The sequence below is a fragment of the Acomys russatus genome, chromosome 29 (assembly GCF_903995435.1).
Source record: "Acomys russatus chromosome 29, mAcoRus1.1, whole genome shotgun sequence".
Lineage (NCBI taxonomy): Eukaryota > Metazoa > Chordata > Mammalia > Rodentia > Muridae > Acomys > Acomys russatus.
In genome coordinates this window covers 22,824,307-22,894,781 of record NC_067165.1, presented here as the reverse complement: position 1 = coordinate 22,894,781, position 70,475 = coordinate 22,824,307, and the positions used below count along the sequence as shown (strand labels likewise).

Genomic DNA, 70,475 nt, shown 5'->3' with positions numbered 1-70,475 from the left:
CCCAGCAACCCCCATCAGGCTTAACTCGGGATCAAAAGTGCCGGTGGCTGCGCTGTCAGGCCGCGGCTGAGCAGGCGCGCGGTGGGCAGGCTGGACCCTGGTGTCCCCGCAGTTCCCGAGAAGACATGGGGCCGTAGGGGCGGGCCTCTTCACATAAGGAGGCCACGCGCCCCGAGATCGCGCGACTGACTGCAGGGACTTCAGCGGCTCCCCACAGCCTCCCGCAAGCCCTGGGCCCCAGAGATCGCCGCGGTCTTCACCACCAACGGGACCGGGGTCGCGGTGAACCGGTGTCCACCGCGCTGCCTAGCCTCGCGCGGCCCGGCCCGGTCGCCGCACCGTGACAGCTGGGTGCCCAAAGGGTTAAACCCGCCGCGCGGCGCCTAGTGTCCCCCGCGCGCCACCCCACTGCCGCCAGCCGGCCCCAGCGCGCACGCGCCCGCCCGTTACCTGCGGTGGCCTCCGTGCTCCTCCTCCACCTGGCCGTGCTCTCCCGGGGCCGCCCCTCAGCCCGCCCCCTCGGCTCTCCGCCGCGCACCCTGCTGGCTGCCCTGCAGTGGCCCGCGGAGGAGGGGCCTGGGGCGATTACCATGTATTAGCATACCGGAGGGTGTCACGTGCCTGATCCAGCCAATGGTCACTCTGGAAAGGCGGAGATTGAACTGAACACGCCTTGGTGCTGCTCCGGGCCTGAACCGGTGGCCATGGCAACGGAGTGGAGGGAGGAGGAAGGGGGAGGCGCTGGAGCCTTGAGGTCCCCAGGGAGCATCTCTTCTACCTGAGCTCCGCACCGGGACCACCAAGTACTTTTCCTACTCTGCGTATGGAGAGAGCTTCCAATTGGCCTGGCCAGGAAAATTCAGATTCTGGATACCAGATACCAGATAACTCTGGTAACTTCTGCAAGTGCATTCCATAAACCTAACTTGATAGTTGGGTAGGCTTATGCTCAGAGAGGCTCAACTACTCGCCCAAAGTGACACAAGCACACTCCATGGAAGAAGTGGAGAAGGAAAACCTCAGGCTCAGGGCTCTCTTGGGTTGTTCACCTCTCACAATTCCAAATAGTCGAGAAAAAGACTGTATACAATCGAAAGACTCTTCGTACACCACCAGTGGGTACCTTTGTATTGCCTTACAATGACCTTCTGAGGCACAAGCCTTGTATTCGTGTTACAGAGGAGAGAAACGGAGCTTGGAGGTGATGGGACCTGCCCTGGGCCAAACAGCTATTAGGAGCCAAAGGTTAATCGCTCGGATCTACGTATGCTCAAGCTATAGAAACTTTTGTGTCAAGTTTTTTTTTTTTTTTTTTTGGTTGGTTTGTTGTTGTTGTTGTTGTTGTTTTTGTTTGTTTTTTTGGGGGGGGGTTTGTGTGTGTGTGCTTTTCAAGATAGGCTTTCTCTGTGTAGCCTTACCTGTCCTGGACTCACTTTGTAGACCAAGCTGGCCTCGAACTCACATCGATCCACCTGCCTCTACTTCCCGAGTGCTGGGATTAAAGGCATGTGCCACTATGCCCTCAAGTCTTAATCGCAATATTGCTATGCCCATTTTACAAATCCAGAACTGAGCCTTCGGCCAGGCAAGCAAAGTGTCTTCACATACACCTCTGGTACTGCAAACATTTAGCTCCCAATCCTGCCTGTCGCCTCCAAAGCTATACTCTAACGGCATCTCGCTGCACCAGGCCCATTTGATTTAGACTTTGGACTAAGAGCAGCTTCCCTGATAGACTTGCCACTCAAGTCTGGAATATGCTCTGTGAAGAGGCACGTGTTAAGGTCACAGAGGATAAGAACTGGAGTCTCCATGTTGGTAGGGGACTTCAGAACTCTGTCTCTCTGTCCTCACCTCTGTGGTCCTGGTAGTTCGCCTAAAGGGACTTGTTTAGCTCAGTGGCTCACTGATTTGAATGTAGTGCGTATGGCTTCGTGGATCAGGGCCCTGCGGTTAAACAAACTATCTAGGCACTTTAAAGGGTCAGTCAAGATCACTTAAGATATATGAACATTTCATCTCACCACATTGATTTAAAATCCAACTCCCTTCTAAACTGTAAGTATTTGGTACTTAAGAGTGGACACAGGCAAACATACTTGGGATAACATCCTGCTTGGCCACTCATCGGCTGTCACAAAACCTGCTTATGCCTCAGTTTCCTCACAATTAAGACAGGATAAGAATGTTGGAAACATTAAAGAATGAATGTATGAAAGGCATGTAATGCAGGCCTGACCCGGTGGGTAAGAGTCCATCCTTCCTAGCTATGGTCATTTCTACTTCTGGCCCAGGATCTCTCACGGGTCAGACAAGCCATGTGTTCAGATCCCTCCTCCCTTCCTGGCACTGGGACACTGAAGCTACCCATCAACCCCCCCCCCCCCCCCCGCCTCAACACCCCCTCCCTGAATGACACGTTTAAACAGGCTGTTGTGCGGGAAGAGGCTTGTTATCTCTGTAAATGACATTCTCTTTTCTTGGGACCATAAATAATTCCTGGACTTAAAGGACCTGGTTTCTCTTGCACATCCCCTAGCACCAAATTACCCAGAGTGGTTCCTTGTCGAAGAAGAGCTAGGCAAGCCGAGCAGCCATAAGTCAGGCTCCTTGGAACAGTTTTATGAGGGCCTTAATGAGGGAGATGAGCTATCCCCAGGAACCGGTGCCGTCTTTCCTGGCCACAGGAAATGAGCTCTTTGTGCTCAAAGCCCAGGCACCAGGAGTGTTCAGGAAGTGAGCTATGGACTGGGCTGTTGTTGATGCAGGCAGTCCCAGGGCTAAACAGTCTCCATCCTGCTATTTTCCCTAGAAGGTCAAATTACTCACTCCCTTATGGTGGCAATAGCACCAAAGGGTGGTGTGTGGTTGTAGTTGCTAATCCTCTGCCTCCTACTATGTGCGTGAGCCCCCCTAACTCCCCAACCGCGCATCCTCCAACAGTGGTCAGCGACAGTGTTCCTGGAGTGGATGAATTGGATGTGAACCCCACTTTCTCCACACATGTGTGAGTGGGATGGCAGGGAAGTTCCTTAAACACCCTTGCACCCCAACTTCCCTACCTGTAAAATGGGACGAAGAGCCGTCACCTTCACAGACTCTGCCTGGGATTTAGTGAGTTACTGAGAGGGCAGAGTATCTTCCAGGAAGCACTGCCGAGGTGTTAAGATGACTGAACAAAGACACTTACGTCCAGTAAATGCACATTATATGTGTGTGTGCATGTAGCCCTCCATAGCCTGCTTCCGGACCACTCTCCCACGAAGGCTGCCCTCAGTCCCCTCTAAAGTGCGTCTAAAGGTTTCCCAGGAAATGAAGACCCTGTGTGAGAGAGCTTCAGTTTGCATCCTGAATCTGCCACACTCTATGTGTGAACCAGAACAAGTTGTTTTACACACAGGAGCCTCAGGGCCCTTATTTGTGAAGGGAGACTAAGCCGCCCCTCCTACCCCACTCCCCCCAGCCCCCACCCCCTTCCCCGCCACCCCACCCCTGCCCGGGCATTGCTCTCAGCCTTCAATCTTATGGGGGTGGTAGGTGATGGTGAAGACCTCACTAGGACGGAGGTTCTGCTTCATCTTTCTTTTCTTTAACTTAGCTCTCCAGTCATGAGAATAACTAAAGATTATGGAGGACTTCCCCTGGCCTTCTGCTATATACATTGGCTTTTTTTTGTTGTTTTTGTTTTTTTTTTTTCCCCCTTAATCCTCACACTGGATGAAGGGCCCCAGGAGAGGCAGCTGCTCGTCCAACATCTCCATGGGAGTCTGTGGCAGAGCTAAAGTCCTGCCAAGACTCTCGGATTCCCAGATTTCATGCTAAGAACCCATCATCCTGTTCCTCGGGCCTCCAACTCCAGCTGCCTGTAACACTCATGTGTGTGTGTGTGTGTGTGTGTGTGTGTGTGTGTGTTTGTGTGTCCCTCTTCCACCCATCCACCCACTCTCCATGTCCAGCACAGTGAGTGTTCTACGTGTACATATTTATAGAGCGAGTGGGAAGAAACGAAGGTGACATTCTTATGAACTAAAGTTCCAAGTAGAGGAAGGAGGAGGCAAGGTGGGGATGGGGGTGGGGAAGATGGGCTTGTATTAAGAGGTCCACAAAGTCAAAGGACTAAACTTTGAGATCATGGAATGTTAACATGTTGCAGACCAGAGCCAAATTAACCTGGGCTATTTTTAGTCCCTTGGTCCCTTTGAAAGCCACTCATTGGCTAGACCTGTGTCTACCCTAGCATCCTGTGATGACAGAAACCTTACAATGTATTCACTGCAGGCTACTAGCTTTCACTAATCCACCTGCTAAGAAAGGCCTCAGATGGCATCTGAAACCTACAGCAGAAAATCTGTGGCTTTGCTGTAACTGCCTATCCACGCCCACCTCCTCAGTGTGTTTGGGACACTTTGATTTATGGCTTTCTTTGTTGTGTAGCTATTAAAATTTCATGTAACTGTGCCCACAGTATAACATAGGGTTTTGGAAAACCCCAACTCTGTGTTCATGAACCGTGATCACTCTTTCTTGGCTCCAGAATTAACTCTCACTCCCTATGGGATGAGCATTCTTGTATAGTGATGGAAACTGCTTACCTTGGGCTGTCCCAGGAAGGAGATTTCTCACCTGCTGACACCCTCAGCCTGCTAACCAGTCATGTGGAACGGCTTCCTCCTCTCTTTGTGGGGAGTTCAGTTTATAGGTTTCAGAAGCTGGCTATGAATCCAACAATGTCACATCTTCAGCACACATTCTGGGAGATGTTGGGGGACTCCTGGATCCCTCTGGGGCCTCTATTAATCAGCATCAGAGGGGATGATTTCCACAGGAGCCTTGGCTTCCAGCTGTAGTGAGATACCATGGATTGGGTGCATAAACCAGTACAGCTGTATTCTCTCACAATCAAGAGCCCGGAATCTGAACTCATGCTCAGAAGGACATTTGCCCTGCATCTCTTTTCTGGTTTCCTGCGACTTCCAGTAATACCTAACTGATATTCCTTGGCTGTGGGTACCTCAGTCCAATCTCTGCTTCTGTTTTCTCATGGCATTCTATCTGTGTATCTGTGTCCAAGTTTTCTCCCACTCACCTGAATACTGTGTATCCTTGTTGTAACTTGACCAAACAAGGTCTCATTCACAGGCACTGGGATTTTACTTTGTTTTGGAGGCGCAGCTCAACCCACCACAGTATGTTTGAAACAATGTGGAGAAGATGGGGGGAAAGTAAAGAAAGAAAAGGGAGGAAGAGGAAGAAAGGGGGTGGTGGAGGTCTGTGCTTATGGTAGCAGCAATAAGGAGTGTGACCAGAGTCCCTCAGGAATAGTGCCAACCTTTCCTTCTTGGCCAGTTTTGCTCTTTCTCCATGAAGGTCTCCATATTGTAGACTCCTGGAGCCTACAGAGAGCCTACGGAGGTTTGCTTATTCACCCCACAAATGCCTATCAAACTCTGCCGAGGAAGGTGTGGTCTAGTACGTATGAGCAGTCTAGAATCATGCATTAAGTCTGAACTTGGCTAGGAGCAGAACAAAATATCTCAAACCCTGATCCTGAGCCCCGCGGAGTCCTGCTTGGAAGGCTGCCCACCACCCTGAACCCAAATATCTAGTTCTTAAACAAATCAGAGTTATAAAAAAAAAAAACTGTTGCAAGGCATCAGCCAGTCCCCCAGGCTCCACCAGCCGATCCAGGCTCTGAAGGGCTTTGGAGATGTAGACAAAGCTAGAAACATCCCAGCTCTAAGTGTGTAAGTGTGATCTGGCACCCTTCCCTCGATTTCACCCAATTAATCACCTAATCCTAAATACATCATCTCTGGATACAACAGCTAAATTGGGCACAAGGGAACTTTCTGCGGGTGAGGCAATGGCTTGTTTATCTTCTTTTTTTTTTGGTCCCACTGTTGACACAGAAGCTGTCATGGAATTTTCCTGGAAGAATTCTTTGTTAAGTGGGCTGGGGAGATAGCTGAGTGGTTAAAGTGTTTGCTGGGTAGGTATGAGGGTCTTAGGCTCCCCAGCATGGTGGTCCATTTGTAACCCAGCTTTGGAGGGAGATGGAGACAGGTGGATTCCCATTGCTTTGCTGGCCAGACAGCCTGGCTTTAACAGGAAGCTTCAGATTTACCAAGAGATGATGTCTCAAGGGATAAGGTGGGAAAGTGATGGAGGAAGATACACAGATGTCAACTTCTCTGGACCTGCATACACACATGCACAACACACACACACACACACACACACACACACACACACACACACACACACACACACCCATTTGTACCATGAATAAACTCATGTGGCTCCAAACAGTGCTTAGAGCTCTCTGTTGGTTCCTGGTCTACATCCCACAGACAGGAACGAACTTGGATTGGCTTAAGTTGCTTGAATCCATTGTCAGGGCCCTGTTGATCTGAATACTCCACTTGCCATTTCATCATAAGAAAAGATGGCGGTTTGATCCTAATATCGTGGTCAGTGTGAATATGGTCCTGCCCACAGCTGTCATGAGATGAGAGATCAGCCTGGAGCACTGAGGCTGAAAAGTAGGCCAGGCAGGGGTCAGAGTTGGGGGGGGGGGGTCAACCCAGCAGGAGTTGTCAGATGAGAGAGCAGGGGTGAGAGAGAGGTCAGAAGTGAGATCAAAGCCCAGGAACTAGGGCAGGTACAGTCCCGACTCTCCTGAGGAAGAGGGCTTGTTAGCTCCTGCCCCTTGGGAAGGTAGATCACCAGGTCCTCCCGGTAAGGCCTGCTGCTCACAGGTTCCCAGGGATTCTTTGTAATTGATCTGGATTGGAGCCCCTACTTCTGAAGGGGACCCGGGCTGGCAATGCTATTCATCAGGCTTCAGGTAATTACATAAACTTTGTTATAGCATGCCTGACCCTCAGACAGTGACGTCATATTGAGAGAGAGAGAGGGAAAACATTAGGAGCTGGGGCATAGATGGAAGAAGTAGGTCACTGGGGGATGGCTGTGACTAGTCACTGGTCTCTTTCTCTCTGCTTCCTCTCCGCCACGGATGTTCTGTATCATTGTAGGCCCCCCAAAAATCATGAGCTAAAGTAAACACCTTTTTTCCCCTTTAAGTTGTTTGTGTTGGGTGTTTGTCACAGAAATGCGAAGTTTGACAAATACAGACACCCAGGGGTGATGACGATGAAGACGATGACAATGATGTGATTGTTTGCTGCGGTCTTTCTTTTCACAAAGCTCTAGAAGAGATTTGGAAGTACAAACAACTGTTTGTTTACTAATCCATTTGATCATTCTTCCATTCGTTAATATGTCTACTTGTTTTGAAACTGAGTACTACCCCTGTACTCCCCCCTCCCAACTCCTGTTAAATGCCAATAGCCCTCCCCAGTGTACACCCCTGCAAGGAGTCAGTTCTGGAAGCAGGGTTCTCTGCTCTGCTTTCAGCCCTCTGAGCTTTACTTCTGTTGCCACCTGGACATAGTGACCTCCATTACATAACCATCATTATAGTAAAATGAAGAAAATCAGTCGAATGAAGGAGGCATTTGCACTTGGTGGTCCATTTTCTAGTTGGGCGACACTGGGCAAGTCGCATGGAAAAGGTACCTTTTAGTGCCTGCCTGTTTTCTCTAGAAATAGCTTTACCCTTTCGAGTGGCTGCAAGATTGGCAACCTGTGATTATGCACTTGACCCCAGACGACAGATGGTGGGTCGAGGTTGGTGTCTGACCCGAGATGAGCCAGTTGTACCCTATGTCTAGGCCTCTGAGACTTCCTGCCTACTCTGGCTGTTTCTGGAGTGCACTTGTTTGGTAGACATTTCTTACAATGTATGTCAAAGAAGAGAGGGAGCCAGTTAGTCTGCAGAGAGGAAGAAACCCAGTGCACAAGAAGCCCAGATGGCCAACCCTGTGGCCCACTATCAGCTTTCAGCCTTGAGTCCTTGGCTATAGCCTTTACCCTCATAGCAGTCCCATGAAGGGAAGTGTGGAGGGCACTAGTTATTTGCCCAGTGCCCAGAAGGTAGGATTTCCCTCTCACAGCCAATTGTCTGTGTCCCAAGAGCTTTTCAAGAGAGCAGCATATTCAAGGGGCTTGGTCTAGAATCTTGAGCCTACAAAGTCCTTACCCAACCCAAAAGCCTCTGTCTCAGCTTTAAATGAGCTTTGTGCTGTGTGATGACTGACTCCTGTTGTCAGATTGACTCTCTCTCTGTCTCCCCCCCCCCTTTTTTTTGTTTTTGTTTTTTGTTTTTTTGAGACAGGGTTTCTCTGTATAATGCCCTTGGCTGTCCTAGACTCACTTTGGAGACCAGGCTGGCCTCGAACTCACAGAGATCCACCTGCCTCTGCCTCCTGAGTGCTGGGATTAAAGGTGTGTGCCACTACACCTGGCTTCTCTCTCTCTCTCTCTCTCTTTCGTGTGTGTGTGTGTGTGTGTGTGTGTGTGTGTGTGTGAGAAAGAGAGAGACAGACAGACCAGACAGCCCAGAGAGCTAGCGACACAGCATACCACCCACACACACCACACACCCACCGAGAGAGAGAGAGCGCGAGAGAGAGAGAGAGAGAGAGAGAGAGAGAGCACATTAGATTACAAGGGTTCTTACACAAGGCATGTGCCAGTCCCTTGATAGAGCCTAACATGCTAGCATTACTGGGAGGTGGGGAAAGCTAAGAGTGACAGCTAGTTGGATGAAGAGGGTCACTGGTGGAGGGTGTGCTTGGGGCTTGTGTCGTATCCTAGTTTCTTCCTCAGTCCCCTCCCTGTTTCCTGTCTATGTTACCTGTTCCTGCCACCATGGTGTTCTGCCTAAGCACATGGGACCAAGTAACCATGGGCCGACTAAACTCCCTAAAACCTTGAGCCAAAATTAACCCTTCCTTCCATAGGCTGCTCCTGTCAGATATTGGGTTATAGTAACAGGAAGCAAAGCTCAAGAACATGGAGGGGAGGAAAGGCCCAGAGAGTCTTGAACAAAAGCCATGTGCTCGGTCAGTGGATCAACATTCGTTAGTTAAAGAGAGATGTCCAAGAGAGCCAGGGCCTTTCCTGTCACTGCTATCACACCTTGGCGTCATTCTCTACACACCTGGAGTTGGTGGCTTATGGTTTGAATGTGAACCCTTGGTGGTGGCACTGTTTGGAAAGGTTGTGGGACTGTTAGGAGCTGGGGCCTTGCTGGAGGAAATTGGGTGACTGAGGGGTGGGCCTTGGGGCTTTATAGCCTGGCCTCACTCCCTGTTCGCTCTCTGATTCCTGGCTGCGGATGCAATGTGACCCACAGCCACTGACTTCTGCCACCATTACCAAGATGGACTGTACGTGTCCTTTCAAACAGCAATGACAAAAGCAGCTAATCCAGTGTTGTCCCTCTTGACGTTGGGAAGCGGGTGACAGGCAGTAGGGTGGAGTTCAGCTCCCAGGGCGTCCCTCCCTTTAGGCCTGCCTCTCTTCCATTTTGTGGAGCTGACATGTGGTACCTCTTTTGGTCAGCTGGATAGATCTGTCTGCCCACGATACAGATGGAGCTGGCATTTTAGCTCCAATCACGAAGCCCTTGAAGCAGCATTTCTGTTGATGGCTGCTGCTCCTAGCCTCCAAGATGCCCTCCTGCATCCCTCTCCGACATTGTCAATTGTCCCCTGGAGTCCCTCAGATCTCTGTTTCTTCAGTGACTAAAGGGTTAATGTCTACCTGGACTATCTAGTATACTCCCCAGGAGCCTAAGGCTGGGCACTGGAATGCTTTGCAGTTTGGTTCTGCCCTTGCTTATTTGACATGTTTCCTATTTTCAGGTAAGGCTTAGAGGAAATTGTGTAACTTTGTTCCTTCTTTCATGCATTCATTTAACAAGGTTTCATGCGGCAGTTTTGGGCCAGCCCTGGGCTAAGTGTTGAGGATACATGCGAAAGAAAACCAATATGGAGAGTGCATGGTGGTACAGAGACGGATGGAAAAAATTAGGAAAGAAGCAAATAAGTACACACAGCTTGGGCATTCTTACTCTCAAGTTCCAAATGCTCCAAAATCTAAAACATTATGACCATCAAGCTGATGTGATGGCAGAGGTTGAAAAAAAAATCACACATGGTCTCATGAGGATGAGGGCAGTCAAAAATCTAGCTCTGATTAAGGGCACTGGCCACTCTGCCCGGGTCTGATTCCCAGCATCCGCATGATGCCTCACAACTATCAGTAACTCCAGTTCCAAGTGGTCTTAACACTCTGTTCTGGCCTCTGCAGGGACCAGGCACACAAGTGGTGCATAGACATACATGCAGGCAAAGCACCCATACACATAAAATAAAACAACAACAAAAAAAAAATTAACTGGTGGTGGTTGTTATTTTTCAAGACATGATTTCTCTGTGTATCCCTGGCTGTCTGTCCTAGAACTTGCTTTGTAAACCAGGCTAGCCTCAAATTCACAGAGATCCACCTGCTTTTGCCTTTTGAGTGCTGAGATTAAAGGTGTGTGCCAACACTGCCAGGCAAATTATTAATAATAATTAATAATTATTATTATTATTTTCTCTGTGTAGCCTTAGCTATCCTAGACTCACTTTGTAGACCAATATGGCTTCGAACTTACAGAGTTCTACCTGCCTTTGCCTCCCATAGTGCTGGGATTATAGGCGTGTGCCACTATACCCAGCTCAATAAAACAAATTTTTATCCTAGTTATGTTAAAAAACATTGGATGAATAAGCTTCAGGTTATTTGTATATACTGTACATGAGACAGAAATGATTCTTATTCTTGGTCTCTAAGAAAGAGATCTTTAGGCCCCAGGGACCCAGCCCAGAGGCAAAGCATGCTGTCAAATGAACTCAGCTGAGGTCATCTGGCTCAGAAGTAACAGGTCTGGGCTTGGGGGTGGAGGTCTGTGCAACTGTGGAATCTGGATTCTTTTTCTCCCTTTTGCATTGGCTTCTCATGCTCATTCATCCGCCTTCCCTAGATTCTTAGCGGTAGGCCTCAGATCTCCTGCATACCGCTGCTTGCCTGTCTAGACCACAAGCAAACAATACACTCACATAAGACACTGCCACAGGCCTCCAGACTCCTCAGCCAGTATAAGTATGTCTTCGACCAAACTGAGCTGGAACAGGAGAGTCTCCTGGGAGCTAGCACCTTGGAAGGGGCGGGAGAAAGTTCTTTCTTTCCTCCTTTGCTGCCCGATTTTGCGTTCAGGTCCTCTGCGCTCAACTTCATGTGCGGTCATGATGCTGCTACTAAGTTTCCAGACCAAGCTGAGTGGTCCAAGGGCAGATGCCTGGCCCCAGGAAAAGCAACCTGTAGGCAAAAGAGATGCAAAGATCAGAGCTAGCCTCCTGAATTTGAGACAGTGAGGACAGCTTGTAGGACAGAAAGAAGTGAAGAAGGGAGAGGTGAAGGCAGCAGGTGTGGTGAGGACACGTGGCCTGGCTGTGGCGTGGCCTGGCTGTGGCGTGCATTCCTAAGTGCGCCTCCCGGTGTCCTTTACCCTCAGTGCTGACAAGTGTTTAGCTGCCTCTTGCTGCTTGGGAGGTGTGGAAGGATTGAAATGTCAGTGGTATAAAGTGTCCTGTCAAGGCTGACCTCAAAGCTGAAGTCAGCAATGCCGAACTGGATGGGGGTAGTGGGGATACATGCACTGGGCTCTCCAAGCACCCATATGGGTGGGCTTCAGGACAGCCCTGGACCATCCCCTCCTCTTTTCATCCTTAAACACCCGTGTTCTGTTAGTTTTGGTTTATATGCAAATGTGTTTTTGTTGTAATTCCAGGTGTGGGATATAGGGGTGCGTGGGGGGGGGGGGGGGGGGGGGGGGGGGGGGACGGCAGAGGAAGGGCGGGCTGCTCCAGTTTGTCCACAGCTGATAACTGCCTCCTGAGAGGGCACGTGATGTTTGTCACCTGGAAACTACCTCATGTGGGGCTGTGGTCTTTGTTAGTGGGGATAAAAGCCAGACTCAGGTAGAGAGAGAGACTGGGGGCTCCGAAAAAGAAGGCTGCTGATGCTTCCTCCCGAGGCTTCCAGTTGCTGTTGATGCCGGTTTGATGAGAAGAAGTTGAAGACAGCCTGAAACGCAGACTGCCCCAAGGAACTTGACCACCCTAAACAGCAGGAAGTAGCTAAGGAAAACTATACCCCCTCTCCCGACTAACCTTTTTTCTCTCCTACTTGTTTGGTGTTGGGGTGTTGGGAGGGATCCGGGTGGAGAAGGGAGAAAGAGCTATAAGGAACCCAAAATAAAAATAGACCTTAAAAGTACACCTACACACCCGCTCTGAGGTTTCTCAGGGCAGGTGGCCACCTGATTAAAAGCGACATTTCTGTCTCTTAGGTACGGCCACATGAGCAGAATCTGATCAGTGGGTGGCGATCAGCACTGGTGAGGCCACTTCCTCCCTCATCTCAGCTTTGAAGCAACTGCTGATCAACCCCGCCTTCTCTCTCCTCTCCTTCAGGCTGGACTACACACACATATGGTGAATTAGTTATTGTCCTTATGGCAGGCAAAACACCTGATGAAAAGAAGCCCAGAAAAGAAGAGCTGACCATGGTTCATAGGTCAAGGGGATACTGTTGATCCTGGAGGTATGAAGGCCAGTGTGTCTGTGGCTGGTCACATTGTGTCCAGAGTCAGGGCGCTAAGAGGAATGAATGTGAGAGTTCTGGTGCTCGCTTTTTTTTTTTTTTTTTTTTTTTTTTTTTCTTCTTTAAGAGCCTGGAACACTAGACCAGTGGGTTTCCCCTCCCACATTCAGGCTGGGTCTTTGTCCTGAGTTTACCCCTCTGGAGACATCCTCAGTCATGCCCGTTGTCTAGATGATTCTAAACCCAGCAAGGCTCACAACGAAGAGTCACAACACAGACAGTGGAGATGAGGAAAACAGCGGAGCCAGCAGTGACAGTGAGTGAGGGAAACCAGATGTTTGTATCCAAGGGACCTCTGGGAACTAGGCTTCCTCAAGTGCCACCAACTTAGCCTATGCTATTTCTCTCTCTCTCTCTCTCTCTCTCTCTCTCTCTCTCTCTCTCTCTCTCTCTCTCCTTCTCTCTCTCTCTCTCTCTCTCTCTCTCTCTCTCTTCTCGTGTGTGTGTGTGTGTGTGTGTGTGTGTGTGTGTGTATTTTTAGTTGTCCTGGAATTTGCTACGTAGACCAGGTTAGCATCAAGCTCATAGAGAGCTGGCTGCCTTTGCCTCCCAATTGCTGAGATTAAAGAAATAAATTACCATGCCCAGGAAAGTGTATATCTCATTTAAGACTTGTATTATCTTTTTGTTTGTTTTTTTCTTTAAAGATTTGTTTATTTTGATGTGCAGTGGTGTTCTGCTTGAATGGGTGAGGGTGCCAGAACCTTTGGAACTGGAGTTACAGTGGAGAGCTGCCATGTGGGTGCTGGGAGTTGAACCTGGGTCCTCTGGAAGAGCAGCCAGTGCTCTTAACCGCCGAGTCATCTCTCCAGCTCCACGGAGACTCTTTATTATGGCAGCTGGTCAGTAACACACTCTTGCCTTCTTATTATCCCTTTAAAATGTCACAAATGAGTCCACCCATATTATGGAAGATTTTACTGTCTTCTGAGCTTTGAATTCCAAAAGACTATGGAAGTCTAGGCTGTGTATACATTTACTGATAACAACAGAGAGACGGAATCCAGGATTCGGTTTAGGGTCAGTGTGCAGGAAGGGAGGGAAGGGTTGTGACGGAGTCAGCAGGCTTAGGGGCTGCACCAAGGCTTTGCTGGCAACTCACTGTTAAAATGTGAGTAGTTGGTTAATCTCTCTGGCTCTGGATGGCAGGGCTCAGGATGAGGTCCTAAATAGGGTCTCAGTCTGGAGGCTGTGTCTTAATCTGTCTTCTCCTGCTGTTATGGGGTAGTTTATAAAGGAGAGAGATTTATTTAGTTTCCCTTTTAGAAGCTGGGGAGAAAAAATAATGAAGCTGGGGAGCCTAGGAGTTTGGCACCAGCACCTTTCCTCTGGCAAGGGCCTTTTTGATATAGCTTAGCATGGCAGAGGGCTTCCTGGGATAAGACAGGGCAAACCTGCTGGCTTGGATTTCTCTCTCTCTCTCTCTCTCTCTCTCTCTCTCTCTCTCTCTCTCTCTCTCGCTTCTCATGAGGGCCCCACGCTCATGATTTTATCAAATCTTTCTTTCTTTAGGCTCCACCTTCAAATACCAATAACATGAGTTTGGGGTTTAAGTTTTCAAGCCAAGAATTCAGGGAAGTGGGAGGGGGCTGGACACATTCAAACTGTAGTGAGCATCAAGAAATTAATACTGGACTCCACTGTTTCCAAGGGAATACTAGAACCTGTTCTAATGAAGATTTCAAAGCTGTCCCCAGGGCTGGGCTATAGTTCAGTTGGTAGAGTGCTTGCCTAGCATGCATGAAGCCCTGTGTTTGCTCCCTATAGCTACGTAAAACAGGGCATAGTGGCGCATAGCCATAATCCCAGCACTTGGGAGACAGAGGTAGGAAAGTCAGACATTTATGGTCCTCCTGGTTTATGCAGTGAGCTTGAAGCCAGTCTGGGTTATCTGAGACCCAGTGTTAGGCATGTGTATATTTTCCCCTCTTCATAGGCAATCTCAACAAACTGTCCATCACTGTCCATTTGTCCATTTATTCAACCTTTTGTTTGTTTGTTTTGGTTGGTTGGTTGGTTTTTCGAGACAGGGTTTCTCTGTGTAGCCTTGGCTGTCCTGGACCTGGATTATAGACCAGGCTGGCCTCAAACTCACAGTGATCCACCTGCCTCTGCCTCCCGAGTACTGGGATTAAAAGCATGTGCCACCACCGCCTGGCTTCAGAAAAATGGGTGGCTTCTCCTGTGTGCTGTAATTACAGGGATGACTCAGACCCAGCCTTTTGTTTCCAGGCATTCAGTCTGTTGAACTCACCCCAAGTGCCCTAAGTATAAAACAAAGGAGTTATACCAAGATGCTGTACCACACTAGGAAAAGCAGTTACCTTAGCCTCAGTATGGCACTTACCAGCAAGAGACACGGGGATGGAGCACAGAAGGGTGACGATGATGTATTCACCTGGGAGCCAAGCATCAGCTGAGAGGAAGTGGCCGGCAGGGACTGAAGCTGGGAAAGAGATATAGGTTCAGCATGTGGTTGGAGGACACTTATGAATAAAAAGTCACAGAAACCACACAATGAGGTCGTGATGTTTCTCCCATTCCTTGTCCCAAGGTGCTGGGCCAAGATGGGGGTCCAGAACTCCTAGTGGCCTGACCACACAGGGTGGCCACACGCACCATTTCCCATGGAGAATACTGCAGGGGATTGACCTCAACTGGGAGCACCAGAGAACTAGCTAGTGGCGAAGAACAAACGTGCAGTACCAATTCTGTTTTATGGCCTCATCTGATGCTCGAACACGTAGAGAGGGCACCGGGTCATCTCTGGTGCAACGGGGACATAAATCAAGCAGCACCCTGCTTCCTGAGGCCCTTGCCAGGGAAGACCGGACCTGCCCCGCTCTAGCCGAGATCAATTGCAGGCCATTTCTCTCCTTGTCCTGGTTACTTCCACAGGCTGGTGCAGGCCTGGCTCTCAGACTGTGTCTGTGACAATATGCAGAGCCCCGCTCAGACAGGCCAGAGGCAACAGAGCTACACGGAGGGGATAGAAGGAGGGTTACCACAGCGGGAAGAGCTACTTTTGTGTAGGATGCCAGCCAGCCCAAGCCTCAGGGATCTGGAGCTCAGCAAAGTTGAATTGCTGGCCTAGGACCACCCGCCTAGGAATTGTTGGAGCCCTAAATCCAAATCCAGTTCTGCCTACCTCTCCGGGTCTAAAACAACGGCAAAGAGATAGCAGACCTAAGGTAGGTTTTTTGTTTGTTTGTTTGTTTGTTTTGTTTTGTTTTATTCCAGTCTAATTCATTTGAATTCAAATTCTGACTTTTCCACCTCCTACCTACGTGACCCCAAAACAAGCCACCGAACCTCAGAAGCCTCCGTTTTCTCATCTGCAGCATGGGGGAAAACAACCTGTCTGACCCAGGACCCTGCTGTGAAGATTGAAAATACGTGTGTAAAGTAGCTAGAAATGCTCTGTAAGTGCTATAGTTAGCACCATCTCTGCCATCCGCGTTCTCGGTTCTCACCTCTTTTCCCTACCACAGTCAAGCGGTGCTCCGAAGGGTCTGCCAGCACCAGAGGAGCAGTGTGTGTCTGGAGAGTGAAGTGGTGTGAAGGGAATTGCACAAAACAGAGGCAAAAAGCAGCCGGGGACCAGATCCCGCAAGAGCGCTTTGGAAACCGGAATAAAGATTTACGCCAAGATGGGTCCGGATCCATTGCGCAGTCTTACGCAGATGGAAGCCTTGACCTGGCGCGGGCTCCGTGCCAGGCTCTGCTGTAAGGCACGGGAGGCTAGCGAGGTAGCCTGTGAGGTCCAACTTCCGGTGCGAGGAATGGAAGAGGGTCGTGGGAAGTTGGAAGGTTGAGGAAGATCATAGATAAGTTTATTTTCCAACCCTCAGGCTGCTAGGCAGGTAGATGCCAGCAGGAGGCGGGCCAGACAACAGCAGACTGGAGAGGAGAAGTGGGGTTAAGTTTAAGATACCTCTTAGGAGTCACTCGAAGGGGCAGGAAGAGTGAGTGATCTTTGAGGCTCACTCACTCCAGGCGCGTGTTGGCACACACCTTTAATCCCAGCACTCAGGAGGCAGAGGCAAAGTGGATCACTGTGAGTTCAAGGCCAGCCTGGTCTACAAAGTGAGTTCAGGACAGCCAAGGCTACACAGAGAAACCCTGTCTCAAAAAAAAAAAAAAAAAAAAAAAAAAAAAAAGCCTACTCTCTCTGTCTCTGTCTCTGTCTCTCTTCCTTTTGAGAACATTTACAAACAGGACTGTTTCGGTAGGGTAGAGTCTGAAGATGGAGGACAGAGAGTACTTTCACCTTCTCTAGGTGACGCTGACCTCCAGCAGACAGGGGCCATGGGGATGCTTAATCGTCGTCGTTAGCCTGACGGGATCTAAAGTCACCTAGGAGACACACATCTGGCTGTGTGTGTGTGAAGTTTCTAGGTTGGGTTTACTGGAATGGGAAGATCTACCCTGAGTGTGGGCAGCGCCATTCCGCAGGGCGGGGTCCCAGGCTGGCTAAAAGGGAAAGTGAAACATCAGCTTTCCTCTTTCTGCTTCCTGACTGTGGGATGTAAATCGACCAGCAGCGGCACGCTTCTGTTGCCTCGCCTTCCACAAGCTGGACCCTTCAGCTGGGAGCCCAAATTACCCTTCGCTCCTTAACTTGCTTTTGCCAAATGTTTTGTCAAAGCAACAAGAAAATCACCTAATACAGGGATTATGTGCAAAGATGCAGAGGCTAGCCCTGAACCTTTGTCCTGTATGAGAGGGAAGTGGGGACATTCGAGGATGAACTGGGAGCCATTCCTTCCCCAAAGCTCGTTTCTATGAATGATACCAAAGGAAAGGGATTCTGACATAGAACAGGCCATGGTTGAAAAGAGGGAAGGAAGCTGTGTATGGATTAGGTCCGGTCCAGGCTCATGTATGGTTGACAAATATATCCAGAGTCTACCAAAGCCAGTCCAATCTAGTTGAGAGACAGAGTATGTGTGCCTTATAAATCTAAAGGTGTGTGTGTATGTGTGTGTGTGTGTGTGTGTAGTATTTGTCCATGTGGTGTGTCTGTGAGATGTGTATGTGTGTCTTTGTGTGAGTATCTCTCCCTCTCTGTCTGTCTGTCTCTCTCCTTCTCTCCCTCCCTAATCTCTCCCATCTCGGCCCTCGCCACCTTCCCTGCTCCCTGGGTGTGTGTGCGGGTGTCTCTTGCTCTCAGGAATAGCGCATTCCCAAGCAGCTGTACAATTCTATCCCATCAGTGGTGACTTGGTGAATGGCATGGATATGGGAAGCATGGAGGGATGGGGCCTCAGGAATCCTAGACACTCAGAAGACACTGAATCCCTACAGGTCTCAGGGACAGGACTGCAATAAAGTGTCTGCCAACACACAGCACATGACGTCACCTGTAGCTGTCCTGGTTTCATTCTATGTCTGCAATAAAACATTCTGACCAAAAGCAACTTAGGGCAGGAAAGGGTTTATTCCATCTTATACTTCCTGGACTCAGCCCACCCATTGAGGGAGGGCAGGGCAGGGACTTAGGCAGGAACCTGAAGTCAGGACTGCTTGCTGCTGTTCCGTGCAGTGTGGTCTCTGACTCACTCACAGCTCAGGGCCACCTGTGTAGGGAATGGTACCTCCCACGGTGAGCTGGGCCCACCCACATCAGCTAACAGTCAGGAAGTCCCTCACAGACAAGCATGCACACACATCGACCAGACAAAGACATTCAACTGAAAAGCCTCTTTTCAGGTGACTCTAGGTTGCATCAAGTTGACAGCTAATGTTGACTAGGACAATAACCCAAGAGCCGATGACGAATTTTAGGGACCATCTGGATTGGCTGGGTTGGGGTTGGAGGAGTGAACACTGCTGCATCTCATCAGAAGATAATCAACACACTCACGTCAGGTTGTCTGAGAAACATTTGATGAGGGGCCTTTTGGAAAGCTGTGGGCAGAGTTTAGAAAAACCATAGGTAGTACAGAGCCCTGGGACTGGGAGGAAAAGACTGCTGCCATCCTTGAGGCTGAAGGTCGGAGAGAAATATGAGCAATCGCCTCACTTCTGGTGCCCTTCATGGAAAAGGCCACCAACAAGGGTAGCGCTCTTTAAAAAAGAAAACTCTATTTGGGGTGTTTAGGCCTCAACTTCCAACCTCCCAACACTAAGTAGAAGAGAGAAGGATGGTGGGGAGAGGGGGTCCCTTTATTTCTCCCGGCTGTTTAGGGTCGAAGGGTCTTTGGGGCTATATACAAATCTCCAGCAGTCTTCTTCAAGCCACTGCACCCCAAAGCGTTTCTCTCCGTCTGTCTGCTCCAAGCCGCCACACCGTCCGTCTTTGTTCTCTTCAAATGGCTGCACAGCACGCACCGACACGGCGCTCCTCTCATTTATATCCTCGGAGCCCTAGACCACGCCCCTCCCCAGCTGGCAAGAGTCATGCCCAAGCATGAGACAATTAACAGCTGTGGATAATCTGAAACAGCTCAAACTGAAATCCCAAAGTTGGGAATTAAAACAAAACCATATTTACATAGCACAACTGTTTTACAAAGAAACGAAAAACTTCCATTACAAACAAGAGCTGACATCTTCAACTGAAGCAGGCGATAGGCCAAGGCAGCTTTGCAGAGACAAGTCAAGGAATGGATACCCCTCCCCCCCGCTCATCCGCCCTCATCCTCCCCCCCTGTGCCCCCCCCCCCCAGTTCTGCAGTTTCTTTTTAGTGCTTCTATTGGCTAACCCCAGCTGAGAGCCTGAGGGTAAGGGTTCATTGATGAGGTGCCTAGAGGCCAGCTGCTTGGTTCCTGGAGGAGACTGGGTGATGACAGTGGTCCTTGTGGGCGCGCGTTAGTGATTTCTTAGTGAATTCTTAGTGATGCTTCCCACCGCTGTTACTAAACCCCAGCCCCTTAAACAAGCATGGAGGTACAGATCAGGGTTTGAGGGAACAGTCTGTCATGGCGAGGAGTCCTACAGGCAGGAATAGCTTGTGCCTGTGGTGGCTGGAGGGTGAAGCCGCTTGCTCCCCATTTGGTGGAGCAGGAAGTAGAGAACAGACAGGTAGTAGAATCAAGCTTCTTCTGACCCTCTTCCTCTGGCCGAGGCTCCACTTCGAGGTTAGATTCCACAACGTCTCAGAGCACTGCCTCTATTTAGAGAGTGTCTGACCATATGAGCTTCCTGGTCCTCCAAAATGTGAGCTGTGGGATAATACATTGTGGTTGGTTAAGACACTAACTTTGGGGGCTGGAGAGATGGCTCAGAGGTTAAGAGCACTGGCTGCTCTTCCAGACGTCCTGAGTTCAATTCCCAGCAACCACATGGTGGCTCCCAACCATTTGTAATGAGATCTGGTGCTCTCTTCTGGTGCACAGGTGTACACTGTATAAACAAACAAACAAACAAAGAAATAAGACACTAACCCTGCTTTGTAACAGCAGGAAACTCACAGAGCAGACCTTTAAACACATTAAGGACTCTGCAAACCGCAGCTGACTGCATTAAGGAGGCAGGAGAGACGACAGACTGAGAAATGGCAATGGGTGCTGGCTCCGAGCCCAGTATCTATGTCTGTGGATGTGGAGGGAAGAGCCATCTCCAGATGACACACAATCTCATGACACAAGCATGTTGCTACGGCTCCCCTCATGGGAATACAAAGCAGGACCCAGAGTCAGGGCACTGGTGCTGCCTCAAGGAGGGTGGCAAATGGCAAGAGGTGATCTGGAAACATGAAGTGTGGGTGATAGCTCCCACATGGAGCAGAGGTGCAATCCTCCAGGCAGTGTGGGCGATAGCTTGTGCAGCCCTGACTGCTCCAGACAGTACAGGAAGCCATGATGATGCTGGGTTGGTAGGGGGGTGGCGGGGGAGAGAAAGAAAGCAGCCCGTAAAGGTTCTGAGCCCTGTAGTTACTTGGACTGGTAGTGTGCAGCCTTTGGGTGTCCTAGACTCACTTTGTAGACCAGGCTGGCCTCGAACTCATAAAGATTCACCTGCCTCTGTCTCCCCAAGTGCTGGGATTACAAGCATGCGCCACTGTACCCAGCCCAGAGGTTATTGAATTAAAATAAAGTCATTATCCCAAGACAACTGACAGGATACAACAGAGGATAACATGAGGAGACACAGGGCACAGAAAGATATAGATAAGCCAAGGCAAATCTTATTCTCATAGTCTGCTAGGAGAACCAACCCTGAGACACCGTGACCTCACTGGTGGCAGCCCTGGCAAGCTCTGCCTCCTGCTGCTGCACGCTATGCAGGTAGTCAGGGAGCTTGGGGATATAGAGTGTGGGAAGGGCCGGCCATGATGGAGCAGGAAGAGGCAGCTGCACTGGAGGAGGGAGAGGAGCATTCCTTACGTGGCTGACTACGTGGCTGCAGGCCTTCACAGACAACAGCTGTGGCTGGCGGGAGCAGCTGTGCGAGAAACTGGCTTGGAAGGAAGGATAAACGCTGCAGGGAGGATGTGGAAGGCCCTGGGGTCAGCAAAACGGCAGAGGCTGCTGTGGGAACAGATTTGTTATTTTAGCATAAGTGAGATAGAAGAGAGAGTCTGGGGACCAATAAAACTTGCTGGGAACACTTTGTAGGGGGCTGGAGCGAATACGATGACTCAGATGGCCCCAATTCCTTCCCCCTCTCCCCCTTCCTCAGCAGTCAAGGCAGACCAGTGGCTGCCAGGAGCACCCCCTTGTCTGTCTCTCCCATCTCTTCAGGTGTCACTGCTCAAAGTCACCATGCCCTATCTGTTTCTGTAGAGTGACTTCAGACCTCAAGCTTCCAGGGAGGGGAGTTCTTCCCATGGGGGGTGGGGGCGGAGGAGGCCCTTGGATCCTGTTTAGATCAGAGTGGGGGAAAAAAAAAACCAACAACAACAACAACAAAAAAAAAAACAAGCTCCTGTGTGAGGGGAAGGAGGTGCCTTGGGATTTGGGAACAAAAGCTGTGAAGGAAGAAAAGGAAGAGCAGAGACACGTCTGGGCACCGCTGAAGATCTGTGGGTGATAGCAAGTGTACACAACGTAATAAAAGACTGGGCTTGAAAAACCAAAAACCAAACCAAACCAAACCAACCAACCAAACAAACAAAAGAAAAACAAAACAAAAGACTGGGCTTAAGGGAGGCCTGGGTTGAACTATGGTTTCTGCAATGTATCCTCAAAGCCTGGCCTGAAATGACACGTATCTCCAGAGTCTTTTTTTCTTCTTTCTTTTTAAAGACTGGCTAGCGTTGAATTTGTGAAACTCCTGCCTCAGTTTCCCCAGCTCTGTGATCACAGGCATGAGCCACCCGATCTCTCTTTAGGAAAACATCCAGCTGAATCACTGGGTGGGTGAGGAGCTGGGTGTGCCTGCGGACTGCTGGCTCATGTCTGTGATGGCTTTCCAGCATTCCAGTGTGCCTGCCTGTCAGTTCCCGGCACTCCAGTGCTCTGTGACCCCATAGCGCGAGAACCCCAAACAACATTCATGCTGCTCAGAGACCTTCGGTTTGGAAAGAGCTTGGCTTGGCAGGGACAGCTCGTCTCAATTCCGTTCCGTTTTGTGGGGGACAGATGTGATCATCTGGAGGTCCTGGCCCTTGCAAGTCTGGTGGAGGTGGAGGCCAGGACCTTAGCTGGGGCTGAGCCAGACCCTAGAGGTTGCCTTTCCGGGTAGCCTGGACTTTTTCATAATGACTGGATCCCATGGGTAGGTGTCCTCAGTGTGGGAGCCAGATGGATGTTTGGATAATAGCTTTTGAAGTACTAATGCACTGTGGCCTGCATTTTATTCATTAGCCACTTACTGGGGGTCTGTCCGTCTGTAAAGGGGGCGGGACTAGAAGCCAGGCTTTATTAGGTGGAATATAAAAATAATGTAGACATGAATTAAAACTATACCCCTCTGTCTGGTTGTCTCTACATTTCAAAGAAGCTGGGTACTTTTCCAGAATGACATAGAAGTAGGGGATGGGGGAGATGGCTCAGGGGCTAAGAATATGTACTCTTGCAGAGGCCCTGAGCTTGGTGAGCTTGGTGCCTAGTGCATTGATCTGCTCACAGCTACCTATAGCTCCAGCTCCAGAGAGTTTAGCGCCCTCTCCTTAGACTTCTTTCACTGCTGAGCCATATCCCCTGCCTCTCCTTAGGTGTTCTGGAAGCTGAGAGTTTCTAAAAGTTCTGTGCATGCCTCTTTCGTTTCACATAATGACTTGGCATTCAGTTCTACTTTGTTTTCACATGAGTACGGTCATCAAGCTCTGGTCTCTTCGTCGTTGGCAAGACCTCAAAGTGTTGTTTGGTTTGGTTTAGGTTTGAAGTCCTGTTATCTGCTAAGAAAATAGAATGGAAGAACCGAATCTCCCCCCATGGTCCTGGAGAAAAGTCTCTAAAAACAGCAGCCCATATACAAAACCATGAATTTTACACATTAACTCATCATAGTCAGTAACAATAGATACACACATATGCCTGTGCACACAAGAAGACATATCTACAAAACAACCAGTGTCCCTGAAGCCTGGAGTCCCTCCCTCCCCAACACCTACCCCCACCACACCCCCTCCCCAACAGAGTGACAAGCAGAGCTCACCAGACAAAGGAACCAGAGACAGTCAAGAGTGGCTTGAGAGAGGGAGAGGAGGGTGGCATAGGAGGACGTAGGTAGGACTAGCTCAGGTCGCAGCAAGTGATGCACTTTTATTCTCAGTGTGGTGGGGAGCTGTGGAAGGCTGTAAGCAGGATGGGGTGGTACTCTCTCTCTCTCTCTCTCTCTCTCTCTCTCTCTCTCTCTCTCTCTCTCTGTGTGTGTGTGTGTGTGTGTGTTTAAAAGGTTATTCTCCATTTGGTATGAAAAATGGGTTGTGGGAGGCAGGAAAAGGGCCAGAGAGGGTCAGGAGAACGCAGCTGTGGTCCGTGCAGAAGGTGATGACCACAGCATCCAGGTGATGGAGATGGGGAGAAGGGAGCGGGTTCTGGAAGGGTTCCAGTGTGGCCTCACCAGGGCTGGCTTCTGGGGAAGAATGAAAGAGAAATCAGGAGAGTGGTTTTCAGGTTTGTGGATTAAAGAGCTTTGTAGACAGAGTTGTGCTGTGCACACTCATATTTCCTTTGATGGAGACACACAGGGCTGGAGTACGGCTCTGTGGTAGTACATTTACCAAGTAGGCTGAGGTCTGATCCCCAACACCGTCATAGACAAAAAAGTAGAGACACTTAGAGGGAGTAGAATGGAGCAGGTGTGAAACTAGATGCTTATTTTTTTAGCTAATTAAGTCCAAATTGCTTGTTTAATACTCCACTCCTAAAGTGAAGACGCGGAATAGGTAGTTGCTTAAGAGCCTGGTGCTCAGCAGGAGACAGGAAGCCACTGGCAAATAGATGCTAAGAGCCCAGCGACTGTACAAGGTGACCTAGAGAGGAAATGCATGGGAAGGGATTTCGGGGTATGGGTCTTAAATTCCTTTCTATTGCTGTAATGAAGCACCGACCAAAACCAACTCCAGGAGGAAAGGATTTATTCCAGTCCATCATGAAAGGAAGCCAGCAGGAGCTCACGGCTGGAACCCAGAGGCAGGAGCTGAAGCAGAGGCCACAGCGGGTGGGATGGAGGTGGGGGTGCTGCTCACTGGCTTTCTCCTTGTGGCTTGCTCAGACTGCTTTCTTACACAACTGATGACCATCTGCCTAGGGATGGCGCCACTCAAATCAATCATTAATTAAAAAGAAAAAAGAAAAAAGGCTGGCTGTGGTGGCTCATGCCTTTAATCCCAGCACTCGGGAGGCAGAGGCAGGCATATCGTTGTGAATTTGAGGCCAGCCTGGTCTACAAAGTGAGTCCAGGACAGCCAGGGCTACACAGAGAAACCTTGTCTTGAAAAACAAACAAACAAACAGGGGTCCTGAGTTCAATTCCCAGCAACTACACAGTGGCTCATAGCCATCTATAATGTGATCTGATGCCCTCTTCTGACCTGCAGGTGTACATGCAAGTAGAATGCTATATAATAAATAAATAAATAAATAAATAAATAAATAAATAAATAAATAAATAAATCTCTTTAAAAAAAGAAAACAAACAAACAAAAAAATCTCAGAAGGCCAACCTCGAAGAGGCCTGGAGGTTGGGCTTGCAGGCGGGGGGGCTGGAAGGGCTGCTGCTAATACACTACAGGGAAGTGTGGTCAGCTGACAGGAAGACCAAGGGGGTCTCTGGATCATCCTCTTCTTGCTTGCCTCACCCATCACAAGCTTCCTGAGAAGTCTTTCTTCCCCCTTTGCCTCTGGTGGACTGTGCTGCTCTGAATAGGGGTGGCCTGATGAAGGGCTCAGAGCAACTGCCTCCAGGCTTTGTAGACTGTTCAAAAGGAGACAAGCTCTGCAAGACCAGAGGAAATGGGACTCTGGGGAATCAAGACCAAGAGACTCCTGAGAACCCTGTCTGCTGGCCTTTGGGACGATAAAAAGAATGGCTCTTGCTTCTCTCCCTAAAACTACGTATAATCCCACAGCCCCCAGGAGGAACATTCCAGCAAGCTCACCGTATAGACAGAGAACCAGGTAGATTTTTCTAGAAGGTTCTAAGAAAGGAGGATCGTAGTGGTTCTCTCTCTTTGAGCACCTACAGTGAATCCTTGGGGTGGCATGGCCCCCATAAATCCATCTTCAAGGTCCTGCCGTGAGGCTAAGGTTAAAAGAGAGGGAAAGAGGTATGCATGCCTAAGCAGGCCTGGTCAGAGTGTGGCCCTGCCCATCACTGAACCCAGCATGACTTCAGCCTTAGTCTGCCTTCCAAGGACCATCTGACAAGTTCCCAGAACTATGTGAAATCTCTTCCTGAGAGATGAACTTTAGGCTTTCTGCTCTTCTAGCTTGAGATTCCAGGGAAATGTCAGTTTCTTGGGGTCTCTTGTGCCAGCAGTCTAAAGCTGAAGGGAGGCCACCGGTGCTCCTATCATACCCTTTTCCTACCTGGTCAGTCACTGCTGTAACTAACTACACAGTAGCCGACAGCCCTATTCCTGGGTTCCATCTCCCCCAGGCACCCCATCCCAAACTCCATCTGATTTAAACTTCCAAGAAATCATCTCACTTCCCCCCTCACCCCCCCCCCCTTAATACTGCCAGGGCAGTCGTAATTTGTTTGTGTTTCCAGATGTCAAAAAACCCTTATTCAGAAATGCTTAGCCGGGCTCTTTCACTTCCTCACAGGGCAGATGCTCCTGCCTCCCACTAGTCTGCCCAAATCTCTGCTCTGGAGTGATGCTCATCCTGGTGGAGGTGGGGGGGGGCAGGGGAAGGAGTTGGGGTGCAGATCAATGACTCCTCCTTCTTCAGTCTAAGGCTCTCCCAACTGAGCTATTTCGGCTTTGAACTCCTCTATGTATCTTGACGATGTCTGAACCATCAGGAGACAAGAACGCACCTTTCTCTGGGATGGTTAAGAACGGGCTAGTGAAGACATGGGAACACAAACCCAAAACAAGAAGGCATTCCATAGTCCAACCCCAACCATCCCCTGGAAGCCCAAACGAGGAAGTGATACCCAGGGCTTTCTGGGCTTCTGCAAAGAAAGAAACTACCTTGGGGTTGAGGGCAGTCACTGGACTTCTTTGGGCAGTAGGTCTTCCTCTGGAGGCTGGGGAGGGGGAGGGGGAGAGGGAAGGGCATGTGCTCCCAGAAACTGGGTCTGGAGAATGAAGAGAGAATATAACAGAGGTGGGACATATGTGGTGGGACAGGGCTTGCCCGGCACAGAGTCCTCACTTTCATCCCTAACACTGAAGAGGGGTCGGGGATGGAATGGAGCGATTACACATAATATGTTCCCAACAAATGCTAGTTCCTTTGTGAATAAAAGGAACACTGGCTGGTTAAAAGGGGGATTCTGGAACATAAAACACTTGATGTCTGGCACACAGACAGTCTGTAAGTCTCTGAGATCTTGGAAGAGATCTCTGGAAGAAAGGGAAAGAGGGCATGGGCAAGAATCCCAAAGAAGTTCTTATCAAACACTGTCTCCCTCTCCTCATTCCTCCCTGGACTTGGGAAATCAGGAGAGAGCAAATTCAACTCCCACAACAGAGGAAAACTGAGTCAATCTCATTCTGGTCTTTCTGTCCTTTTTACTTGGCTGCAAATTCCACTCTGGATTCTCAGTTTTAATAAGTAGGCAGGGGTGGTGAGGGAGGGGTCTTCTGGGCTTAAGAGTTTCATTTCCTATAGTTAGAGGCAAAAGTGTGTTTGTTGCGCCGGGCGCGGTGGCGCACGCCTTTAATCCCAGCACTCGGGAGGCAGAGGCAGGCGGATCGCTGTGAGTTCGAGGCCAGCCTGGTCTACAAAGTGAGTCCAGGATGGCCAAGGCTACACAGAGAGACCCTGTCTCGAAAAACCAAAAAAAAAAAAAAAAAAAAAAAAAAAGTGTGTTTGTTGCGACCAACGTACCATCCTCATCTAACCTACTCACAGGCCACATTCTGAACTCAGTTCTTTTTTCTTTCTTCCTCCTCTCCCCCTTTCTTTTCCTTTCCTTCCTTTTCTCTTGTTTAATCATCACCAGAAAGGTCAAGGCCTACAGTCAGTTTTGAATTCTTTAATTTTTTTTAGATGTATTTTATTTTACTTTATCTTATTTTGCCCATTTAAGCGTTTTGCAGGCAAGTACGCATATATACCACATAAGTACCTGGTGCCCTCGGAGGTCAGAAGAGAGTGTTGGGTCCTTGGATCCCCTGGCACTGGAGTTTCTGATGGTTCTGAGGCATAAAAATTAATCTCACCGGTCGAGAATAAGACTGCTACCACAATTTTTGATCCAAATTTGAGGCAAGCTTTAATGAAATACCGGCCAAGATGAAGGACTCTGGCCAGGTCCATCCTGGGGTTCCTGAAAAAATGTCCATGAGTTCCATATTGCCAAGGTTTATAAAAGGCAAACCCATAAGGCCATATATGTCCCACTAGGTCCAGTCAGGGGGAGTTTATATCCTGACGTATTTCCTGTCCACATACTTCCTGTCCATGCACTTCCTGCCCACATGTGGTCTAGTACAAATGCTACAGCTGAGTCAAGCAAACTTGTTATCCCCCCATAAACAATGGCCCCATCATTTTAAGAAGTAGCTGTCCTTGGGCAGGGGGCTTACAGGTTAGAGGCAGGTTTTGTTTTGTTTTAACGGATCTCTTAGGCACAGTCATTAAAACTTAAAATGTAACTTTGGCTCTTACACATCATAGGTGCTGGGAACTGAACACAGGTCCTTTGCAAGAACAGCAAGTGCTCTTGACTTGCTGAGCCATATTTCTCCAGCCCCAGTTTTGGACGCTGTGCGTTTATATCACAGGGAGGGGCAGGCAAACATAGACCGATGTTTTAATAATCCTTTACACCTCTCTCTCCCACTTGGCTGGGAGCTGCACAAAGGCAAAAGCTGTGGTACATTTAGCTCTGTGACACCAGTAAAGTTAGAGGGTTGAGACGGCTCCTCTTCCAGCCTTGACTCGTCGAGCTAACTATCAAATGCGGGCGCTGGACTCCATGACTTGGGAGCTGTAGACGTATGGGCTTCCTGCAAGCGAAGCCCAGAACTAGCTTTATCCACCCCGCTGAAGAAAGTGAAGGGATATGTTTAATTTCCCATGTGCAGTTCATTCTTAACAAAACCAGAACACAGCCGCAGATTAAGGTGTGTACTCCCAAAAGGAAAGGAAAGAGGAAGCAAGAGGCGACAATCCCCGCTGTTTTCTCAAACTCATTATTAATGTAAGTCCTACTTCCTCCCTGAAAAGGGAAGGAGGAAGCAAGCCAGAGGGTCATACCTAAGGAGGGTCCTTGATATGGAAAGATGCACCAAGGGTGTGGAGGGCCATTCTCTCTCTCCACATGCTCAAGGCAAGGGCCCTGAATTCAATATTAGTGGGTATCAGCCATTTCTTTGGTGCTTCAAATTCTAAGTCTTTGCTGGGTGTGGTGGCGCACGTCTTTAATCACAGCACTCGGAGGAAGAGGCAGGCAGATTGCTGTGAGTTCGAGGCCAGGCTGGTCTACAAAGTGAGTCCAGGACAGCCAGGGCTATACAGAGAAACCCCTGTCTTGAAAAACCAAAAACCAAAACCAACAACCAAACAAAAACAAAAAGAAAAGAAAACAAAAAAACTAAGTCTTTTTTTTTTTTTCATTTTGTTTTTCTGAGACAGGGTCTCTCTGTGTAGCCTTGGCTGTCCTGGACTCACTTTGTAGACCAGGCTGGCCTTGAACTCATGGAGATCCACCTGCCTCTGCCTCTCCGAGTGCTGGGATTACAGGTGTGCACCACCGCACCTGCCTTATTCTGTTTCTTTTTAGGAGACGAACTCCCTGGCCCTTAGGAAAGTAGGGAGATAGGGTCTGGTCATTTCTAGAAGACAGGAAGGTGACAGGGCCTGTCTTTGCCCATCTCTCTTGAGCTGTAGCAAGCACCATGGACTAGACTTTGCCATACTCTGAATCTTAAGGCAAATCTCTCAACAGTAGACTCTGTCTTTGGGAATTGATTTAAAGGGCAAAAGGCAACTCTCTCTGGCTTCTATTCTGGCAGAAGCCCCCTGTATCTAATGTTTGGGAGACAGGTAAGCTGCTAACTGCAGCAGCAGCAGTAGCAGCAGCAGCAACTGCAGCAGAAGCAATGGCCTCATGGGACTGATTCTGGCTGTGAGGCCACTAAGTTGGTTTTCTTTGTCCTCAAAGATCCCACAAGTTAACCAAAATCCATTTTTTAAAGTTTCTTTCTTTTGGTTAAAAAAAAAAAAAAAAAGGTTCTTTTTTGATCTAACCAGCCTGAGTTAGAGTCTGCAGGACACAGCCAGATCCAGAACAGTAGACACAGAGATGAGACTATAAGAGAAATAGCCATTGACAGCAAACCCCATAAAAGAGGGCGAGTCTGAGAATTGATTCTTGGGGGCCTGCTGGAACCAAAGACATCCACAGCCCAGCTTTCAGCTCTGTGCTCTAGTGGACTAAGAATTTGTGTGTGTGTGTGTGTGTGTGTGTGTGTGTGTGAACACCTTATTATTAGAGCTTCTAGCCACTCAGAAAGAGGTGCTCTTTCCAAGCAAGGCTCTAAGGCCCAGGAGTCATTGCTATAGAGCAGTGTGCATGACATGCAGACCCGAGGAACAGGAGAGGGTATGGGTGCTTCTAACCTCCCCCCCCTTTAAAAACTCATATTTAACTCCTGAGTTCAAGTGTCCACCTTTGATGGCTGTGACTGAAGGCTCAGCTGTTGTGTGCAGAGGCAGGGATGAGGGAAGAGTTAGCTTGACTGCAGTTCAGAGTTCAGAGCCAGGAGAGGCTGGCACTAAGACAGAGCTGCCCTGTGGCATTTAGAGCCATGGAGAGCTTTGGATGTAGCTGGAAAGTCCACCAAAGCAGAGGAGAGAAGACCAAGGGAAGTTCCAAGTTGGTTCAAGACACACCAAGACCAGGTACTTGGCACAAAGGAGATTTATTTGCCCCAGACAGGCAGAAGCATGGGTAAGTCATAAGCAGGAAGAGAGGCAAAAAGGGATTAAAAAACATATATGGTGATTTATTGATAAAATTTAGACACTGTTGGAAAGAGAGTATGAGAGCAGTAGGACCAAGGATGTGATCACGTAACTTTTGGACTGAACTGAATTTGTTAATGTGAAGATAAAGACCCTTATTTGGGTAGGTGATTTTGAGCAGCCAGAAGGTTTTGTTTGCTTAGTTTGGTGACTGAGTTTTGGTCTATGGAACAAAGCTATATGATACCATAAACTCCTGGGGTAAAATGGAAGAGAGGTTGGGGTACTGTGATGTGTCTCCCTCCCACCCCCTCCCGTATTCCTGCAAGGGACCTGAGGCAGGAGAGCAAAACAGGGGGGATTTGGGGACCTGAGGAAGGAGAGAAACTGCTCACACTAGAAGCCTCTTGCCATCAGGAAAGCAAGGAGAAAAGCAATGCTTCCAGCTGCTCAAGGTCTTCCTCCCTTCCTTCCCTGCAGGAATGCCCTAGGAGTCTCACCAGAAACTTAGCTACAGAAAACGGACATGGACCAAACTCTTTGTATAAACTCAGTGACTCCTGATTTTACCTTATCCGCTGTGCAAGACATGGTTGGAGCCACTTTGGCTATCTCTGTCATCAAAAGTTTCATTTCATTTATCAGGGGCAGAAGAGAAAGAATAAGGTACCTTAGTAACTTGTAAAAATACAACTTTGATAGTCACAGAAAGAGTAGATACGGCAAACACTAAGACAGTTGATTGCACTGCATCTTTGGGTATGCCTTACCCTCTGTAGTTCTCTCTTGAGGAGCCTTTACCCACACTGTCTCTTTGCGAGCAATGCTCACTTGCATATGTATCTCTTTCTTTCCGGCTGTTTCTTTTTTCTCCTTATGCTTCATGGCCAAGCCTATATTAAAATGTCTCCTATAAAACTAGTCTGTTTCAGATTGCCCAGGCTTGAAACTCTTCTGTGTCAAGACCACAAATCTTAGTTTGGCCTGGGTCCCTAAAAGGTTAAGGGAACCCCTCAGGCTTCTGGGGGCAACAGCACAGAGCTGGATCTCTGTCCCATGACTGCTGACAGGCATGGAAGTCAATGCATCTGTGAAAATATTGAGAAATACATGTACTATCACTTCTTAGAGCCGCTGCCACGGAAGCAACAGTGCTGAACTGGGCTTTCTGACTTCAGTGGGGGTAACAGTTCCAGAAGTTTCATTTCACTTAAACTATTTCCCCATTATGTTCATATTTTTCTTTAAATCTTCAAGCACACTGAACATGTTTATATGAGCCAGTTTGCCATTTTGCTAAGTCCATAGTCTCTGCCGTTCCTGGGTGTGTTTATGTTGATCTATTTTTCCCCTGGTTATCAGCCTCATTTTCTCACCTTTTCACTTACCTTATAATTTTTATTAAGGACTGAATTTTGTTGTTTTCTTTTGGAGGCTATCGAGGTTTGGGCAGGGAAGGGTTTGTGAGCTCACCATGGAAATTCTAACACTTTCTTTTAAGGCTGTGCTCCGGGTTACTCTAACCCTGTGGTGGTTTGAATAAGAATGTTCCCCCCACCCCCCCCCCCACCCCCACCAATAGGCTCATAGATTTGATTGCCTGGTCACCAGGGAGAGGCATTCTTAGGAGGCGTGCGTTTGCAGCAGGAAGTGTGTCACTGGGGAGGGTTGGATTTGGGTTTCAGAAGCAATAGCCAGACCCAGAATCTCTCCCACTCCCTGCTGCTTGCAGACGCAGAACCCCTTGAGTGAAGGGGATTTGTTAGAATTACTTACAGGCTGTCATCTAGCTAATGCAGCAATGGCAGGACATGAATGCAAAGTCCAAGAGTCCAGTATTACTCAGTCCATGGGGCTGCATGTCTGAGACGGTCTTCACTAGGCCCTGGAATCCTGAGGAAGTGGGCTTTAATGCCAGTGGAGGAATGGGCTGGCTAGTGAGGTGAGAGCAAGCAGGCACAAGCCCTTATATAGGCTTCTACCAGAAGGTGTGGCCCAGATTAAAGGTGTTTCTTCCTGACTCAAGACCCACATTAAAGGCAAATTAAGCAAAATCACCTGTGTGCCCTCCCTGTTCGGATTTTAGTTCATTCCAGATGCAGTCTAGTTGACAACCAAGAACAGCCACCACAAACCCTATTGCTAAGCTGTGACCTTGTCATTCATTCTCAGCAGAATGCTCTGGTGTTTGAACGTGTTCTTCCCCCTCCCTTTGGGCTGTCACACATTAGCTTCCCCCAGGCTTGCAAGAACTCTGGGGGTGACTGTTCTCACAGCTCTCCAACAGCCATCCTGTGCCTCCACCTTTGGCGTTACATTGTAAACACTCAGTTTAGTGTTCAGCCCCAAAGGACCCTATGCAGCTTTCTAGGAATCATCCACTCCCTGGCTTGCTCCACAATCAGCAGTTGTCCTGAATGGCAGTTAGGCTATTAGTTCAGCAAGTCAGGTATGATCGGCCTGGCTTCCCTCTTGCTCCCTGTGCTGGGCTTCAGCAATTGCCAACTGTTCAGCTTGCCTCTCCTGTTCCCCTGCTCTTGGGGAGCATCGTCCTTTACCGCCATGGTTTCTACATGAATTCAGATGTTGCCAATGTAGGGTCTTCAAAGGCGATTAGGCTGTAAAGGCTCCACCTTTGTGAATGGGATCAAGCCTCTTATGAAAGGAGGTTTATCCACTGCTCAGCCATCTTGCCCTTCTCTCTGCTCTCATGTTCCTGTTTGGGGGCAGAATGCAGATGCAGGTACCATTTTGAAAGTAGAGGGCAGCCCTTACGAGACATTATCCAAGCCTGCTGATGCCTTCGCTGTGACTTCCCAGCCTCTGGACTGTAGGAAACAAATTGCCTTTTGTTTTTCAATACAGTTGGGATACAGAAAACTACTTTAAGTAACCACTCTGGGCAGTTACTAGACACTTTTTCTTTCTTTCTTTCTTTCTTTCTTTCTTTCTTTCTTTCTTTCTTTCTTTTGTTCTTGTTTGCTTCTCTGTTGCTGTAATAAACACAAGACCAAAAGCAACTTGGTGAGAAAAGTGTTTATTTCATCTTTTCCTTTCAGGTCACATCGTTGAGGGAAGTCAAGACAGGTACTCAGACAGGAGCAGAGGCAGGGACCACGGAGGAATGCTGCTTTGCTGGCTTGCTCCATGGCTCATGTTTGTCTACCTTTTTCTTTTCTTTTCTTAAAAAATACAACCCAGGACCATCTGCCTCAGGGATGGTACCAACCATAGTAGGCTTGGCCCTTCTGCATCAGTTAGCAATTCTAGAAAACACTTCACAGACATACACACAGGTTAATCTTTTTTTGTTTGTTTGGTTTTTTTTTGTTTTGTTTTTCGAGACAGGGTTTCTCTGTGTAGCCTTGGCCGTCCTGGACTCACTTTGTAGACCAGGCTGGCCTCGAACTCACAGCGATCCGCCTGCCTCTGCCTCCCGAGTGCTGGGATTAAAGGCGTGCGCCACCACGCCCGGCTCACACAGGTTAATCTTAAGGAAGCGATTCTTCGACTGAGGCTTCCTCTTCCCAGGCTTTTCAAGTTGACAGCCGAGATTACTTATCACAGTGATCTTGAAGAGCGGAGCTTCGCTGTTTTGTTAGCACACAGATAATGCCTTTCATTATACATGCACACGTGCATGTCACTGCACCTGTCACAGCCTCATCCTCTCTTTACCTTCCTTCCTTCCTCCCACTTCCTGCTGGTCCCAAATTCCTGTTCATTTAAAAGTACCTAGTCTGTGGTACTCTTCTGCAGCAACACAAGACACTTTAGAGACAGCATCCTAACATCTGGAGGAAGCTGTTGGATGTCTCTGGCACAGTGTGGCAGGTGCTCATGGCGAGGGCTTGTTTGGCAGGAGCTACTGCCCAATGGGGAAGCGGGAGTCTTCTTTTCTGTAATTGTTCCTTTTCTAACTTCTTGAGGGCGTTGCCTAGCTCGTGGCTTTCCAGCTTTTGATGCTGGTTTCCAGATGAGACGGGGCGTGTTTGGGTGGCGTGGCTGTAGACCTGGAGTTGATTTTTCAAACGCAGACATTTAAGAGTGGATGTTTTGCCTATGGATACTACTTTAGCTTTACCCAGCGGGTTTCACTATGTAATATTTTCATTGTTATTCCGTTGAAATGCTTTCTAGTTCTCAGTATGGTTCCCTCTTAGATCCATGGGTTATTTAAAGTTGTTATATATTGCAGGTATGAGTCCTTAGACGGGCAGGCAGGCAGGCAGGCAGACAGACAGACAGACAGACACACACACACAAACACACACACACACACACAATTAGTACCTCCTTCTGCATGTAGCTTCTTTTTCAGTTTCTTGGTCATATCCTTTTAATTTTGGTGAAGTCAAATTATGAAAAAAAGTCCATTAATGGCTGGTAATTTTTTTGTATCCTATTTAGGAAATTTATGTTTCTCTCAGGACCTTGACAATATTCTGTTTCCACAGTTGGACTTACGAGGCAGTGGCTCTCAAACTTCCTAACCCTGTGACCCGTTACTACAGCAGGGTTTTCTTGAAATTAGACACTAGATATAATTAGAACTGTTTAAGAACTATATTCTGTCCCATTTATCTATACATTTATTTTCAATTTTTAAAAAATTGATTTATTTTATGTGTATAGGTGTTTTGCCTGCCTGCATATCTTTGCACCCTGTGTGTGACTGGGGCCTGCATAAGCCAGACAAGGGCATCAGATTTCCCAGGCCTAGAGTTACAGATATGGTTGTGAGCCACCACATGGCTGGTGGGAATTAAACCCTGATCCTCTGGGAGAGTAGCTGGTGCTCTTAGCTGATCTATCTCTAAAGCCCCACTTATTATCTGTCTTAGCTATAGGTTTTGTGTTCCCTGTCTGAACAGTCCTGGGGGTTGGGATTGGCTGAACTCAAGGCTCCATGTATCTAGCACCCCTACTCTTGTTGTTTGCTTGTTTGGGGACAGGGTCTCGCTATGTTTCCCAGACTGGTTTTGAACTCGTGCTCTGGCCCAGAGGGAGGCTGACGTTTCAAGTATCTTTCCATTCAGCCTCCCAAATAGCCCAGGTTAGGACACCCCGAGGTTTTATTTATTTTTGTATGTGAGAGGCGGGTGTGTGCATGTGTGGGTCAGAGGGCAACTTTATGGAGTCAGTTCCCTTTTGATGCCAGGTGGGTCCTGGGAATCAAGTTAGGGACATCAGTCTGGCCACCAGCACCCTCACCTGCTGAGCCATCTGTTTGGCCCTTAGCAATTATTTTTAAAGCACATTTTCTCCAGGTTTATGGTATTGTTTGTTGTAGCAATGCTCCCATCTGAAAGCGACTGTTCCCTGTGTTTAGTCCAGCTTGACATGTGCTCAGTGCTGGGAGGTCTAGTTTGATGTGGGTCTCTGCATAAATGAGGGAAGTGGGAGTATAAATTGTTCTTTTTTTTTTTTTTTTTTTTTTAACTTTTTAGGTATGTGGCCTATCATACTAATTTTAGGTTTGTGTTCTTTCCTCCTTTCTTCTTATTTTCTTTTAGACCATTTCAGTCAGGGTCTTTGGATTTAAATCAGGCTGACCTGAAACACGCTATGTAGCACAAGGTGGCTTCATAATCATGATCCTCCTGCCTCAGCCTCCTGGGCACCGGGATTATGAGCAAAAGTCTATTTTCTAATCCTCTGTTGCCAGCCTCTCTGTTGTGCTCCATCTTGCTCAGTGCTCAGGGGAGTTAGCGGAATGGATTTACACACGGGGTCTCCTGCTCTGATTTGGGGGCCTCTCGGGCATCCAAGGGCAAGATCAGCGCCATGAAGTTGAGAGAGAGGCAGGTGCTATTGCTCTTCTGGAGGCAGCTACTCCCTCAAAACTCCTCCAGGGCTCTGTCACTCATGGGCCCTTCTCCTGCTTGCTGATCCTGCCTGGGATCCTGAACTACCCTTAGGTGCTCCCAAGCCTGCCTCCTAAACCCCATGGTTAGTCTCTTTGCATATTAAATTCTTAGGAACGCCTTAACTCAAACAGGTTGCCTGTTCTCTATAGCAACATGAACTGCACACAGGCGTATTAGAAGAATTTTAAGAAACCAGACCTAATACCCAACATCTTTGCTAAATATCCTTTTTTTTTTTTTTTTTTTAATCAGTTTGGTTTTTAGAAATATTTGGGTTTCCCCTGCAGGCATCACAGCATCCTGTGCGTGGTGACAGTTGTGTTTCTTCTTTTAAAATGCCTTTAGTTTTAGCGTTTTCATTTCTGTCCTGCCGTTCTTCGGCCTCCGTTCTAATGTTGAGCAGAAACACAGTGCCTCATGTATGTCGAAGGCACTGAGAACGTGGGGATTTCAGAGGGCTACACTATTGGAAGGCAGGAGGCTCTTCCTCTCTCTGAGTTTGTTTCCTATCATGAACAGATGTTGACTTGTGCTCAATGCTTTCCTTCATGGTTTGAGGTGACCACAAAGCTCCTTTCTGCCTTTCTTCGGTCCAAGCCCTGTCCTGGCAGTGCATGCCATGGTCAAGGCTGGCGGGGCTGGGGGGTGGGCGCCCAGGGAGCGGGCAGCGCGGCTCAAAGAGCAGGGGTGGAGACCTCCCCACCCCCAAGTCCTGTCAGGTCAAACTGATGCCTTTTGGGACTTTCCGGGAGGCGCATACGAGAGGTCCATGGCAGCATCATATTGATGTATTGTTTTGATCACAAAACATCCCTTTTGTGTTTATCCAAGAACTCCAGTGGGTCAGTAAAGAAAGGAAGTCGTAACAAAAGTGATGAGGAGAAAAGCCCATACTACTGATCTGAATTTGTTTTTTCAGCAATTCTACAAAGTGAGAGTTAGCCCACGTGGTCAGAGGAGAGAACACAGACCCGGAAGAGGGTAGATGCCTTGCCGAGGACGACAGTGTGAACGCCTGATTTGGCTTGACTTGGAGCATGGGAACGTAGCTCAGTTGGTAGAGTGCCCTTGCCGAGTGTGCACGGGAGCCTGGGCTCTAACTGCGCAGCGCAAGCTGGTTATAGTGGTGCACATCCGTCATTCCAGCACCGAGGAGGCGGAAGTAAGAGGGTCAGAAGTTCAAAGGAGTCCCTACAAACTGAGTTCACGGACAGCCTGGGCTACACGAGACCGTATGTAAAAAAGAAAAGAAGAAGAAAAGAAACCTTATTGGCTTTCTCTGAACAGAGAAGTGAGACCCACACTCCACTTCATCACCCCTGTACGTCCTTTCCCCACCTCAGGGCTCACTGTCTCCTCAAGTCTGCTTCCACACCTCCTCCTACCTTCCCACCTTCCACGGTGGAAGCCCCTGTGGCCCTTTGACTACGCTCCCAGACCTTGCAGCCACTCTGAGGTGGATGAGTATCCCGTTACTGGCGTGAGTATTGGCAACACGCATGCGTGAAAGGGTGGGCATCTGAGGCCCACCCCCTCTGCTAGGATCCTGCCGGTGTTGAGATGGGCAGGTACTCACTGCTAGCGGGTCTGCTCCTTTCTCTGCCTCTGGTAGCAGGGTGGACCACTTCCAAATGCCTACTGACTGAAGGCTCCCGACTGCCCCTAGTCTCCCGTTACTTTTCATTCTGTGCAGACTCCAAGCTGGCCTTCCTTGCTGCATGCATCCCTGTGACCAACCTGACGCAGACCTTGGAAGCTGTGCCTCAGAGTGTGGAGGGGCTCTGCCTCAGTGGTTCTGTGTCTACCCTGCATGCTGATGCCTTTTCTGCTTTCCCTGGACTCAAGATCCTGGCACTGAATCTGCACCTTACCCGACTCCTGCCACGCGCTTTCCAGGGCCTGGGACAGTTACAGAAACTCTCCTTTTTGGAGCAACCTTTTAGGAAGAGATCTCTCGTTCTACCTCCTGATGCCTTTGGTGACCTGATTTCCCTCCAGAGACTCCATATCTCTGGCTACTGCCTGGACAAGAAGGCCGGTGTCCAACTGCCTCCCAGCCTGCAGTGGCTGTCTGTCAAGTTCAGTTGCCTCCAGGATGTGGGGGAGCTGGCTGGCATGTTCCCAGACCTGGTGCAAAACTCCTCCTCCAGGACTCCGTGGGCCCTGCGTATGTTGGATCTGTCATTCAACCAGGGACTGAAGATGGCTAGTCCTGGCTCCCTCCAGGGTCTCCAGCTGGAGGCTCTGAACCTGGAACGCACGGGACTGGAGGCAGAAGCAGTGAGGGCCCTGGGACTTCAGAAACTCGACGTCTTGTCTGCATGGACTGCCACGGCAGAGCTGCCTGCTGAAGCTGTTGCCCACTTCCGGCTGCAGGGGCTCAATGTAGGCAACACCAAGCTAGGCTATATATCCCAGGAGGCCCTGGCTTCCTGCTCCAGCTTGGAGACCTTGGGTCTTCAAGCCACTGGCCTGACTAAGCTGCCACCAGGGTTCCTCGCTGCCATGCCTAGGCTTCAGAGACTGAACCTGGCCAGCAACCAACTGCAGAGCAACACGCTGTGCATGAATGAGACAGGTGACGTGTCGGGACTGGAGACTCTGAATCTGGCGGGCAACGGGCTGCGCACCCTGCCTCCAGCCACCTTCTCCTGTTTGCCGCACTTGCGGGAGCTGTTGCTTCAGGGCAACCGGCTGCTTTCCCTGGAGGGGCAGCTATTCCGGGATCTACAGCAACTCGAGACCTTGAACTTGGATAAGAACCCCCTGCTCAACCTGGGTGGGAACTGGTTGGCTGCTCTGCCTGCACTGACTACCCTTAGCCTGCTGGACACCCAAATATCAACAAGCCCAACCCCTGGCTTCTGGGGAGCAAAGAACCTGCGCACCTTGAGACTGAAGCTTCCGCTTCCGGCTCACTCTGCTCCAGCAGTCTTGCCCCTGCCCATGCATCTGACCAGCTTAGAGCTTCAAGCAGCTTCAGGCGGGAAGCACTGGAGGCTGTCCCCGACCGTCTTCCCTTTCTTGGCGACCTTGACTGTAGAAGGCAGGGGACTGAAGCTGGATATCCTGAATGCCTCCGAGGTCTTCCCCGCCCTCCAACAACTCTCCGTCCTCCAGAATAGCTTGGATGCCTTCTGCTCCCAGGATACCTCCAACATTTTTCTCTGGCAGCTCCCCAAACTTCAGTCCTTGAAGATATGGGGTGCTGGAAGCAACTCTAGACCCTGCCTTATCACTGGGCTGCCCAGCCTACGGGAGCTGAGGTTGGAGTCACTTCAATCCACAAGCCAGCCCCGTTCGGTAGGGCTGGAGGAGCTGGTGGGTGAGCTGCCACAGCTCCAGGCATTACAGCTGTCCCACACAGGGCTCACGTCACTGTCTGCCACTGCTTTCCAGCGCTTGCGTAGTCTCCGGGTCTTAGTGCTCTACACTGAGGAGGATTTGGTGCTGCATGACAGTTTGAGGGAGTACAGCCCGCAGATGCCCCAGTATATATACATCCTGCAGTCAAACCTGGCCTGCCAGTGTGCCAATGCATGGATAGAGCCGTGGGTTAAGCAGTCCACTAAAACATACGTGCACATAGTAGGCCGTCACTTGTGTCCAGCAGAAGTGGGGGGCCCTGCCAAGCACTCTTTTTACTCTTTTCTCTGGGACCACTGCCCCCAGACTTTGGAGCTGAAACTCTTTTTGGCTAGCTCTGCCTTGGTGTTTCTGCTACTTGCCTTGCCACTCCTCCAAGAAGCCAGGAACTCTTGGATCCCCTACCTACAGGCCTTGGTCAGGGTTTGGCTCCGGGGTCTGAGGGTTCAGGGAAATGAAGGAAAGAGGTTCCTTTTTGATGTATTTGTGTCTCACTGCAGGGAAGACCAGGGCTGGGTGATAGAGGAACTTTTGCCTGCTCTGGAGGGCTTCCTTCCAGCTGGCCTGGGTCTGCGCCTCTGTCTCCCTGAGCGAGACTTTGAGCCCGGTAAGGATGTAGTTGACAATGTCGTAGACAGCATGGTGAGCAGCCCTGTGACACTCTGTGTGCTGAGTGGCCGGGCCCTGTGTAACTCCCGCTGCTGTCTGGAGCTCCGAGTGGCCACCTCTCTCCTCCTGGCTGCCCCCTTCCCGCCAACGTTGCTGCTAGTTTTCCTGGAACCCATTTCCCGACACCAGCTCCCTGGTTACCACAGGCTGGCTCGGTTGCTTCGACGAAGAGACTACTGCTTGTGGCCTGAGGAAGATGAAAGAAAGAGTGGCTTCTGGGCCTGGCTGAGGAGCAGGCTAGGGCAGCCGGGGGTTTTAAAGTAGGATGGCACATGTGAATTTTAGGGTTAGGGAGGGGAAGCAAGCCCTTATGACAGGGAGTCAATGTATTTGTGGGGAGGGAGGACACAGTGGGATCGAGAGGCTGAAGTCAGCCTTTTGCAGGTACAGAGATCCACATGGTGGCAACACAAGTTTGGGGAGGCCTGGAGGTTGGCTGAGGAAAGTTGAGAGATGGAAGGTGCCCATGGGTATGTGACACTCCCAAGATCTTTAAATCTTCAATAAACTCGCTGAATCCACGGAATGCTTGGCTTGATTGAGCTTTTTATTTAGTGGGAATGCAAGAGGCCGAGGGCATAGGGGGAAATTAAAGGTGGGAATTCATGGGGCATCTTGGAAAGGAGGGAAGGCCTTTCTAAGCTATGGAACTTGGGACCAGGCCAAGGTCAACCTGATTTTCAAGAGGCCAGTAGGTCCTTTTTGCATGTAGGGTTATAGATGATGATTTAGGCCAGGCGTGGTGACGCACGCCTTTAATCCCAGCACTCAGGAGGCAGAGGCAGGCAGATTGCTGTGAGTTCGAGGCCAGTCTGGTCTACAAAGTAAGTCCAGGACAGTCAAGATAACATAGAGAAATCCTGTCTCAGAAACAAAACAAAACAAAACAAAACCAAAACATAGATGATGATTTAGTTTCACTTTTGTTGCTGTGATATAACACTGGGACCAAAATCAACTTAAAGGAGAAAAGGTGTCTTTGTTTTTGTTTGTGTGTTAGTTCCTAACAATTCCAGGTCACACTCTGCCAGTGAGAGAAGTCAAGGCAGAAATTCAAGGCCTGTTTGTTATTTCAACAAAGCACAATACCTCCAACTGAGAAACTCACCTCACAGCCAAGAAATGCAGCAAGAACCAGGGAGAGTGCCCCTTGCTAGCTGGCTTGTGCTCAGCCAGCTTTCTTACAGGGTCCAGGACTACTGCGTGGCCCCGCCTCCAGTGGGCTTGGCTCTCCATCTGACAATCTAAATGGTCACTCACAGACATGTCCCAGGCCAAGCAGTTCTGGGCAGTTTCTTAATTGAGGCTTTGCTCTCAGATGACTTGAGGTGGTTTCAGGTTGACAGTTAAAGGTAACTAGGGTAGAGGATCTGGCAGCTGAGGTCCACAAGAATGGGACACTGTCCAGGAGCAGACAGAGCATCTCCCCTTCAGTGAAAACATGTAGACCATCTTTGAGCCTCAAAGAAGCACCATCCCCTGGATGCTTGAGCCACATGCAGTTCCCAGAGCACCATGAACTCTTGCCTCTGGGCCTTTGCACACACCTTGCCCTTGAGGACCTGCCAAGCATCCTTTGAGATTCATCTCAACCTTCACTTTCTCCAGAGACCTGTGCTGAGCTCCTAGCCCGGGGCAGGGTTTTTGGAAGAAAATGTTATGTTAATAGTTCTCTCTTCCTCCCTCTCTCTTCCTCTCCATCTTCCCCCTAAAACCAGGAACTAAGTACCTGAGGGTGACCTTGAACTCCCAATCTTCTTACCTCCAAATCTCAAGTGCCAGGATTATGTGTGCATGTCTTATCTGGCCCAGCTATATTTCTCTTTTCTTTTTAAAATCTCACCTTTTCCCCCCCTGAAGCTAGATTGCCCACTTTGAAACTCTGAGGCTTTGGTAACTTCCTCTTTCTTTGTACTTCAGTTTCTTGTTTGGTAAACTGTGGTAGCATTACTCCCCACCCTCAGTATTTTGTAAGGATTAAATGCTTTTAATATGACTGAAAGAATAAGAACATCTACCAATTCTTTACACATGTGTTCAATGGAATCTTATTATAATACGGATACACAATCCATATTCAGCGATTAATAATCCTAAGGTTCCTGAAGAGGACCTGAGCTCACAATCCAGTACCCACTTTGGGGCAGATGCTCACAACCACCTCTAATTCCAGCTCTGAGGATCTGGCGCGCCCTCTTCTGGCCTTGGAGGGTACTGCCACTCATGTGCACATACCCACCCTGACACTTACACATAATTAAAAAAATAAATAAATAAATAAAACAATGTTTTATATTACTAAATGCTACCTGTGTATCATTTATAAACAAATATACATATGTTAGGAACATCCGCTGTAGATGTGTGTTTTACTCCCATAAGTACTTGACTCTATTTGGAGATCAGGTCCTGAAGCAAAGATGAAGATTGACATCTTTACCCTTGGAGCCAGGGGAAAAGATTCAGATCGGCAAATGCACAATGCCGTCAAACCAGACAGAGCCCAAGGCTGGTTCCGGCCGGGATTTCCACTTCTGTAATTTTTAATTAGACAAAGGCTAAGAGGCGCCATACAATCCCAGTCTGGCTTTAGGGTGAGGGGTGCCCTCTTGTGGCGTAATGGTGTTTTTTTCTTTGTGTACATCCCCTTGTCTCTGTTCTTCCGGACAGACCTGGCTGATGTGAGGGTCTCACCAGATCCTGCAAAACTGTCTTCCCACCTTCGGATTCCAACACTGTCTTCGACGACTCCCCCCCTCAGCCCTCCTTACTGCCTCAGTGTTTACTCCAAGCCCCCACCTCCTTCCATCTTCGCTCTCTTCCCCATGAACGCGGTCAGGCAGAGAGGTCAGGCAGAGAGCAAGGCAACTTCTGAAGTTTTAGGAGTCCACATACCATCCTAGGCACTTATTGGGTACGTGATATTGAGCAGGCTAATTTATATCTCTGAGCCCCATCCCTTTTGTAAATTGGGGTAACAACACCAACCTCAAAGAGCTACGGGGACCACTGACCAAGGTGTGCTAGTGTAAGTTGTCAGTCCCAATGCATTACATACACTAAGTAAATGGTGATATATTAAAAAATAAGTCAGAAAGTGGGCAGTCGTGGTGTACACCTTTAAATCCTGCACTCAGGACGCAGAGGCAGGCAGAGTTCTGTTAGTTGGAGGCTAGCCTGATCTACAGAGTGAGTTCCAGGACAGCCAAGGCTATACAGAGAAACCTTGCCTTGGGGGGTGGGAGGGGGGAACGACGACCAACCAATCAACCAAAACAACCAACCAAACAAAAAACTTACACCCCGAAACCGAACAAAACAAAAGGTCAGAATATAGTTTTTAGCTATGGAAGTTGAACTTATTAAAACTAAAATGTAGGAGCCCTTCAAATGCAGCACTGGCTAAGGTAGTGAGCTCTGCTAATCTGCCCAAGTGTCATGCTCTCAATAAAAATAATAGCCAGTAGTCACTAAACTTCCTGCGCGCCGGGAAGGAGACAAGCACTCCACGTACTTTACCTACTTTTCCTCAACAACCCTCACAGGAAGATTTCACTATTGTCATGTCTGCCTTCCAGACAAGGAAATGGAAGCATTAGCAGTTTGGGGCAGACAGCTCAGTTGATAAGGTGCCTGCCACATGATTAATAAGGGTCTCAGCCCAGGTCCCCAGCATCCACGTCAAAGCCAGGAGGGTCAGTGGCCTATGTAACACCAGCTATGAAGAATGGTATGGAAGGCAAAGACAGGCAGGTTCCTGGGCTCATGGGTCAGCGTACCTAGCTGAAGTTTGGGGTTCTAGGTTCCGTGAGAGACCCTAGCTCTAGGAAACATGGTGAAGAATGTTCCATGAAAGACACTCATACTGACCTCAGGCCTCCTCCCCAAGCACGTGCACCTACATGGTACAGCTACCACGCAAACACACACGTACAGGAGAGGTTTCTGCACTTCGCTCGAGGTTTTGCAGCTAAGGGTCAAGGCGTGCCCCCGGCCTTGAAAGGTACGGAGCATGACTCCAGCATCCCCGCTTTATGTACGTACATATTATCGTCTTTAACCTTCGAAATACCCTGAGATGTAGGTTCTGTTCTGTCCCCTGAATTTCACAGCTGAAAAAACAAAAACAAAAACAAAAACAAAAAAAAACCCCCAAAACCAAAGACAAACTCGAGCTGGCATTGATAACTCCAGCACTCTGGGAGGCAGAGGCAGGAGGATCTTTGTGAGTTGCAGGCCAGCCTGCTCTACAAAGAGTCCAGGACAGCCAGGGCTGCATAAAGAACTCCTGTCTCAGAAAAACATATCAAAACAACAAACAAACAAACAAAAAACAAAACCACAAACTCCATGCAGTTTTTTTTTGTTGTTGTTTTTTTGTTTTGTTTTTTTGGTTCAAGGATATACAGATACAAAGCATCAGACCTGGGATTTGGATCTATGCCTGACTACAAACCCCACGTTCCCAGCTTCCTTTTACATTGCCTCAAGAGAATTTACAGTGTTAGGGTTACTTTTGCTATGACAAAATACTATGACCAAAGCAACCTGGGGAGGAGAGGGGTTCTTTGGCTTACACTTCCACAGTGTAGTCCGCTCTTGAAGGAAGCCAGGACAGGACCCTGGAGGCAGGAGCTGATGCAGAGGCCATGGAGGGGTCCTGCCAACTGGCTTGCTCATCCTGCTTTCTTACAGAACCCAGGACCACCAGCCAGCCCAGGGTTGGCCCCACCCACAATCGGCTGAACCCTCCTCCATCAGTCACTAAGAAAATGTCCCACAGGCTTGCCCACAGCCCATCCTTCTCCACGGAGGCTCCCTTCTCATTGATGACTCTAGCTTGTGTCGTTAGTATCTAATGAGGACAGAGCAACCATATATTATATTAAGATCACTCAGCAGCAAGGATGAACATATTTCCAACACCTAAGAGGATTTAAGCTCTGCTAAACTGATTTACGAGATAATTGCTAATATCTGCTATCCGTTGTTGGATCTTGGATCTGAGTTAACAGTTCTATGTTTATTGTCTCCCCGACACTCCAATCAACCTGTGTCATGGGCGCTATTGTTGTTTTTATTTTACAAGTGAAGAGGTGAGGTACAGAACTCTTCCAAAACACTCATCTAAGATGTGAATTGGAAATTGTAGTTACAACTGTCCAACTCTCTCCTGCCCAACAGATGGCCACTGTAGTCACCCTCATCTCTTTTATACTATTTTTCCCTACTCTCCTCAGCTCAAGACAGGGATCCCGGATTCTTCAGTAGGTCCCACCCACTTCCACTCTAGACTCCACCCACTAGGCCGTACCATCACCACAGAACCAATAGGAAACAGTCAGAATCGTACCGGGATACGCCCCCCGAGGCGTTGACCCTGCAAAATTTGTTCCGGTGCCAGAGTCCTTGAGAAAGAGAGGCACTCATTGGCTGACGTCATCTGAGAGGCGGCCGATAGGGGGAGTTGCCCGCCGGTGCTCGCGCGATGCTTCTTGGGAGTTGTGGTTTGGGAGGCCAGGTTCCCGGGCTGGCGGCGTCAGGACTCTGCGTCCCAGCATCCTCTGCCGGAGCCTGGGAGCACTTCCGCCCTGTTGTGGAGTGGGTGACTTGGTGAGTAAGTCTGGGTGCCGGATGGGGTGCAGCTGAGACTCAGGCGCTGGGCTGGAGGCTTAAGGGGTGGTGGTATACCCTGCGGGAGGTGGGGCTGGGAAGGTGAGAGGGGGAAAAAGCAGCGTGTGTGTGTTTGTGTGTGTGTGTGTGTACGTGTACTGTGTATGTGTGTCGAGGGGCGGGCAAAGGATGCAGCGTCTGCGGATGGGTAGGGTCATAGTGGGGTTGGGGTGAAGAAGAGAGTTGGAGGGGCGGGCAGTGAGGCAGGTCTTCCAGAAGTCAGCAGGTAAGGTGGTAGGGATGGGTTTTGGCCGCGTGGGGGAAGTCACCACTGTCCAACTCCGGAGAGCACAGCCAAGCTGGAGAGAGGATTTCAGGGCCCTGGCAGAGAAGTAGAGAGGCTGAGCTGGAAGTTTGACCTTAAAGTGGTGCTTCATTCTCCTTACCCGTGATGGGACTGGGGGTTGTGTTCAGCCCCCAAACCTGTACTTCTTATTCCTGATCTCCTTACCCACCCACTACCTGCTGAGCCTCTCACTCTCTAGTGAACCCATCCCCCGGACCCGCTTGTTTTACCATCTGATTCTACCTCCCCGCCCCCGCCACACTGTTTCACACCTTGCCGTTTCTTTAGTATCTCTTAAAGATTACTTCTGTCCTCCGAGGGTCTTTGCACAAGTGTCCACGTTTCGTTTCTCCAGCACTGACAAACATTGCAGCCAATGTGATCTGCTTAACCCTCAACTGTGGTTGTACCATCTGTTGTCCAGCTTGGAAACCATCACTAGCACTCAGTGTTGAGTGAAATTCTGATATTATAGATTCCCTTTGCAGCCTACTTTTCACCTGCTCCAAGGCCGCCTAAGTTTCCCCCATTTCCTGGGTGGGCCCCTTTGGTTCCGCGCTATTAACATATCCTGTCTCTGCAGAGAACCTTCAAGAACCAACTCCGCGGGTAGCCCCTGTGGGGTTCCTGCACCTTCCCAGTTCCCAAGTTATATTGTATTTACTACGTTTGGTTAATATAATTATGAGTTTTTCTGGTTTTTTTTTTTGTTTGTTTTGTTTTGTTTTTCTCTTCCACTAAACAGCCAGCGATATCAGGGCAGGGAGTGTCTGGCTTATCTCCGTTTCTCATTGTCCATCCCAGAATAGTAAACACCTAATGTAGATGAAGCAAATGAGTGAATGCTTGGCGAACGTGGACTAGAGACCACACTTGGAGATGGCTATGGACTTTTCAGTGCTGTGAGCTGTAGCCCTTTCCCTGCCATCCATGTCTGCTGTAAGCTGAGGCTGATGAGGGTGTAAGGACGGGTAGCCACCGTGGCGCGTGGTGCCGACTCCTTTTCCTGAGGCTTTGCAGCCATTGCCAAGTGATCACAGCAGATCACACGGAGTTAACGAACCGTACGGGATTTGTTCCTCAGCAGACCACGCTAGGAAGTTACCTCTGGTGATCATGGTCTGTTAAGTGAGGCCTATCTGCTGCCCCTGTGTAAAGTCCTTAGACGTGAGTCTAACCTGCTTTAAGCCACAGCCTGTGCTGTCAGCAAGTAGGATTTTCAACCATTGAGAGTTCCTGGTTTCTTCTTGTTTGGAGGTCACCAACCAATCTGGTCTTTTCTCAAGTCCCAGGGGGAATCTTTTCCCTCTCTCCTGTCATTACAGAAGCAACTGGAAGAGAGTTACTTACATTTCGTGCCCCAGGCCCTCCCAAGGCACCCCCCCCAACCCCCGTCCGCTCAGCTTGCCCATGGTTAAGGGGTACAAATTAAAAAAAAATTTTTTTTTAAATTCTGAGAATTTCATACAATGAATTCTGGTGGTCCTGATTTGACTGAGCACCTCTTCCCTCCTCGTTTGGGGAGTCCATGCCTCCCTTGTGTCTTTCTGGGTACTAGAAGAAATCTTTGTGATTTATTTAGCGAAGAGGAGCCCTCGTGGGAGCCCGTGTGGGGGCCCATGTGGGGTGAAGTCTGTGGTCGTGCTTTAATCCTCATGGTGTCGGAAACAGTTCTGGTTGTTGTCAGCATTTAAACTCCAGAGGTCTAATTTCTCTTGGAAAAGGCAGAAGAGCTGGGGGAAATCCTGGGCCCACATCTGCCCAGGGCGTCACGGCTGGTCACAGTCCCTACCTTATCTATGTTTTTACTCACTGGTTGCATTTCAGTTTCACTGCCTCTTTATTCTGCCCTCTTTTTTTGTTTGTTTGTTGTTGTTTATTAACAAGTTAGCCTGGGGCAAGAGTTCAGGCTGGCAGCTGCAGATGCAGTTAAGGACACTGACAGGAGAAGACTGACCTGGCCCGAGGTCCTGACTCAGCCAGTTGGTAGTTTTATAACACAGGACCTTCCTCTCTCTCTTTTACAACATCCCCACCTCCCCCTTCCTCCCCCCTCTTCCTCCCCACCTAGAAGCTCAGTTTCCCTCTGTGCATCACAGCTTGGGACACTGTCACAAGTGATGCACACTGTCTTTGCATAAGCTCAAACTACCACAGCCAGGGTTCCTAGTGTGCGCATGACACAGAAGAATTGACTTTGGTCTGGGAAAGTGCTGTAGGACAGACACCCCACTTCCATTCAGTGACAAGAAAGGCCCAAGAGACTAAAAGCAGGCAGAGAGTAACAGAGACATGCCGATCAGCACCACACACCCACTTTGGAACAGACACGGATGGAATCGGCTCTGAATCTTAAATAGTGCCCTTTCTCTCTCTGGTCCTTCTGTGTCTCGGGTGATACAGGCCAGTGATGTTCAGCTCAGTACTAATGGCTCTCCACTTCCTTGCCTGGAGGATTCTATGCAGATATGGGTGGAGGATGCTTAGCACTGTACTTAGTGCCAATGAAAGGCACCTCTCGGAGGCCTAGATATGTTCCTGGTAGCCTCGGGCCTGGATAGTGCCCTTGCCCAGCTCCTGGCTGACGGCGTTCACCTCCCTTCCCCTACAGTGTCTGCACTCCACATGGAGAGGATTAATATATGATTTTTCCAGGGGTTTCTGACATCTGTTTGAAGTGAACGGTCAAGGTTTTAAAGATCTCCCCCGGCCCCCCTTCACCCCACCTCCATGAGAAAGATGTGCTAGGCTCTGGATTTGTGACTGGTGGCTGCTTGTTGCCTGATGAGTGCCCCCTTTATGCAGGAGTGTGGGAGTCTTCGCTTGCTGACTCACTGTCTGTCCCAAGACTGTAACTTTTGTGAAGGCCGAAGGGACTGTCTGTCCCAGCTATTGTTGGCTCTGTAGCTCCCAGTACAGTGCAGGGCACATAATGGGTACTCTGTGAATGCCTAACAGGTTAGTCCTTGTGTGTGACAGCGACAGATATGTGTTTGGATTAGCAGGTCAGGAAAATGTACTTTTTTAAAAAAAAGCTATGAATGTAAGTTCTTTAAACCATGGACATTGTTTTGATATAACAGACTTACATATTTAAGACAAGGCAACAAAACTCTTTAATGGCCCTGCTGCTAATCACATATGAGGCTGGGTACTATACCCAGTGGCATTGTCCAGTGTAGGGACTGGTGACTACAAACCATGGGTGAACATTTATCTCAGAGGTGTGTATCAGCTGCTTAGGGAACAGGATCAGGGGGTGGGGATGGGGCATGACAAGGGAACCCCAAGGAATTCTTCTCCAAGGAAGTGACAAGTCGTTTGATGAGCCAGTGGCCGTGTGTTGCTCTCTAAGCATTGTCCTAAGTGCACAGAAATCTTATGGCCAGCCTCCATTTTTTCTGTTACTTTTGCTTTGTTTCCCTACAGCCCAGTTGGATGGCTCAGAATACCAAATGCCATCATTTTTCCCCTCTGGATTCTGCTGTGCCATTGCAGCTTAGATGTAGCCAACGGCCTCCTTCAGTCGGTTGTGCTTTATGTCACTAGACTTACCGCTTGTTTTCTGTGCGAGCCCAGTGTGGGTGTCATCAGGGAGGCAGTACCCTCCTTGGGAGCCAATGGGCACGTCTCTACAACATGTCAAAGAAGACGGTGTCATAGAAGGTTCACAGCTTCACTTCACTGTTTGTTGTGTTTCCCCCGCATGTTGAGCACTGTGCTAGATCCTTCGGAAACTGTGGTCTGGTCACTATGGTCGTTGCAATAGGGTGATCACAGTCTCGAGGGAGGGCATAAGATGCTGTGGAAGCTGGCGACTGAAGACAAGTCCTGTTTCAGGGAACAGGAAGGCCTCAGGAAACTGCAGTTTGAGGAGAGACCTAGAAAGGGTTGGTGGTGGCTCTGGCTCCCTGGAGGGTTCAGGGAGCAGTAGGGAAGAGCTGGAGGCTGGGCAGCTGGACTGGGGATTAGGGTGAGGGCTGGGGAGGGTGGTGGCCTGGTCTGGCATTGGGAGGTTAAGTGCAGGAAGACTTGAGATGATTCTGTGGCACTGAGGGTGTGAGTGCCAGGTACACAGGTCCTCGTGATGAACTGGGTACAGCCCCCAAGAGAAGGGATGATGAAAAGTGACACCTTGCGCCGAATGGAGAGATCCAGAAGATGGAGGAGCTTGCCATAAAAGATGGCCAACTCAGGGCTTTATTGTTTATCTACTTATTCTGGTTTTTGAGTCAGAGTTTTGCTATTGTAGTTTAGGCTGGTCTTGAACTCTGGCTCTTCCTGCCTCTGCCTCCTGATTGCTGGGGTAATGGGTATTGTACCTCATGGTGCATGAAGTTTTGACCCATCAAATATGAGGCTTCTATGGGATAATCCAGTGGAAGTGCTGGAGCCATGGGGTCTGCAGACAGCTTTGGCTGGAGTTTTGAGAAGCTTCTAGTTAAGGATGGTAAATAACGTCTGGTGTGTGGGATAACCAGAAGGATTTTGCAAGGTGACCATCCAGAGAGGAACACTAAGTCTCAGGTCTCAGGAAGCCGGTCTCCTGGAGGAGGTGACCCTTGGGACTCGGCTTGAGCGAAGGTTAGCTTTTGGCCATGGTGTAGAAGGGAGGAAGGCCATACTAGGGCCCAAACCAGAGGCCAGGGATACATGTAAATATGTCTCAAGGGATGTAGATGGTGCTTTCTTCTTGTAAAATGAGCTGGGTGCTGGTTTTGGTGCCTGGTCATGGTCTCACTTCCTGCCCTTTGCAAAGGGGGTCTCTGAGTCTTTCTATGCCTGTCATAGGCCGTGGAAGGTATGAGAGAAATGAGGAAAGCGATGTTTTGGGTCCTCTCGCTCACTGTGTCCTTTGTCTTTCTGCCTTCACAGCCTTGGGGAGCAGGGCCTCCCTAGGAGTCCCTCGAAGGACACACTATCAACGCAGGAAGTCTCTAGATGAGGGCATCACAGCTGAAGTGAAGCACCCAGGCCAGACGATGGCTGTGGCCTCGCCTCCGCCAGAGCCTGAAGGCCTCCTGATCGTAAAACTGGAGGAGGACTCGTGGGAGTCAGACTCCAACCCTCAGCAGGAGGCCCACAGCCCTGTCCCTGGCCCTGAGGCTTCCCGCCGCTGTTTCAGGCAGTTCCAGTACCGGGATGCAGCTGGACCGCACGAGGCCTTCAGCCAGCTCTGGGCTCTCTGCTGTCGTTGGCTCAGGCCCGAGATCCGCCTCAAAGAGCAGATCCTGGAACTGCTGGTGCTGGAGCAGTTCCTGTCCATCCTACCCAGGGAGGTGCAGACCTGGGTGCAGGCACGACACCCTGAGAGCGGGGAGGAGGCGGTGGCCCTGGTGGAGGATTGGCAGCGAGAGGCCTGGGCTACCGGACGGCAGGTAAGGCCAATAGTCTGTTCCCCAGGAAGCTGGCTAGGCAAGGTCGAGGGCCTGGGGTTGAGTTAATAGTTGCCCCCAAATCACAGCAATAGTAATCGTTGAGTGACTGTGGTTTACAGATCCCTGCTGTGCGTGTAACAGGTGGCATTCTAACTGCTTGACTTGTATTAACTCATGTAATCCTGCCACAGTTCAATAAAGTGGGTAGGTATCGTTAGCCTAATTTTACTAGTAAGGAAATGGAGGCAACAGAAAGATAGATGATTTGTTCAGAATCCCTAGCTGCTGGGTTGTGGAGCCAAGATTTGCACGTGAGGGTGTGTGCCTAGCCATCCCTGAAACTGCCTCCGAGATCCATTCGGTGTGCATGGTCGGTCTGTATTCTGTCTCATGTTTAACACAGTCATCCCACATCCTTGGATCCCTTTGGATGCTTACAGCAGCACATAGAAACAGCATCACTGTCCCCATTTGTAGATGAGGGCTCCAAGATTCAGATGGCTCATGCAGGTCACTCGGGGAGTGAACCAGAGCCTAAACGCTGCTCCTTGGGTCTCAAGGTCGTGCTGTTTCCACGACAGAGCTGATGCCTCATCTGCAAACGTGAAATTAAAATACGCCCGAATGTGAGCTCAGGTAGGGCGTTCACTGACATGCCGTGACCACCCCCTGTGCATCAGGCCCTGTTGGGAGCCTCTTGTGGGCATCCGCCATCCAGGCAGCCACACAGTCTGTCAAGGTAGCTTCTCCTTTTGCTGTTTTTCAAGCAAGTCAACAGCGAGGTACATAACTTGTCCGGATTTGGTTTTTTGGCTCTTTGAGACAGGGTTTCTCTGTGTGTAGCCCGGGCTGCCCTGGACTCACTATGTAGACCAGGTTGGCCTCGAACTCACGGGGATTCACCTGCCTCTGCCTCCCAAGTGCTGGGATTAAAGGCATGCGCCACCACACCCGGCCACTTGCCTGGATTTGTAATAACGGGAAGCGGCGTTATGGACTGGCCAGAGTGGCTGTCCAATGAGCTCCAGGGATCCCCCTGCCTCCACCTCCCTAGAGCTAGGGTGACAGGTGCACACTCAGGTCCTTCTCCTGCTGTGGCAAGCACTTTATTGACTGAACCTTCTTCCCAGCCCGCAACTTGCAGTTTCTTCATTATAAATGCCTTTTCATGAGCTTGCTTGGCATCTGTAAGTCTTTGGTGAGGAGTCTGGGTTATTCCGAGTCTTTTGTATAAACTTAGAATCAATACCAGACAAAAGATTCAGCAAAAAAGAGAATTATAGGCCAATCTCCTTAATCAATATAGACACCAAAATTCTCAATGAAATACAAACCAAATCCAAGAACACACCAAAAATACCATCTACCATAATCAAGTCAGCTTCATCCCAGAGATGCAGGGATGTTCAATAATAAATCAATAAATATAATCGTCCACATAAGTTGATTTAAGTACAGAAGCCACTTGACCCTCTCATTACATGCAGAAAAGGCCTTGAGAAACTCCAACATCCCTTCATAATAAGAGTGCCAGAGAATCTAGGGATACAAGGAGACATATCTTAATACAATAAAGAGTATAATACCAGCCACAGCCAACACCAAACGGAATGGAATGTTTCCACTAAAATCAAGAACAAGACAACAGTGTTCCCTCTCTCCTCTCCTGTTCAATATAGCGCTGTACTCTGAGCCAGAGAATAAGACAGGAGAGAGATAAAAGGGAGAAAGGAAAATGTGAAACTGTCCTTATTCATAGCTGATAAACACATTCAAGAAAGCATCAGGATACAAAATTCACACACAAAACCCAGTAGCTTCCTATATGGCAGCAGCAAACACACTGAGAAAGAAATCAGGGAAACATAATTCACATTATCTCCCCCGTTCTTCCCCCCAAAAAACCCAGCCAATTGGAATTATTCTAACCAAGGAGCTGAAAGACTTGTACAGTGAAAACTTTAAGACACTGAGAACTTGGAGACGCCACCAGAAGATGGGAAGACCTCCTATGGGATGACGCTGTGAAGATGTCAATGTCCTAAGAGCACCCTACAGATTCAGTACAATCCCCATCAAAAGCCCAACACATTTCTTCATAGAAATTGAGGGAAAAAAAAATCTTAAAATTCAAATGGAAACCCAAAAGACCCAGGATAGCCAAAACCATCCAGAACAATAAAAACACTGTGGAAGGCACCACTGTCTCTGATTTCAAGTTATACTACAGGGCTATAGTAATAAGCCCAGCATGGTTCTGGCATTAAGACAAACATGTTTGACAAATGGGATAGAGGTTAGGACCTAGATTAAAAAAAAAAAAGAACAAAAAACAAAAACCCACACTCCTACAGCCACCTAATTTTGACAGAGAAGAAAAAAAAAAAAAAAAAAAAAAAAAAAACGGTACCCATTGGAGGAACTCTTCAGCTGCTGGGAAGAGATACCATGACCAAGATAACTCATATAATGAAGCTACCATTTCATCAATGTGGGAAGAGTGGTGGTGGTCAAACATAATGGAGGCAGACCAGGGGAGGGGTGGGGGGGTAGGGGGATGAGGGGTGGGGGTGGAGTGAGAGGTAGGGGAAGGAGAGAGAGGGAGGACCTGGGGCCTGGGGCCTGGTGTGGGCTTTTGGAACCTTAAAGCTCACCCCCAGTGATCCACCTTCTCCACCAAGGCCACACTTCCTGATCCTTCCTAAGCTGTCCATGAACTGGGGACCAGGCCTGCAAGCGTTTGAGCCTGTAGAAGCCAGTGTCATTGAAACACCGCCTCTGCAGCAGCAGCACGTGGCACTGGTCAAACTGGAGAGCTTGCATGTAGAAGAGTGAGCTGGCTCCCCATCTCTCACTCTGCACAGAACTCGACTCCACACGTATCAAGGACATCAGCATAAGACCTGATAGAGGAGAAAGTGGGGACTACACTCCAACTCCCAGGCACAAGAAGGGACTCTAAGCAGGACCCCTGCAGCACAGGGGCCTCATGAAACTGAAAGTCTTTTGTACAGGAAAGGACATCATCATTTGAGTGAAGGGATAGCCCACAGAATAGGGGAAAATAACCAGCTATACATCTGACAGAGGATTAGTATCTAGACTAGACAGACAACTCAGGAAACAAAAAACAGGAAAACCACACATGCCTAAACAACAGACAGAACTCAATTAAAATTTGGACCATGGACCTATATAGAGAATTCTCAAAAGCAGAAATACAAATGACTGAGAAATACCTTTTTAAACATTGAATATCCTAGCCAGGCGTGGGGGTGCACACCTTTAATCCCAGCACTCAGGAGGCAGATACAGATAGATGTCTGTGAGTTCAAGGCCAGCCTGGTCTACAAAGTGAATCCAGGACACCCAAGGCACACAGAGAAACCGTCTAGAAAAACCAAAACCAAAACCAAACCACAACAAACCGTTGAATATCCTTAGGTGTCAGAAATGCAAAATAGAACTACTTTGAGGTTTCATCTTACCTTAGTCAACATAGCTAAGAATAAAACAACAGGAACAGAAAACAACTGACGACAAATGGTGTGGCTGTGGGAAGGGGAGCAGTTACTGTCCATCAGTGGTGGTGCAGACTGGTTACAGCCACTATGGAGTCAGTGTGGAAGTTTCTCACCGAGCTGGAAATAGATCTATGCTGTGATCCAGCCATATACTCCTCAGCATGTTCCCGGAGGACTGTGCTCTGCTACAGGGATACTTTGTCATCTGTGTTCATTCAGCTTTCTTCGCAATAACCAGTGACATTAAGTCTGGTTTACACTACTGATGGAGTGAGATAGTCAACAGTTTACCCAGCTGTGAACCCTGCTACAATGACAACCTGCCTGGCAAGGTCTGCCCCCCGGGTGCAATGGTGGTGTGAATGTTATGGGGATAACCAATGCCTTTCTGATTGAATTTAAGGCCTGCTCCACAAGATAGAACCCATGACTGTTAACTGGGCTAAAAGCTCCTTATAGGGTAGGTCACAGGCATTAGGGGAGAACCAAATACTACTGCTCTGCTAAATGGACATGGTATTATACCACCTCCTAAAGTTCTTTATTTTCATAGATGGCTCCATCTTCTGTCTGTCACTAGAGAAACGCCTTTCACAGTAGGTGGTGATACATGGAGGGACCCACAGCTTGTTACCATGCAGAGTAAGAGGCTGGAGTGCTCAGGTCTAACTGGGACATCCACACCGTACATAGTCCCCACAAGGCTCAGGCATCACCCCAAGAGAGGCAGGAAGTTTGTAAGAGATACAGGGGGTGGCTCTGTAGTGAAGGGTTCTTTGTTGGCCATGACGAGGCTGTTGTACTCATGAGCTGGGTGCTGGGAGCCCCACCACTCTCATTGTATTCTGTGGGCTTTTTTTTTTTTTTTTTAAAGTTGTATTCATGAGGTTTAAAGTACTTTTAGGTTTCTGTTAAATTAAACGCAGGGGCTTTCTACATGCCTGCTCTAGCTCCCAAATAAAGACGTGGAGACCTGTTACATTTATTAAAAGCCATAAGCACTGCAGCCGGGTAGATTCTCAGCTGTTCTAACCCGACTGTGCTAGCCTGTGCCATTACCTGCCATCTAGTCTTGCCCCGGCTGCTCCTGCTCCATGTTTGTCCTCCTGGAGACTCTCTCATGGCGACCTCATGGTCACCTCCTCAAGGCCCAGCGACCTTCTTCTTTCTGTTCCACCTGAGACCACCCCGCACACACTGGGATCACAAGTGTCACCTTAACTCGGCTACCCTCTATAGGCTGTTGAGCTCTTTATTGACCAATAGAGATGATGGAGAATAATTTTTTTTTTTTTACATAACACCGAGGCAGGAGATTCTTCAATAGTAATGGCAGTATCTGCATCTGTTAGCATTTAGCTCACTTCCAGGCTCGGCAATTAACAATCAATTATACAGAGGCACATGTTACTAGAATGTGAGCGAAGGTCACCTCTACAGATTCCTTTTGAACTTTCTTCTTTGACTCAAATATTTACGTGTATATTGTCTGAACCCCAAGTATGTTGGGATTTTTCCAGCCATCTTTCTGTTCTTGACTTACTTCCATGTGATCGGAGAGCACACGTGTCATGATTCTTTCAAATTGGCTGAGTGCGTTCTGTAGCCTGGAATATGGTCCAGTTTGGCAAGGAGTGGTCCATGCGGGCTGGAAGATAGGTCTTGTGTTCTGTTGTTAGAGGCTCTACCTTACAGAAGTCAGTGCTCCGAGAATGAATCGAACACCACCCGTCGGCCCCTTTAGTTCACTGGCTTTGGTTCTGTCTGTCCCAAGAGCACTGCTGTCATCTCTGGCCACATGCATGCTTTTCTCCTGTGGCTCTGTCAGCGTCGGACTGTGTCTTCAGAAGCAGGAGGATGAAGGTGTGTGTAATCCTTACGTGGCTTGAGGATTATTATGCCTTTGTGGAGTATTGAGCCCTGTATCATGTTATAAAGCCACTCCTTATCCCTGGTGACTTCTCTTGCTCTGAAGTCTGTTGTTCTGAAATTAATACTGCTTATCTCACTTTCTCTCCCCCCCCCCATGCATATGTGTGCATGTGTGGTGTACATGTGTGTATTTGCATGTATGTGGGGGTATGCATATACATGTGTGTGTGTGCATGCATGTGCACACTTGAGGTTGATGCCAGGGATAATCTTTCATCACTCTTTTACCCGACTCATTGAGAGAGAGCCTTTCAGTCAGACACAGAGATCATGGACAAGGCTGGTCTTCCTAGCCAGCTTGCTCTTAGGATCTCTTGCCCCTGCCTCCTGAAGCTGGCCGTACACACAGGTCACCATGATTACCCTCACTGCTCTCTGCTTGTTTGTCAAGAACTGTAACCACTGAGGCATCTCCCTGCCCACTTTCTTTTTTTTTTCCCCCCCCTAAAGATTTATTTATTATGTATACAGCATTCTGCCTGCATGTATGTCTGCAGGCCAGAAGAGGGCGCCAGATCTCATTATAGATGGTTGTGAGCCACCATGTGGTTTCTGGGAATTGAACTGAGGACCTCTAGAAGAGCAGTCAGTGCTCTTAACTCTGAGCCACCTCTCCAGCCCCTTGCCCACTTTCTCTGCTTAGGGTTAAATTGGTATTTCCTCCTTCCTCCTTTACTCTATTATCTGTAAGGTGTCTCTATATTTAAAGTGGATTTCTTGTGTACAGCATATAGTTGGGCCTTATTTTGGTTGGTTGGTGTTTTGTTTTTTTTTTTTTTTTTTTTTTTTTTTTTGGCTTATTTATTTATCTATCTTTGAGGCAGGGTCTTACAGTGAAACCCAGCCTGGCCCCAAACTTGCAGTCCTCCTGCCTTAGCTTCCCAACTGCTGGGATGTCAGATGAGTGTCACCATGCCGGCTAACTAGTGTGCTCGGGCCATTGGCATTGAAGGTCACTAGTTCTTCAGCTGGGTTACCAGTTTTACGTTTCATGGTTTGGTAAGCTCAGCTTTCTGCCCCCTGACACTGGTTTTCATTCTTATTCTTTTCAAACTGTTGCTCGCCTTTTAGTATACCTTGTGATTTTTGGTTAAAAGGTGGCATGTGATGTCTGGAAGGGAAGGGACTATGTAAATAAGGCTTTTGTGATGTAGTGGCTGAGGATGTCTAGAGGGCAGCTGATAGCTCTGTGATTAGCCTGTGCCCTGGATTCTGAATCCCATCAGTATTTCCCTGGCTCCTTCCTCTCTTGGATGGTGCAGGCTGCTGGGAAGGCCTTCAGGTGGGTAATTCCCATCGCTGGTGCAGAACAGTAGGGAGCTGGCCCCTCCCAACCTCCCCTACACCCCCCTCCAGCTTCTTATGTAAAGCAGATTATGCTCTGGTGAAATGGTTTCTTCCCTGGCAGGCACTGTTCTCAGAGTACCTGGGCCTGTTTCACAGTGGGACCTGTTCCTGTCCCCAACAGAAGCCTGAGGGGACTTTTCTGTGCTCCTCACAGTGAGAGGAGGGTAGAAGTCTTGGAAGTAAAACTTGTGAAAGCTCCCTTGCCCTGGTCTCCAAGACTGAGTCTCCTAGAGCTTGACCCTCAGTTTGTCTACAGTGTACCTTCAGCAGACTGTCTGCCATGCTGTCGGGAGGGCTTTCCTGCCAGCACTGGGCCCTGCGGAGGTTTCCGTTCTGGTGGGTACCTCTCTCAGCTCTTCAGCTTGAGGGCAGGCACATGCGGCGTGGCCTCACTTCCCTTCTGGCTCCAAGAGCTCCGGTCTTTTAGTGTGTTCAGATTATTTTTTTGCTGAGGTGGAGCAGTGACCTCTAACTTCTTACTCACTGGACTGGAAACACAAGAGCCACCCTCGTGGTTGCTTCGTGCATCTTCTTTGTCACTCACTCTGCCTTTGTTCTGTGTTGACAGTTCCGACCCAACTGTACGATGGCATTAGCTGGAGAGTAAGGACTGTCATTGGGTCTAGTCGTGCAGTGTTTCTGTAGACTGTAACTACTGAGGAGGCCAACAGGCTTATAAATTAATTTCAGTGTCACACAACTTTATGTGATTTGTCTCTGTGAATCAAGAACATTTTGAATAGTGATCACTTGCTTGGTACTGGGGTGGCCTCCCGGGAGTTGACAAGCCAGTGCTCATTTCCTAAGGCCAGTCCGATAGCTTCCTCCCAGTGTTTGAAACCCTTTTTGGATCTTGAGGGTCTGTTAACCCCGGAACACATTCATACTCAAAGTAACATGCCTGTGCCTCTGAAGGGGCCTTAACTGACAGTCGGAAGCTCTGCCTTCCTGTGTAGGGACTGGAGCTGAGCGCTGAAGAGTCCAGGTCCTTCGAAGCAGTCCAAGAGTTCCAGAGGTTCCAGCCGCAGCCAGTGGCTCGCTGCTCCGAGGGACAGCCCCAGAAACCGTGGGTGGAGAGTACATGTCCTGACCTTTCTAAGATGCCACCTCAGTCCTTGACAGAGAATGGTAAGCACCAGGGATATGGGGACATAAGAGAACGAAGCCTTTCCTCCCAAGGGACGGGCTTGGGGGGGGAGGGGGAAGGATGTGCAGAGTTCAAGGATCAAGATAGGATAAATGTCTGATGGACGTTGACATTGAGCGGTGACTTTAAAAAGCTCTGCTTGTAGCGCGCCCACTAGCTGGAGTTATAGAGAAGGTGCCGGGACTTGCACCCCACACGTGGCACATCACTGAAAATAGCTCAGGAGTCCCACGCTCCTAAGGAAGGTGAAATGGCAAGTGTGCCCTGGGCATGGGACATGCGTGGCTTGGTCCCAGCATGACCATTGGGAGGCTGTGTGTCAGAAGGAAGTGGCCGTAGAGGGCCGAGTGTCTATCTCACGGGCTTATTCTCTTCCTCAGCTGACCTCACACCCCAAGTCCCCACTGTTCTAAAGACGGAGAGCACTGGAGATTGGGAGGTGGCAGCCCTGTCCCAGGTAAAGTGCTGTTTTCTTTTCCTGTTGTCCTCTTGGTCCTCCTGCTGTGTGCTCCCCTGACCCCTTTCCCCCCCACCCACCCCCGCCCCCATAGCCTCTTTAGCAAAGGGATGTAAAGCATAAGACATTAACCTTTGCCCCACTGGGCCTCCTGGCAGTCAGTGACTGTGATGCTGGCCACCGCCCCCCCGCCAGCCCCCCGACCTGACCCCTCAATCGCCATACAGGGCATCACTGCAGTGTCCTGATCTCTCTTAGGTCTGGTCAGGCTGTTTTAAAGTGTCAGTGATATTTAAGGTCCTCTCTGTGTGTGCCACAGGAAGCCCTGAGCTCCAGTAGAGAAGCCAAGGAGGAGCCCTGCCAGGACCCTGCAGGAGATGATCGTGGGAATGGCATGTGCCTGGGTAAGCAAAATGTGCTGTGCTCCGGGGCCCAGCTGGCCTATTTCCGGTACCCTCAGAGAGGCCTTGCCACTTAGAACCAGAGCTCTGTCCTCTCTGGATTTTCAGGAGGGGAAGAAGACTGCCTCCTCTTAGCTACCCCTGCAGAGAGTCTGCCGGGCCGTGGTTGAGGCTGCTTGCTGTTTTCCTAGAGCTGGCCCTACTGGGGCTCATGACCTGGCTGCAGTCGTCTTGGGCCCAGAACTGAACCAGGCCCTCTGTCTCAAAAATTCAGCACTCACCGAGAGTTGCCTCTTGGGAGCAGACTCTTGCAAGGGAGATCATGAGGCTGAGTATGAGGAGAGCGAGCAGCCTAGGTTTCCAAATACCCAAAGCCCATGTGACCAGCGCGCTTGTCTCTGAAGGCCGTGTGTGCGGAAAGCCGATGCTTCCCACAGGTTTAAACTCATGATAGGCTTAGACTGGACAGTGGGACCCCAGATTGAGAAATGCTGATTTAGGGTACCCTGAAAAGGCTTTACATCCAAACTCTTTATCTAGGTCTCCTCAAACATTTACTGTGATAAAAGGCTTTATGTTTTGTTGGGACCAAGTGCTTCTGGGAAAGTCATCCTATAGAGCCGCTGTAGTCTTAAGAAATCAGGACATTTATTTCCTCAAAGTGTTCTAGGCACACTCCATATCTGCTCAACAGTGCCCCAAGGGCTCTACATTTACTCTCTCTCTCTGTCTCTCTCCTCCCCCATCCCTCTCTCCTTCCTTCCCTCCCTCCCCTTCTCCCCCTTCCTTCTTCCTCTCCCTGCCTCCCCACTTCTCCTCTCTCCTTCCCTCCCCCTCTCTCTTTCTCTGTCCCTGCCAGAAGGATTTGCTTCGTGTTTAGTCTTTGTTTTATTTTATAGGTAACAGTGGCAGCGGAGGTCAGAAATTTTCCAGCAAGAGAGAGCCTCTCTCTCTCTCTCTCTCTCCCCCCCCCATCTTTCCCCTTCCCTCCACCAGTGATTGGGTTGCTTGAGGTCCTGTGTTTGCCAGCTGTTGACTCATTGTAGCCACTGTGTCTATGATGTCTAACAACAGCACAGCAAATGAGAAGCCTGCAGGTCACTTGGTCTCAGCGAGGGTCCTGTTGCTTCCAGGCACCTCGCTCCAGGGGGATCAGCATGGGCAAGTCTCCCATCAGCCTCTTTGAAGAATGGACTGTCAGTTTCAGGAGCAGTTTAGAGAAACACAACCCAACAGGCAACTTCTGCTCAGTCATGTCTGTTCTTCCTTCTGTGTAGGAGTTCCAGTTTCAAAGCCATGTGTCACCTTCCAGCATGAGCGAGGACCAGAGACTTTGCATCTGAGCCTTATACATCCTGGGAATGGGCGCACTGCAGATGATAGCCTGGACAGTGAGCAGGACAAGTCAGCCCAGGCAACATCCCAGGAGGACTCAAGGGCCTGGGAAGAGCAATGCCAGTGGGATGGGGAGGACATGAAGGTGTCAGGTGTTCACTGGGGCTATGAGGAGACCAAGACTTTCCTGGCCATCTTAAGTGAATCTCCTTTCTCTGAAAAGCTCCGGACCTGTCACCAGAACCGCCAGGTATATGGGGCTATTGCAGAGCAGCTGAGGGCACGGGGCTTCTTGCGGACTCTGGAGCAGTGTCGCTACAGGGTCAAAAACCTTCTACGAAATTACCGGAAAGCCAAGAACAGTCACCCACCAGGGACCTGCCCCTTCTATGAGGAGCTAGAGGCCTTGGTGAGCGCTCGGACAGCCATCGGAAGACCCACGAGTGGGCCAGGAGAGGCTGTGGCACTCCCCAGGCTGGGGGACAGTGACACTGAGATGGATGACCAAGAGGAAGGGAGCTGGGAGCCTGAGGAGGCAACGGAAGACTACAGTAGTTCTGGCATGGCCACCGAGGAATCTGCTCAGGGGCCCAGGATTGCAGGGAGCCCAGCTCTGCTCCAGAGCCGCATTGGTAAGGACATGGTGTTTAACTGGATGACTGTCAACCCCACTGCTGCTTCCGAAGGTCAGAGCTCAGGCTAGGAGTCAGATCACGGACACGAGAGTAAGGTGCTAAGTCTTCATCTCTGACTCACACTCTTATCTCCAGTGACCATGTCTCTTAGTTATAGGAGCAGATAACTCTAAAGCCTTGCGCGACCTGGAGAATAGGTGCATGAGAACAGCCCATTTGTTCACAGCAAGTCTGGGGCCAGAAAGAGTGAGTGAGATACTAAAGGGTAGAGAAACTGACAGCGTAGACTTGAGAGTCACTGTGTGGCAAGCACCTAATCTTGCAAAGGGAGAGTCACTGACACCCACCTGAAGATGCCAGAGCCGCACAGGCAGGGGCAGAGAGAGCCTGGGCTCCTGCCATGTACTCATGCGCCCCCAGCCCACCCCCGCTGCCTCCTTTGGTTATATCACTTACCTGCAACAGGACCAGAGAGGAGAGGGTGTCCTCAGCTGTAGTGTGTTGCCTGCTTACAAGGTCCATTTATGTCTCTGGTCTTTGGGGATTCTCAGGTCCCATGTCTTGTGGAAAGGAGACTTCACAACGGAGATGGGGTGTATTTTGAATGAATACAGGGAGAATCTCATCCATGTCAGCGTCTCATCGGCCGAAGCCGAGGGAGTGGGTCCCAATGCAGTTGCCAAAACATGGTCACTTATTGCTCTCTTTCAGTGAGAATGTCTCTTGGGGTGGTGGGAGAGGATGCCTTGGCTGACTTTCCTAGCCTATCCCTGAGAAGAAGTTTGTATTCCCAAGTCCCTGGGCCCCTGTTCTAGATATACCCCAGCCCTAATGACCTAGTTCAAGCTTCTAAGTCTCCCACGTCTGAACTTTTCACTTCTGACAGCAGGTGTGCACTGGGGCTTCGAGGAGACCAAAGCCTTTCTGGCAATTCTTAGTGAGTCGCCGTTCTCTGAAAAGCTTCGCACCTGTCACCAGAACAGCCAAGTGTATCGAGCCATCGCGGAGCGGCTGCGGGCGCTGGGTTTCCTGCGGACGCTGGAGCAGTGCCGCTACAGATTCAAAAACCTCCTCCGAAGCTACAGGAAAGCCAAGAGCAGCCACCCACCAGGGACCTGCCCCTTCTATGAGGAGCTGGACTCACTGATGACGGCTCGGACTGTGATCAGCGCCATGGAGGCGGCAGGAGGAGCCGCGGAGCTTCCTGGATCTGGGCAGAGCGGTCCTGAGGCTGATGACCTAGAGGCCTGGGGTGAGATGGAAGATGAAGAGGAGGTTAAACTCCTGACTCCAGACCCCCAGACTCCAGATACTGGTGAGCCTGCAGTCATTGGATGCTGGCCTTGTACAAAGAGGGCAAATGAGAGGACCAGGGTCACAGCACAACGCGTGAAAACCAAGTTCTCAACACAAAGATATTATTTGTCCCAGAGGGACAAAGGGAAGGGGTAGGAGACAAAGACAGGAGAAGGGGAAGAGAGGTGACAGATGTAGCTCATAGGCAAATGGCAGTTTATAAAGGTATAAGGGGGAGCTCTGCATTAAGATGAGGTGTTTACTTTTTATTGGGCATATTAATTAGGTGAGCTAAAGGGGGCTTTTGATTGCTGGACTTCAATGCTTTGATAGCTGGACCTTGGTGGTCAGCCTCAGGAGGAGGAAGTGGCCAAATAAGGGGAATAGACCTTGGTGGCCAGATTTAGGAATGTAACCTAACTTTTTTTTTTTAGCAAGGCAGAGGGAACGAGGGAGAAGGGCAAGGCCAGCCAGAGCCAGGTTTGCCTGCTAGAGCCCTTCAGGTACCAGGTGGTATCTTTGTCTCTGAGCCAAAAGTATGAGCGAGATTGTATTAGGAAAAGGTCTTGTGCGTTGCATAGATTCTTTCATCTCTTACTTAGTGATGGTCTGCGCCCAAGGTGGCCAGTCTAGCTTTTCCTGGGACACACCTGGGTAACTATGGAACTGAGTCATGACCCAGGATCAGTTTAATGTCCTGGAGGGTGACAAGAGCTGTTTATTATTGAACCCAGACGTAGAGGAGCGGCTGAGGGGGTGAGGCAGGCTTCATGGTTGCTGGGGTGCGGCTACTGTGTCCCAGACAGTGCTTTTCAGCTTTGCAGGGTTAGAAGCGCACGTGTACACAAAAACTTGGTAGCTGTCATGCTAGGCACATTTATAAGCTGTGGGATGTAAGATACAAATCTGCATTAGCCAAACCTCAGAATGCATGGTACAGGTGCGCGAATGCTAGCCAGCATTAACAAACAACTCTCAGTTCTGTCTCTTGTTTCAGGCTTTGGGGTGAAGCGTGAGGATGAAGAGCAGATTTCAGAGCAGGACGTTTTTGGGGATCGGCCTGGAGCCTTACCAGAATACAGCACAGAAGCCATTCGCCAGCCTCCCCACTGTGGGGAGGACCGTGAGAATGGGGGTGGCGGGGAGTGGAGAAGTTCTGTCCCGTGGGAAGCGTGTTCCTCTGAGGAGGACTTTGAAAAACTTATCGATCATCAAGGCCTGTACCTCACGGAGAAACCCTATCAAAGTGGCACGTCTGTCAGTCAGAAATTCCACTTCTTTGCCCACCAACAGCCCCACATGGGCGAGAAGCCCTACCAGTGTCCTGACTGTGGGAACAGTTTCACTGACCTCTCCAGCCTCAACACCCACCAGAGAACGCATACTGAAGAGAAGCCCTCCATATGCCGGGAGTGTGGGGAAATCTTCAGTCAGAGCTCACACCTCCTGGAACATCAGCGGGTCCACTCGGTAGGAGCTCCCGACCAGGCTAACGCGCCTGTGGAGGGTGTTGGCCAAAGTCCGTCTGTTGGTGCTCACTGGAGAAATTCTACATGGGAGATACCCAAAGAGCCTCAGAATGCCAGCATGCGCACGGGCTCCAGGGGCCGTCACAGCAGCTCGGGGGAGAAGCTGTATCAGTGTCCTGAGTGTGGGAGGGGCTTCTCTAAGAGCTCCGCCCTCATCAGTCACCAGAGAATCCACACTGGTGAGAAGCCCTACGAATGCATGGAGTGTGGGAAGAGCTTCAGCAAGGGCTCCAGCCTGTCCAACCACCAGCGAACTCACACCAGCGTGAAGCTCCATCAGTGCGCGGACTGCGGCAAGTGCTTCAGCGAGCGTTCCAAGCTCGTCACCCACCAGAGGGTCCACACGGGGGAGAAGCCCTACAGATGCCTCGACTGCGGGAAGTTCTTCCGAGACCGGTCCAACCTCATCACTCACCATAGAATCCACACGGGAGAGAAGCCGTACAAGTGCCGAGTGTGTGGGAAGTGTTTTAACCAGAGCTCCAGCCTTATCATCCACCTGAGAATTCACACCGGGGAGAAGCCGTACAAGTGCACAGAGTGTGGCAGAGACTTCAACAACAGCTCCCACTTCAGTGCCCACCGCAGAACGCACACAGGAGGGAAGGCAGTGTAGGCCACGCCGCGTCCCAGCAGAGAGCAATAATGTACTCTGATACCTCCCACGTTACTAAAACATGCCAGAAAGAAACCTTGTAATGTTGAAGCTTGGTGTGTACTTACAGATGCTATTTTGGTAGAATTCAGGTCATTTTAAATGAATTACAACTACTAAGGTTTGGAGATAAGTCTCCAAAAGTGTAATTTGGTTTGCAACCCTGCCCCCCAAACTCACACATACATTAAAACCCCTACAGAATTGTTAGGCTGTCCTTACATTTGCTGTCGCCTAAGAGCTTAGTCAGGGTTTGAGGCAGATGGGTGACATGGGGGTTGGAGTTGAATCTGTGGCCCTAGGTACTGGTTCCAGCTTCTTCCCGTGCCTTGGCCGCTCCCACCCATGGGAAGTAGTTTTTGTTCTTGGTAGTTTGCAGCTGGGGCAAATCCTCACAGGGAAACCTTGACACTTCATGGTGAGAGGAGGTGGAAACCGAGAGCCAGTGCCTGGGCCACTCCACTGCAGGCTCAGCAGCCAGTGGGGAGCAGTGACAGCACTGCACAGTCATTAACAATAGCAGACCCAGCTGTCCCCTGAAGATTTGCTCTTTGGCAGCCTGTGTGCCAAGCGCCTTATGTACCATCTCATATAATCCTCCAGTAGTCCTGTTTCCCGGAGTAGGAAATTGAGGACTGGGAAAGTCAGGTGACCTGCATTGGTCACACATATCTGGAAACAGGGGAGGCAGAATTCATCAAGACTCATGTGTCCTCAGCACCCAGGGGGCTGGGTGCTCCAGCAGTACATGAAAGCAGGTAACTACTACTGGGATCTCACAGTGTGATCATGACGAACTCTTCCCTTCCTGCCGGTGAAAGGACTTTGGGATGTTCAGAATTGGTAAAGCACTCGGTCTAAGGCCGAGTTGCTACCAAAGTGATGGTGGTGGTGGTGGGGGTCGTCTCCATCTTTAAAGTGATACGGGTGAGGGAGGGAGGTAGCAGAGGCTGGTGTGTCTTGCGGAGAGGTAGTGCTTTGGCTAAGAATTGGGTTTGGGAGTCCTTGGGTCAGGCCTGTTTCTCATTACATGTGGCTGATCACGGGTAATAAGAAGTCACATCGAACAGGCCTTCCCTCCAGTGCCCAGTCAGTCACTAGTGCCTTTGGTCTCTCTCTGGCCTGAGAGGGAAGGAGTTGACACATTGTCCTCTACTGGGGGGGGGGGGGCTTGAAAATGGCCCCACATTCATGGCACCATTTTAGCTGAGCCCTCTTGTCCCAAGCTGCCCGGTGCGGTCTCTCAGACCAGCAACTCTCACAGACGGGTCAAGTCGGAGAGGCTCATACACAATGATTTTCTTGCTTGTAGCACTTTAGCCGCTGGAGTTTTTCCTTAGAAAGAGTTTAAAATGTTAACCAAGAGCTTTGGCTTTCATAGATTCTTAAAGGAAGATGCCCTTCTTCATCTACAAGTGGCCTTAGAATGCCATTCATATGCCGGGTATCTCCTGGCTGTGGGAGGTAATGATCAGATAGTAGCTGCGAAGAGCTTCGAAGACTGGACTTTCTATCTGCGTGTGAAAAAGTGGGTGGAAGATCTTGCCATTCCTACTATTTCCTTGTTCCAGAACCCTCTCCCAGGAACCAGGCCACCCGAGGCCACCACCTATTAACTCTCATCAGCTTCATCTTATCTCTGAGGAGCAGGGGTCACGGGGTGAGCCCTGGCTAGAAACCCGCAAATGCCAGTAACTGTGATAAAACGATGAATAGAATAACCTGGGTCTAAAAGGAAGGGTCCCGAAGGAGAGAAGAGCATTCTAGAGACAGTTACCCAGGTAGGAGGCAGCATGGGTTCTAGGTGGGGGTAGCGGCCCAGGCTTGTAGCACAGGGCAAGAGATTGGGGTGGGGCGGCGGTGGCATCCCAGACTGCACAGGTGCTGCGGAAAGGTCACTCTAGGTGGAACAACTCCTTAGGCCTTTTTCTTTCCCACGTTGGAAGCTTAGCTGAGCGGGCCCTTAATGGTGCTAATCTCCTTATTAATTCCAGCCTCTCTTTCAGCACATGCCTTAGCTGTAATTAAATTGCCTAGTGCTTTTTTCCTCTCTGGACTGTTCATTTTGTATTTCTTTATGTCTCACTTGTTAAGAGTTACTAGTCCTAACTGCGCCACAGGCACAATGTTACACTGTTTTGAAGGACTCCTAAAGGAGTCAGTTTATTACTTTTAAATTTAGCCTTGAGCAAGTTCTCAGAACACAGGCAGAAGGCAGCCAGGTTCTTTGCCAAAGTATCACACAGATGGTCTCATAGCTAGTTACTAAGAGACCTCGTGTCCTTCTGAACCCTCGAGCTGGGCCCCCACAGTCTGCGTTACTCTCAGCACTACATTGTCCTGTCTCTTACTGTCACGGTCCACTAAGCTTTGCATATAACCTCAAACACAAAGCAGCGAGAACAAACTGGAACTGAGTGAGGCTATAAGCGGCCAGACATACCTTTTCCAGCAAAGCTCTGCCTTCTAAAGGTTCCATAAGCTCCCAAACAGCACCACCACCCAAGGGTCAAGTATTCAAATACCTGAGCCTAGGGGAACATTTCTCATCAAAGCCACCACAGTCATGTATCGGTGGCGCTTAGATGGCAGACTTCGGGTGACATGTTCAGATGTGCATTGTCAAGATCTGAGAACTGACTGGAACTCAAATGTGTTGCTGTGAGGTCGTATGGCGGCAGCGGTCCAGTTAAAAGAGGAAGGCTCTGAACTGCTGCACTGGTTCTGTTGAGGGGAAGAGATACCTTCTTAGGGTTAGGAGGCCGACTCTTGAGGACAGCAGAGGAAAGTGAAGTGCCTTTGGTGACTGGATGGGGCGTGCATCCCTCCAAACTGGGGGACAGACACAGGAAGGCGGGAGATGGAAGCATAGTTTGTGACAATTTGAACTGAGGGCCCTTAGTGGACCTCTGAGTAACGATTCATTTGTGTGTTTGAGCCTAAAGTTGGGGGAGGGGTGGTGTCTGACCATTTGTATATGTGGACATGGTAGGCAAGCTCACGAGGAGGAGAGTGTGCTCAGTGTCAAAGGAGTACTGTGCTTAAGACCGAACTCAAGAACCTACTAACTGGGAAGGGAAACACCCCCTCAAAGGCAGCATGGACCACTTCCTACCTCTCTCTTGCCATCTTTTGGACACTGCCTCTGTTGTTGCTGACCCTGGCTTCTCAGTATAGTCTTGAGCTTTCTGGAAGCTTCACTGTGAAGGACTGAGCTCCCCGTGGAAGTGTACTGGCTGCCCGTGCGTTGCCTCTCACTCTTCCCTTTCTGTTGGGACTGTGCTAGTGTCTCTTGTTTTCAGTAATGCCTTCTGCTGCCTTTATTATCTTTTACTGTCCTTTGTTCCTTTCCTTTTTTCCCTTTTGGTTTTTCGAGACAGGGTTTCTCTGTGTGGCCTTGACTGTCCTGGACTCACTTTGTACACCTGCTAGCCTAGAACTCACAGAGATCCACCTGCCTCTGCCTCCCGAGTGCTGGGATTACAGGTGTGCGCCACCACCACCACCGCCCTGCTCCTTTGTTCCTTTTCACAAGTCTTTTAGTTTTGAGTTTGGCCACTAAAGCGAGGGTAGGAGGGGCCAGGAGAACCCTGGGTCCTGGTGGCCCCGCCCTCTGTCTAGTCAAGTCTTTGGGAAATCATTGAGGTGATGTCTGTCTTGAACCTGAGCCGCACCACCTTGCCTGTATCCCCAGGCACCCTCCAGAAGAACTTTTCTCCTCGCACAAACGGGTATCTGAGTGCTACCATCTTTTCTTGGCAGCAGATTCACTCTGCACGGTGGGGGAACAGTTCCTCAGCCCTGCCTCTGGAGAATCAGAGTGATTATTTGCTGCACCAGGAGAGATTTGTATTTGGCTGAAGACAGGGCTGAAGGTACCTAAAGGCCTCCTCTTCCACAGGCTCAGCACAGAGCAGCAGCCCTAATGATAAGGTAGGGAAAATGTGGGCTGGAGCCTAAAGCAGTTTTCCCTGAGGTCTAGTCCCCAAAACAGAACTCATAGTTAATGACTGCCTTTCCTGACCCCTCTTCAAAGCATAGCAAAGCAGTTAAGAGTTCTAGCCCCAGTGAGGCTAGCTTGGTTACAGGCTGCAGAGGAGAGCTGGTATCAAACTTGGGTCATCACGGTTGGTGGCTAGTGCCTTTGCCTGCTGAGCCATCTCCCTGGCCCAGGGAGCCAGTGGTGTTCAGAGTGGAAGTGGGCATGGCAGCTGTTGACAGTTTAGGTTAACCACCAAAACAGATCCTGTATCTCTGGGAGCCTTTTCAATATGGAGGCCCTGTAGTTGCCGAGAGCCGAGCTGCCACTTGTAGGCTCAATTTTCTTAACCAATATATTTTATTAACAACTCAGTGACCGAGCATACGTCACTTATAACCTGACTAACCAAAATAATAGGAAATGAGGATTAATGGACACAATAACAAAACCTTAAGGATATCAGTTCCGAGGAATGATTCTCCGGGCGTGAGCCACAGGATTTCTCCTGCTGGAACCTGGAGGTAGCCAGAACCCAGAACCTCAGCAGGAGCCGGAGCCCCAATTCCTTCCCTCGAGCGGTTCCTTCTAGGGGCGTCTTGAAGGGCAGCAATGAAGAGCCAAATCTATCCCAAGTCTCCAAAAAGCCCCGCCTCCAGTTCTGGGCTCATCTATATATCTCCTCCCAGAGTCTGTTCACGGGATCTTTTCAGCTGGCACCAATTAAGCCCCTGCATGAGGTGGTTGCTCTTCTAGTGAATTAACCTCACCTGTTCTCTCACGAGACCGTTCCGATCCCGCCCTTGGAATCCTAAAAAACAGGTTTATCCCTCCTTCAGCCTCTCACTGAGGACACAGGTTGTATCGTCCTCCCAGCTCCTCTGCTCCCTCCAC

The 70,475-nt window shown here is 49.4% G+C and overlaps 2 protein-coding genes across 2 annotated transcripts; both read left to right on the top strand.

The window, feature by feature from the left end:
- Positions 1–37,507: 37,507 nt before the first annotated feature.
- LOC127211738 (toll-like receptor 12) lies at positions 37,508–40,526 on the top strand. Its single transcript, XM_051171771.1, has one exon. It carries the CDS (start codon positions 37,533–37,535, stop codon positions 40,269–40,271), a length of 2,739 nt encoding a protein of 912 aa, XP_051027728.1. The 5' UTR covers positions 37,508–37,532; the 3' UTR covers positions 40,272–40,526.
- Positions 40,527–50,878: 10,352 nt separating this feature from the next.
- Zscan20 (zinc finger and SCAN domain containing 20) lies at positions 50,879–65,637 on the top strand. Its single transcript, XM_051171493.1, has 7 exons — positions 50,879–51,344; positions 59,104–59,275; positions 59,675–59,751; positions 60,071–60,155; positions 61,430–62,119; positions 63,009–63,437; positions 64,416–65,637. The coding sequence occupies exons 1-7, from the start codon at positions 50,949–50,951 to the stop codon at positions 65,561–65,563; spliced, it is 2,997 nt and encodes a 998-aa protein (XP_051027450.1). The 5' UTR covers positions 50,879–50,948; the 3' UTR covers positions 65,564–65,637.
- The last annotated feature ends 4,838 nt before the right edge of the window (positions 65,638–70,475 follow it).

Bases quoted from the DNA above. Each gene is read 5' to 3' on its own strand.
- LOC127211738 (XM_051171771.1), top strand. From the start codon at position 37,533: ATGGGCAGGTACTCACTGCTAGCGGGTCTGCTCCTTTCTCTGCCTCTG.
- Zscan20 (XM_051171493.1), top strand. From the start codon at position 50,949: ATGGCTGTGGCCTCGCCTCCGCCAGAGCCTGAAGGCCTCCTGATCGTA. The intron at 51,345-59,103 runs GTAAGGCCAATA...CTTCCTGTGTAG, and splicing joins CCTGGGCTACCGGACGGCAG to GGACTGGAGCTGAGCGCTGA. The intron at 60,156-61,429 runs GTAAGCAAAATG...CCTTCTGTGTAG, and splicing joins TGGGAATGGCATGTGCCTGG to GAGTTCCAGTTTCAAAGCCA.